Here is a 72089-nt window from a genome sequence, read left to right as displayed (position 1 = left end):
CCTTACTCAGGATGATATTTTTTCTAGTTCCATCTAGTTTGCCTGTGAATGAATTTGCCTGTCATTTTAAAGCAGCTGAACAATTTTTATTGTGTAAATGTAGCACATTTTTAATGTATTCATCTGTTGAAAGACATCTAGGTTGTTTTCAGTTTCTGACTATTGTGAATAGATTGGCAGTGAAGACAGTTGAGCAAGTGTTTATGTGGTAAGATGAAGTGTAGATTAAGATAGGTTCTTGTTTTTCTGGGGAACTATCATGCTGATTTCATAAGGGGCTGTAAAGTTTACACTTCCACCAGCAAAGAATTAATGTTCCTCTTTCTCCTCACCAGTGTGTGCTCTCGCTTGTTTTATTGTCCTTATCCATTCTGAAAAATGTAAGATGAAATCTCAAAGTAGTCCACTCCCATTTCCCTGATGGCTAAGGATACTGAATGTGTCTTTGAATCTTTCTCAGCCATTTGATTTTCCCATTTTGAGAAGTATCTGTTTAGATTTCTACCCTATTTTTAACTGTTTGTTGTTGTTGTTGTTTTATTTACATGATATTTTTAGTTCTCTATACATTTTGGATATTATCTCCTCTATTAGATGTGGAGTTGGTAAAAGTCTTTTCCCAGTCTGTAGGTTGCTGCTGTTTATGAGCATCATCTCATTTGCTGTCCAGAAGATGTTCAGTTTCATGAGATTCCCATTTGTTAATTGTTGACCTTCATTTCAGTGTTGAGGAAATAATGGATGTAACTTGAATAACAGAGTCTTTGACTGAAAACTCTTATGTGTGAAACTGGGATGGAGGGAGAATATCACTCCATTCTTAGTGGGATGTATGAATGGGCGTGTCAGGCTCTCCTAATTCACAAACTCATATCCCACAGAGGGTACTTCACACATCGTGATCAAAGATATCAAATAAAGCCTCTACAAAGCACAGATGAGGGAGAGCATGCTGTTCTTCCATACAGCTGGAAGGGACCAGACACAGTTCATGACAAGGATGCTGAGAAGCAAGTTGTCAGGAAACGAAGCCGTCTTCGAACTTCCAGGTCACTCAAAAGCCCAAATGTAAGTACAGCTTTGTTTTCAAAATATGTATTTTGATTGTCTAAGCAAGGATCTGAGACACATACGTGTGTTCTGAAATGTCTGGTCTATAAAATTACTTCTTTTATTTATTTTGGAAGAAAAACTGTAAGCACCTGAATCATTGTGAGTAGAGATGAGTACTAATGAGGTTATCTTGTTATTTGGAAAACAGGAAGACTTACTTCAAGGACAGAAGTACATTGGTCTCTTTTTGGTGCTGGATAATGCCTATGTGAGTATGAAAGATGGGTACCTCTTACTTAGTTCAACTTATAACTTAAAAGTAAAAGAAGGCATAGCCTTTTTACTTAAAAATTAGTTTTTGTTCAACTAGATTCCCTGGCTGCTCTGGTTGCTTGTTTGACAACAGCATTCACCCATGCCATCCATTTATTATCCACCAATCACCAAATACATATATAATGGCAATATACTTAATACCATCTAGCTCTGCTCTAGTTTGCTTTCTGTTGCTCTGGTAAACACCATGACCAAAGAAACTTGGGAAAGGAAGGGTTTATATGGCTTGCAGGTTACAGTACATTGTTGAGGGAAGCTAAGGCAGAGACTTAAGGCAAGAACGTAAGCTGAGGCCATGCAGGAGCACAGCCGAGGACGTGCAGGAGCACTGCAGTTGGCTTGACTCCCTGGCTTGCTCAGCTACATTTGTTATACAGCTCATGTTCAGCTGCCTAGGGATGGTGCAGGCCACAGTGGACTGGACCCTCCCATATCAATAATCAATCAATAAAATGTTCCACAGAGATGCTTAAAAGGTCAATCTGATGAAGGCTCTTCTTCAATTATGATTCTTCTAAGGTGACTCTATATTGTGTCAAGTCAACAAAAATCAACCATCACCTACCTGAAAGCAATCAACCATAAAAAAATTAAAGAAAAGTGTATTAATGAAGTTTTAGATTGTTTTACAGTTTTATCATAAAATATAAATATCAATTTAATAGCTGTTATGTAAATATGCAACCCAATCCTTGGAAAGTTTCATTGGGTGACAGGAGATGGCCAACCAGGGCTCTATTTTCTCGGTTATTTGGTGATTTCATTTAGATCCCCTTCAGATATATATATTTTTAAGTAGAACTCATTGAAATAGAATATGATATGAGGTAGTCAATGACTGAGTAGATTTTAACTATGTTCCAACATGTGAATTTTCTATTCAATCCTGTACCCGTAAGCCTTCTCGCTTCGATTTTCTCTTTTAGTATTGACCGTTTATATTTTGTAATTTTCAGTATAAGCTGTATAATGGGAATGTGACTCAGATGAGAAGCTTTGTGTTCAAGGTGCTGAATCTGCTCAATATGGTAAGGCATTTGTCATAGATGTGGGTCTCTACAGCTGTGCTTGGGGCTAACCTGTACCTTCCACTCTGAAGGGCTAAGATCAAGAGCCTATCAAGACAAGAACATAGAGAGTAACAAAGCCTTTTTCTATCATATCTGTTTCCAATATGTAAATTTATAGTATCACATCCCTTTATCTATCACTTGTGGTCAACAAGTGCACTGAAAGTGATCCTGGGTATTTTCATGAAAAAAAAATGTTCTTTCCACAGATTTATAAAACCATAAATATTCAAGTGTCTTTGGTGGGCATGGAGATCTGGTCCGACCAGGACAAGATAAAGGTGGAGCCCAACCTTGCTGACACGTTCACACACTTCATGAGATGGCATTATTCTAACCTGGGAAAAAGGATCCATAACCATGCCCAGCTTCTCAGGTGAATCCCTTCTTGCCAGGGTGGGGGCACACAGGCAGAGTCTATGGTTTTCTCCAGGGTTTCTTGACAAGAATTTCTACTCAGTCATATCTCTCCAGTAGGTTGTGAGTATCCTGATGTTCCTATCTTTAGCAATTAGGCCTTGAAGTACGTGAAGGTCCTTATAAGATCAATAAAACGATACTTGGATACAGAATATCCACCTGTAATTGTGAGGCTGTAATATGACAGAAGCTGCCCTGGGGCCCCATGAACATACAGAAGGCTAGGTGACATCAAAGGAGATGTATGATTTTATTACCCAAAGCTACTGATTTCAGAGTCAGATCGTGATGGGTTCTCTCTACCTTTCACACAGTGGAGCTAGCTTCCGCCATGGACGTGTGGGAATGGCAGCTGGGAATTCCTTTTGTACTACATCGTCTGTGTCTGTCATTGAGGTTTGTATACTTCTGTTAAGACATCCTGTGATTCCATCTTTATGAAGATGAGAATAATATACTGCACCACAGTAATCACCATGACCATCAGTTAAATTGATAAATCAAAGTAGAAATGAAACCATTATTGAACATTGCTCTGAAGAGTCCTTGGACTGTGAATATTAGCCTGACAAAGGCCTCACACTTCACTTCGGATTAAAGAATAAGGACCACATGTTGAGTAGAAAGGGCAATCAGGTTACCTCTATGGCCTCAGATAACTATAAATGAATCATTTGTATAGCTGCTCAGAGATTGGACAAGAAAAATATGTGCATATTGGGTATCATGTGCCCATTGCTATTAATGGCATAAGAATCACAACTACAATTTTGTGGATGTGAGTTCATACCATAGCACCTAATAGCACTTTCCATAGAGAATGTAACAGTCTATGCCAGATTTACTGAGAATTCAGCATCTAGTAGTTTCTTTGTCATTGACTGAGCTTGAGCACAAACCCAATGCTTCATAGGAGCCAGTCATACCAGGCCCAACAGGCAAAAAGCAATGTCAGAAAAATGAGCTTACAGATACACTATTCTTCTTTTCTCAAGCTATTCGTGTTAGACATTATGATTTGAGAAGACCTGAGAAATAACTGAATAAAATAAGAACTAACAGATGCTTCTATTTTTTTTCCAGGCTAAAAAAAAGAATAATGTGGCTCTTGTTGCACTGATGTCACATGAGTTGGGCCACGCCCTTGGTATGAAGGATGTTCCATATTATACCAAGTGTCCCTCTGGCAGCTGTGTGATGAATCAGTACCTGAGGTAAGATGGTATCATCCCAAAGTAAAGAGAAAAGTTACCATTCCTAAATAGTTTAAATGATCTATGCATATGTGGGAGAAATATTATCTTCCAAATGATGGGTATCCTAATAATTCAATCTCTAGCTTTTTCATGAATATATTTTGCCAAATTCAAGACTCATGCGTTAAGATTTCTAGATATCCAACCACAGAGTTTACTATGGTGACTACATCATTTTAACTCGGGGTTGTTTTAATTTAAAGTGGTTCCATATTTTCCTTAAAAAATACCAGCCTTATTAAGATGATAGTTTTACTGTAAGACACTCAAGATAAGCATGTATTTATCCCCATCACCAACTGAACGGTCTATTTTAGCATAATTATTTATTATCTAATAATTCCAGTTACTTTACCAAGATTGGGGATATAAAAGTAGGTATAGCATTTTTGTTGTTGAGGTGCTCACATGTAAGAAGTTTGCCCATGGACTATGGAAACCTCCATTTATTTCCTTTAACTAGATCATGATTGCTTTATCTTACTGTTCATCCCTCGGTGTGGGATGAGTAGATGGTAACAATGGTAACGCCAATCTCTCTTGTTGCTTTGGATAGCCTTGAACTATTGTGATGGTTGCTCTAACTGTTAACCTCACACAATCTAGAATCATCTGGGGAAAGAACCTCAGTGAAGTATTGTCTGCATTGTGGGTCTTATGGGGATTGCCTTGGGGATGAATATGGAACTGACTTTGGGTGGCACTCGTCCTTAGGATAAGGGTCTTGAACTATATAAAAGTAGAGAAACCGAGCTGAGCAAAAGCAAGCAAGTGAGCATGCATGCATCTGTCTCTTTGCTGTTGACTGGATGTGATGTGACTAACTGTTCTGACTTTTTTCTTTTTTTTTCTCTCTCTCTCTCCTAAATTGCTTTGTGTCAAGATGTTTTATCACAGAAATGAAACTAGAACAATTACAATGTGTTTAAATTCTTTCCTCTTTTTTTCTGGATTGCTAGGAGAAAACATCCAATGGGAATACTACACATGCTTCACCCGCTACCATAGGAGCATAGAGAGGTCCTGGATGTTGGCTTATTTGTGGTTTCCACTGAATTGAGTCCCACAGAGAGATACACTAGATTTTTCTGTTTATCATCCACAAGCTTCTATACTGTATATCATGCTATTCTACTTTTTCTGTTACAGTTCAAAATTCCCCAAGGATTTCAGTACCGTCAGCCGCTCTCATTTTCAAGGGTTTCTCTCATCTAGAAATGCAAGGTGTCTGCTGCTGGCACCTGACCCTAAAAACATAATAAAACCAACATGTGGGAACCAAGTCCTGGACATGGGAGAAGAGTGCGACTGTGGCTCTCCTGAGGTATGAAAATATACGAGGTTTAAAGTTGTATTTATTAAGATATTAAAATAGAGCTCCTTGGGTAAAAATTATACACTTTAATTTTTCATTTTTTAAAAGGATTTTTTTTATGGTGTGTGTGTGTGTGTGTGTGTGTGTGTTTATATGCACATGTGGAGATCAGGAGAAGGAATCAAATTCCTTGGCACTGGAGATACAAGTGGTTTTGAACTGGCAAACGTGTCCCGAGATCTGAGCCTTCATCCTCAAGATTATGCAACATGTGCTCTTAGCTGCTGAGTCATCTCTCTAGCCCCCTTTCCTTTTTCGTAGTGCTCCTTTAGAAATTCGTTCTGGAGAAAAACGATATCATTATCAGAGTGTGACATAGATTTATTGGTGTTTTGTGTCTTGATTTTGATTTTAGTTAACCATCCTATGAAATGCACTTAAAAAAAGAAACAGTAGAATCTGTTTCTGAGCTAATAGTACAAAGCCACATGTGAACAAGTGTGCCACTACCCATTGCATGCCACATTCCTTGTAGGCACTGTAGTCAGACCTGTCTATGTTTCAGGCCACAGTCAGTCATGTGTTGAACAGTCAGTCACATATCGAGATGGACGGCCTTCTCATGGGAATTTCCTCTTTTTTCACAAAATCAGCATGTGACATAGGTGGTTGATAATACAAAAAGAAAAAAAAAAGATTAAAAAAATTGCATGAACCTATAGAGTACAGGCTCCTAGCACAGACCATCTAAAATACTGGTTCTCAAGTGGTGGGTTGGGATCCCTTTGGGGTTGATTGACCCTTTCACAGGAGTCACCTAAGACCATTGGAAATCATAAATAGCTACATTATGATTCATAACAGTAGGTAATTACAGTTAAGAAATAACAACAAAAATAATTTTATGGTTAGGGGTCAATACAACGTGAGAAACTACATTAAAGGGTCTCAGCATTAGCAAGGTTGGTAACCACTGTTCTGGGATGATGACGATTTTGATTTCACTAATGTTTATATAATTTCAAGGCAGCAGCTGAATGCCTCGGACTGGTGCCCACAATTTCCTGTTTATTTCTTCCTTTTTCTGAGACAGAGTTTTGCATTTTAGTCTCGGATGGCCTCCAGTGCACCATCCTCCTGTCTCAGCCTCACGCGTCCTGGAATTACAGGCATATACCACCATGTGTGGCCCATACGAGGCTTTTAGAGGATTCTACTTTGTGATCTTATGTTGCTTTGAAGATCTAAAAAGGCATTCATACTAGAAGACATTTAAATGAGACAATCTGTAAAATACTCCAGAGACAACATCTTATTTGTTATGCAAAACAAATCCACAAATTTGAGATTGCCATTATCTTTAATTGAGAAAATAAGGTTCTTACAACCCAAAGAATTCAGCTCAGAGACCAGAGTGCATAACTGGTGACACAGGTGAAACTTGTGATTTACCCATTATTTTTGACAGCTGCCTGACAATGTAGAGAGAGTCCTAGGTTTTTGTCATCTTGGTGCATTTATTCAGAAGTTTGAATTGTGTATCAGATTTTTAATGTAGTTTTGTCAGAATTTGGTTGCTTATTTTGAAGTATTTTCATATTTTCTTTTGTGATGTCTAAGATTTTTCTTTCTGATGTAGGTTATAATTCATAGATATTACCTTTGATGTCATTTTATTATTATTTTTTCCACCCTGTCATTTTACTGTTATCATGAACAATTATCTTACTGATTTGTCAAATATTTTTAAGCATTGACTTCAGTTTTTCCATGTAGAGAATTATATCCCACACACAATGAAAATATGGTTTATACTTTCTGGTTATTATATCTTCTTATCTTTTCTGTGTCTTGGTTTTTATTAAATTTTCCATAAAATATACATTATAAAGAATTGTTGCTCTATCTTTCATATCATTGGACATGGTTTTGGCTATTTGTTGTCTACATTTATTAGTGATAATGCTCTCTCATTTATCCACAGTGTATATGTGTACAAAATCATGTTTTAATACCTCAAATTTGGATGCCAAAATTATCTGCTAATTTTGCTACTTAATGAAATATCAGGACCTGTTTCTCCTTTAAATCCCTTCATTTGATGGGCTGCATTTCTTTCATTTGTATGATCAGGGATCCTTACATTTTGGACTAAGAAAACTCACACAGATGAAGTAGTTACTATATTGATAAGTTAGAGTTTAAAAGACACAGTGCATTTTGTGTTGTACATATGCATCTGTGCACGTGTAGGTGTGTACATGCATACATGTGTGCATGTGTGTGTGTATGTGAATGTGATCATTACACATTTTAATAACATTATTAGCCAGGTGTATTAAAAAACAAATTTTAATTTTATTTTTTCTCTATTTTTACATCATCAAATAGTTTTTAAAAAAAAGTTCATCCTTGAAAATTTTGACAGATTAAAGTGTGATATCCTGTAGGCAAAATTTACTTGAAAAAAATTTGTGACCTCCACTCCTTGGTCTTTGAAGACAGTGTTTACTGAGCACAGAGTTTCTTCCTGTTATTGACTTTACCTGGTTATTGTCACTGAAATTGGTACAAGAGAGTAAATAGTTTTAAAACAAGAAACTTCTCTGATGAGGCCTTAGAGCTGCACTAATCTATAGGAATAAAAATATGAATTTAGAGGGCAGCTGATTATGTCTAGTTAGCAGGATAACAGTTACTTTTAACCCTGGATCCTGTAACCTCCTTGGCCATGGATTCTTGGCTAGGTTCCCAGTGCCCAGACCTGAGTTTTCTCCTGTGTCCAGCTAGAAAGCAGTTGGCTACCTCCATACATTAGATTATACTATAGTGGATGGCTCCACACTTAGTTATATATAGGATTTTAGAAGTAGAAGAAAGCCAGGAATGGTGGCAATACTAAGGAGGCAAAGGCAGGCAGATCTGTGAGTTTAAGGCTAGCTAAGATTACATAAGAAGTTCTAGGACAGGCTGGGTCATGTGGAGCAAACTTGTCTCAAGAAATATATATAGTTATATGAAATTCTCAAATAATTAATAAATATTACATTTTAACAGTAAATTTTTCTTTAACAGTTGTCTTGTACTAAACACAGGGATTGTTTTGTTTGTTCTTTGAAGGAATGTACCAATCTTTGCTGTGAGCCCCTGACATGTAGGCTGAAATCTCAACCTGACTGCAGCGAAGCATCCAACCACATCATGTGAGCACCATCTCCTCTCTGTTCCCCAAAGGTCTTCTCAGTTTTCTTTGAGATTTGAAAAGATTCCCCACTGGGTTCAACAACACACCTAAAACAAAGTTCACTTATACTCTTCAAATGACTTAATTTTGTCATGAAGAAAGGATGCATTAGACACAAAACTGAGGCTGTATGGTTGATCATACTCACATAAGAAAATGGATTACTCTGTTATTTATGAAAGTAGAGTTCCTGGAACTTGTGCTAAAATTGGTATAATTCCCTATAGTTAACAAGTTAATATGAAAAGAGTTCAAGTATATTTTTGACAAGACTTGATTGGTGAGCACGATTCATTGCTCCTTAGTGATGATAGGTATCATTTGCAAGGTAGTCAGAAAATCAATAGCGTTTAAGAACTCAATGTAAAATTTGACAGTTTTATTCTCTTTAAAATGCCTCCGTGGAATACAGCCCAGGTATTGGGCGTGTTTTACAGACCAGTGTGATTTGCGCTAGGGGCTTGGCATTTGGGATTAGGGTTTTTGTTTGAGTGTAAAATAGTCTCTGTATATAAAGTCTATAATAATAGCCAATGTCACCAAGCTGGGATGCAGGAGACGTGATGGGAACGAGGTATTCTGTGCCCTTTTCTCAGAAATTTCCTGGAATTAAAACTGCAGGGAGAGTAAAATAAAATAATTAACTGCAACACCATTCAGAATCACTTCCTCAGGAAAGGAGCAAGGTCAGAGGAAAGGGAAGAGTCCGCCGTATCTATTTACTAAGCAGCGGTGAATACTTCATTGAACTAGGATGTGAGTCCACTTTGCAGAAAATTTTGGAAAGCATGCCAAGACCAGAAGCAGAGCGCATAAAAAAATAAAAAGCAGAACAAAAATCTTAGTTCCTTGGAGGGCTGGAATGATAGGTAACTCTCCACTTTTCTGTGTGAAATGGGCAGTTCAACATCATTGGAAGAACACTGAGCTTGGACTCTGGACGTTTCAATTCTAGTCTTAATTCTGCAAAGCTACTGTGTGATTTAAGACACGCTCCTGAGTTCCCTTCCTTCTTGTTCAGTGGGACCACTGATGTGCTTGCCTCGTGTGACTGCATGTGTTGTTTAAAGTCTAGAAATTTCCATTTGTGTCAGTCCATAAGGTTTTATTAGTATAATAACCATTGCTTCTGGTGTTTTGATTTTCTTTAATTAGAGAATGATCCAGTGTCTAATTCACAGAGAAGCTACTTTGCCAGGACAGAAGTCCAGACCCTGCCTCTGCCAGGAAGCCCGCCTAGCCTGTGCACCTATACAGACAGACCTATCTCTGTGTGCCATGTTCTCTGTGAACCCATGACTTCAATCACTGAAGAAGAAGAATACCCCAAAATACGACTTGTACCTGTCATGAATATGTAGGCATTTTCTCCTCAGTACTCCATAAATAATAGAGTATAACAGCTATTTGTATAGCATTTTTGTAGATTAAGTTTTAGAAGTAGTCTAGAGATGACAAGATACTTAGAAGAATTTTAGTAGTTGTATGCAAACAAACTCCAGTTCTAGAAAGACCGTTAGTCCTGAGATTTGGGGATCTGTATAATCTTGGAGCCAAATCCTGGTGAACAATGAAGGAAGATCTTTGCTTTTCTCTTTCCTTTCTACTTTATGTGTTTCTAACAGTCCAGTCAACAGGTCAATAGACATGCTAAGGAGATGCTGTCTGTTCATTCAGGTCTTATCTGTAGTGTGAGTGTGAGGAGCCTGAAAGTGTGGTTTTAGTTTCACTTTTTGGAGGACAAAATAGACGAACCTTTGCAGAACTTCTCAACATACTCCACAGAATTGTTGAGTTAATCCCAAACTGCAAAATGACAAATAATTTAACCCTAAATCTCTTTGTTACTGAGGCCTAGGAATCAAAGCACGCCACCTGCTGAGGGAGGGAGCTAGCAGAAAGAACAGAGTCCCAGCCCCTTCCTGTTTCTCAGCAGCCAGTTTGTCTTACATCCTGTAAACTTCCCGGATTTTCTGGCTCGTGGGAATATTGGTTACATTCAAATATTTTTCATTTGAGCAAATAGAGTTTCTCACACTATCATGTATAAGAATTATTTTTGAGAAGTCTGTGTTGCTTATTTCTTAGTGGAAATGGAAAAGTAAGGCTTCATTCATTGGTTTTGGTAATAAACTATGCTATCAATAAAAATAACAATTTGTGTGGTCATTAAAATATTTTCAAACACACACATATAAATCCTGGTTAATATTCACCTTAAAACTAATCTGCCTCAGTGATGTCACACCCTAAATAACTGTGGGCAGCAGGAAAGGGGTAAATTAGCAAGGCCCTTACCAATTCTACACATTAGGGTACAGTCAAGACAGGATATTTTCACAAAAGGGCCACACTTAGTCCCAAATGGTTTTAAAATCTAAGTCGTAAAAAGTTGCTGGACTTAATTTCCTGTTAAATAAATTTTATCATGACAAGGCTCACTTTGATGTTGTTGTTGCTTATTTTTGAAATTATATTTTAATTACAATATCTCTACCTTCCCTTCCCTCCCTTCAAACTTTCCAATATATCCTTCCCCACTCTTCCTCAAAACTGTCTCCTTTTCTTTTATCAATTATTATTGCACACATATGTACATTTTTATGCTTATACATTACTATATATAATCTGTTGAGTCCATATTATGTTACTTGTATGTTTTCAGGGTTGACTGTTTGGCACTGCACATGCAATGGATGTGCTCTTTCCTGGTTGGCCCACCTCTCCCATCCCCAGCTTTACTCAGTTGCTTATATTTTTGTGTAGGGTCGAGGCCTTATGGGCTTTTCCCCATCCATTTTATCAGAAAATGAACATAGATATTTGAATGGTAAAAAGAAAGCACAGAATTGACATGTCACCAAATCAACAATGTGATGTCTTCTATGAAATTATTTAGGGTAGGTAGTTATTACTAGGGTCATAAAATAGTGCAGAGAGCCATTGTTGAGTACAGAGGGTGGGTCTGATGCTAAGGTCTTGTTCCTCAATTCGTTCTTGATCTATCAGTAAAGATGTCAGGGGGCAATTGTTGGGTGAAAGGAAAGAGACAGGACTTCCAGGTCCCCTCAGATGAGGAAGGAGATGCAAGGAGAGGAAAGGATTTTCACCATGCTTCAGAGGGACAAAAACGTGACCAGCCATGAGAGATCTCGGGTGGAGCCACCACCAGCCACTTCTCCAGGTGGATGGTGAGGGTGTTTAGCTGGGGCTAAAGGTAAGGGAACTACTGAAGCTAGGGCAGGTTGAGAAATGAGCTAAGAGTATTGGGAATGGCACACTAGCTGAGGAAAGCTTAGAAAAGCCCAGCAATTGAGCAAATAAAGCAGGTTGAAATTGAGCAATGTGTGTATGTGTGTGTGTGTGTGTCTGTGTGTGTCTGTTTTACATCCATGGATCCAATAGTCTCTGTGGATGGGGCTGGTAGTTTGGCCCATTCCCAGAGCTTAATGCAGGGTAGCAAAAACTTCACTCTACGGATGTGCATAACCGGAAAGGCAAGAATCCACTATTAATTTATGAATTCTTGGATAGATTACACACACACACTGATATAGTATAATAGGGAGGAAAACTGGTTTCTCAATGGAGCATGGCTCCAGGTCATGAAAATTTGAACAAAGGAACACAGGGAGAACCTCAGCTTAGAGTCACTAGGATCTCCTGCTGTGCAAAGAAAAAGGTTGGCTGCTCTAAGGCAGTGAGAGACAAACAACAAAAGCTGCCTGCTTCCTACAAGCAAGTAATCAAAGGATAGATTTTTAAATTTCCATTTAATTGTTTGTTTTTTTTTTTTTTTTTTTGGTTTTTCGAGACAGGGTTTCTCTGTATAGCCCTGGCTGTCCTGGAACTCACTTTGTAGACCAGGCTGGCCTCGAACTCAGAAATCCGCCTGCCTCTGCCTCCCGAGTGCTGGGATTAAAGGCATGCGCCACCATGCCCGGCCATTTAATTGTTTTTAAGGATAGAAGGGAATATGAATTTTGCAGGAGCCATGTAGGGATTTCTTCCTGCAGTTCTGAACTGATACAAAGAGCTTAATAGGAGAGTCAGATGGTAGATGCAGCCTACTTTCTACTAGCAAATAAAGAATAGGGATAAATAAAATTCAATTTAATTTTTTCTAACATAGAAGAGAGTATAATTGCCACGCACACTCCGGTGAAGTCTGCTTGGCAGGCCAAGAGACCTGGAAGCGCTCACGAGGCAAAGAGTTTCACGGAAACTCACCTCCTGGAGTTTTGGCGTTCTCATTAACCCATATACTCATACCCTATTCCCGAGTTAGTCTGGTGCATGGATCCATGTGCTCTCTTTTAGTATTATCTTATTATAAGTGCCTTTTAATATTGAATTCTGACATAGCTAAGCCTTTGCCAGTGTTCCAATGTCCTAGAAAGTCCTTGAGCTGACCATGGGCTTGGAATTCAATGTTGCCTATTCAGTGACATTCAGAATTGCCTCTGGTATTACACTATCACTTAGAATAAAAGCCAAGTCGCTCCCATATACAGGAATTTACAATGGTTTAGGAAGTAGATCTGGCTGTGGCTTTAGGGTAATGCATTATTCATGAGATGGTTAGCTAGAGAGGAACTCCCTAATTAGAACCATGACTTGGGTGTGAAAGCCCTTGCCCTAGGAGTGTAAAGACCTCACACCTGGCTTCTAAGACTATAGCTGACCTTAGATAGGACTGATTTTGTCTCAGTTGTTTTATTGCCCAGTTCCTGCCAGTCTTTGTGTTTACATTCCTCTGTTTTGTGTAAGAGTCATTAAGCATCCGGTAACCTCATTTGTACCTTGCTGATGTGTCACCTAACTTCCCTATTTTCTTCTGTATAAAAAGTTTGATGCTCAATTTGACAAATGACATTCAGATTCTACACAATCTTGCATGTTGGTCTGTCTGTCATTCATCGACTCTTTGCCCACCTGTGACCAGAGACCCGTTCCACGCTGACAAAGGGACCCAGAGGGTCTGCGGCATATAATGGTAATTGTTCAAATGTTCTTAAGTATACAGAGATATTAGGCTCCACAGAAGGGCAAAGTTAGGGAGATTGAGTGATTAATTGAGCAGCAGAAAGTAGAGCCCAGCCTAGAAAACACAAAAATGGCAGTCTTTTATAATGTTTGTTTTGTTCTAAGCCCAGAGTGTGAAAGGAAAGGGTCAAATATTGTACATGAATATTAAAAGAGTTGAAAAGAGTGGATTAGAGGAACTGGATACCTGGGCAAAATTTCAAGGAGCAAATTGTTTCCTGTAGAGAGACATGACCAAAATTCCTCCCCAAAATATCAGGCCTTTGCATTTTCCCTACCAAACCCAGCCAGACAGAAGAGGGAAAATCTGCTGAGCCATGTAAGGGGGATTTTCACTCCATGGGACCTCCTGATTCACTTACGAGGCAAGCGCTGTCAAAGTGGACTGTCATCTACTCTGAGAATGAAAATTAGTCTAACTAGGGACTGATCAGCTCCTCTCACACTCTTCTCCAGTCTTCCAAGGAAGGGAAAGCAACTCGTTATGTTGTCCATATTCCTCCAACCTCAGTCTGAGGCAGAACAACTCAGGATAAGAGAATTACAAGTTCAAAACCACCCTGGGCTACACAAACTTGTATATTCTAATCAACATTCTGAACAGTAATGCGGAGGGGGACGAGGGGGTGGAAAGATAGCTAAGTATTAAGACACTTGCTGCTTTTGCACAGGAGCCAAATTCCATTCCCAGCATTCACATAGTGCCTTCCAAAGGGCAACTAACGGCAGCTCCAGGAGGTCTAACGCCGTCATATGGCCGCTGTGGGCAGGAATCCAGGTAACATGTGTTACACACACATACATGCAGGTAAGACACTCATAAAGAAATATGAAGTCTTTTTTTTTTTAAGTAAGAAGGAGGGAGAGGAAAGGAGTCTTTTTATTCTTTGATTTACTTCTGTAGACAGTGTCTTTGATCATGGTTTTCCCTCCCACTCACCTGTGAACATACTGCAAACTAACATTTTGTTGACTAGTGTTCTAGACACAGGTCCTTTGCCTCGAATGCAGAACCCAGTATTTCAGACAAATCAGACACATACACACATGGCAAGTGAACTGCCCCAGGCTGAGACTTGCTTTTCCATTTTCTTAATGCCACTTTTCCAAGGTTCACAGATTTTTTTTTTACTTTAATGAAATATAATTGGTTGTTCCCCCCTTTATGTGTATTTTTCTTGAACCAGGGCAGTTTTGCTCCCCAATGCTAGAAAGACTTTCTGTTGCTCTTCCAGAAATCACATTCTTTTCATTTTATACTAGAGTCTGTGACACATTTCAAATAAATGCCCATGTGTGGTGTCAGTTAAAGCCTGTTGTTCATTTTTTTTCCGCACACATAGCCAGATTTCTAGGAGTGTTGTTGAAAGATTAAGTAGCCTATTTCCTTTGAACCCTCTTGATGTATGGTCAAAATGTGTGTAAGAAACTGTTTCTGTCCCTTCTCTTCTCTTCTGTTTATTATGTGCCTATCTCCTGACCTTATTGGCTCTGCCAGTTGCTCTGATGGCTAGTTATGTTATTTGGACACCATGACATCTAAAAGCATCTCAGGTCAATGAAGCTGTGATGGGTATTCAACTTGATTACATCTGGAATAAACTATAATCCAGAAATGGAGAGGTGGAGTTGGGTTCTTTAGAAGGCAGTATATGCTTTGAATCAGCATCCAGTGTATGATACAGTTTCTCCCATAGCCAGGATCTATAGGTCCAGGAATCCAGCGGTGGGAAAGGGAATAGTTCTACTTACTATCACTCCTAGTGACCCCCACTAAGAACATTTTTGCCTCCTCTTCCCACAACCCTAAGTTCTGCTGGCCTACAAGTTTTGGTTCCAGAATGGGGAGTGCTTCTGCCAGTAGACACAGCAAACATTCCATTGAACTGGAAGCTCCAAATACCCTCAGGTCACTTTGGGTTTCTAATGCCTTTAAACCCACAGGCTAAGACAGGAATAACAGAATATTAGAGATTTCAGTACCATAAGATGATCACTAAGAACAACAGCAGCAATGGAGTGTAATCATCCAGAGCCTAGAGTGTTACAGAGAATAGAGCTGGAAAAGTGACCCAAGCCCTTTGGAGGAGCCCAGACCATGTGTGGATCTCTGACATTAGAACAAGAAGCTATAACCCCAAGATGTTCAAGATCCCAGAGCCATGGGTTATCTGTTGAGGAAAGCTGCCAACAGGGAATGGAAACAGGCCAGGAGAAAAAAGTTTACTGTAGTCAACAAAGATCAAAAATGAGTTGGAGATCTTAAGGCCACTTTGACATCAGACATGGAGATGCAGAGCTTGGAGTTTTCCCGACTGGTTTCCTGTCTTGCTTTGGGGATTACAGTCAAGTGACTGACTGAATCTCAGAAGAGTCTTTGAACTTTGTACTTTTAACATTGTTGAGACTGCTATAGACTATGAGAATTTTGGAAGTTGGACTAAATGTACTTTTTTATTATGCTATGGCTAGGTATGGCTCCCATAGACTCATATGTTTGAATAAACCTATGGGAGCCAGGAAGGGGAATCTGTTTGAATAAGTCTATGGGCCCAGCGAGTGGCACTGTTAGGAGGTGTGGCCTTGTTGGAGTAGGTGTGTCACTGTGGGTGTGGGCTTTAAGCCCAGCATCCTAGCTGCCTGAAAGCCAGTCTTCCCATTTGCCTTCAGAACAAGATGTAAAACTGTCAGCTCCTTCTACACCATGCTTGGCTGGATGCTGCCATGTTCCTGCCTTGATAAGAGTGGTCTGAACCTCTGAACCTGTAGGCCAACCCCAATTAAATGTTGTCCTTATAAGAGTTACCAAATCCAGGCAAGGGAGTCCTGTCTTTCCCCAAGTCTTACTATGCAGTGACCATCTAGGCTCACATAACATCCCAGCAACTGATTGTCATGAACATCATCCCCTCTGCTTCACAATCCAAATGTTGCTCAGACTTCAATTCTATCTCACTGTTTCAATATACTGTTTATATATATAATGGATCTTTCAGCTTCTTCACCTGGGGAGGTGGTATGTTTTGGGAGATACCTCTCACATCTATTAGTAGTGGATAACTGAAATTTTTTTTTGCTTCTTAACCTATAGTTTATGAATTGGGGATTAAACATTTCTTTCTTTCACTGGATAAACTGAGGTATGGAATAAATAACAAATATATGTGGAATTTACCAGGGCACTTTTCCTTGCCCAGCTGTTTGCTGGCCCTTGAAAGAGCATTCTCCAGTTTTTCCAGTGCAAAGTATCAAAGCCAGGTCTCTGTGCATGGTAGCTAGCCATTCTACTGCAATGTGCATGTGTTAGGGGTGTGGTAGGGCGTATTTTAAAACTGTAGTTAGAGGTGCCTTTCTCTTTTGAATTAAGAAGCACAGCCACACCTTTCGTTTGTTAGGCAATTGTGACATCTGCTGTCAGAAATAAAGAACTAAACTTCTAGTCAAAAGCAGGCTATTCTGACTGAAAATGCAGATCTGTTGTTAACTTCTAAAGAAAAGTGAGCAGGGAATAATTAGAGTTCTCTTCCTTGTTGAAAGTCCAGTTTAAAGCAAGTAGAATTTTGGGTTAAAGCATTGTGGGCAGCCTATGGCCTATCTCTCCTGTCTCTTGATACTTTTCTCAGAATGGGGTGGTGAGCAATTTAATAAACACTAGGTGAACAAATATTTGCAGCTCTTCACTCATTCGGGGAGGAGATCGGGGGTGTTAGAAAGCATCACTCTTACTTCCTAGCTTCCTTGGTAATTTTGCAGTCATGTACAGATAGGTAGGTAGGTAGGTAATAAATAGATAGATGATTGATAGATGATCCATAGATCTAGACAGAAATGATAAACAGATATAAGTGCAAAATAGATATAAATAATAGACAAGATAGATTAAAATAGACAAATAGATGATAGAAATAGTTAATAGATATCTATATGATAGAGATTTTTGATAAATGATAGATAATAAATGATAGAGATACACAAATACATTTTCTTTTGTGATGATCTACTCAAATTGTCTCATTCTTCCAGTCAGCACATGCAACACTTCAATGATCTGTTCCCTTCTGTCTGTTCACAGTTGTCGTCAGGTTCTCCAAGGTCCCAAAACAGCCCCGACCTTTATTCTATCAGAAAAAGGTAAGTTTATGTTTTCCAGTTTTAAGCAAAGGAAATCACACAGAATATGGACCCCATATCAAACGTCTGTTTCTCGGAATAATGTTAGGAAATTTTACCTATTATTATCTCCAGCTATTTCTGCATAACTCATGACCATAAAAACACCTCAGTGGCAATCATTGGGCAGATTTCTGTTGCTGCAGCAAATACCTGAGGTGATTAAATTGTTTTAAAGAGGTAAGGCTAAATTGGAATCTGTTTTGGAGATTTCCCTACTTGGTTGGCCTTACTGAATTTTGGTCTGAGATGGTTCATCATAATGAAAGTATGAGGTGTGTGCAGGAAACCATCACGTCCCTGTGGAAAGGTCATAGAGCAGAGCTACAACTTGGATTATCTTTCTTCGTCTAATTATCCAGGTAGAGATTTATGCTGACTTTTGAATCTTCCTTGTAAAGCTCTTTACAGCTATATCTCTCCCCATTAAAAGTGCTTTCCTCTGTCTCTTGAGTTTTGAGGTTTTACATTTTCTGGTCACTTCTTGTAGCTTATTCTCCAATTTCCTATTTTGATCATTGGCTCAGAGTGCACTCTTTAATGGCTATACAAATGTGGATTTGCACATCGTGATAAGAAAAGATGTTTGCTATAATTCCAGCATTTTCAAGTGTATTGAGATTTGGCTTGGGGATGGGCATGTGGTCTATCCAGGGGATGCATGTTCAGTGCAGTTCTACTGCTAAGGAGTCCCAGGGATCATGGATCTGTCACAGAAACATTTATAACTGCTGACTTGACACGTTGGGCACATATCATTAGATCTTGGATTTTGTCCTCTCAAACATGAGTAATATATTTGAGTAATATATTTCACTCACAGGGAAATATAATGAGTAATATATTTCACTCACAGAAAATGTCTAATCGGAATTGACTTACAGCCATTTGTTTTTTTTCCTAAATTTTTTATCCATAATTTCTGTTCTTCTCATTTTCCTGTTTGTTAATTTTTTCACTCATTATATTATTTCGATATATGTATTTTTTTTATTTTATATGCTATTTTGAGTATGTGAAATTTAACCTTATCTTCCCTCAGATTTGTGGAACTTTTGGCTTGTATTTCAGCAAAGAAGTACACGAAAACTTTCCAGCTTCTGAAACTCCCGACTCACATTGCTTGGTATGTCTGAGGCTGACTCACTGCTCCATTTATAACTCCCCTTTACTGGTTAGATTTCTAGAGTTTGGACCAAAGGGATATGTACGTTTAACTTATGCCATCCTGACACACATTTCTTCAAACTATGAACAGCTCAAAAGTCTGAGACTGGAGTATTCCCTCTAGTTCAAGAGAAGATGTGGCTACATACCAACTACCAGGATACCTGAATCTTTATGGCAAAATTTGATCACAAGAAATAAAATCAAAATAAACAGAAAAAGAGCAACCCCCAATTCTGTGAGCAATAAAATTTCACCCATGAACTACATTATTTTTGTTACTATTTTAATAAAACTTACTGTTCATAGTTTTATTTGCTTTATTATTTAATACTGTGTGTGCAGGCATGTGAGTGTGTGCACAACTGTGTGTGTGTGTGTGTGTGTGTGTGTGCGCGCGCGCGCGCGCGCGCGCATATGTGTAAGGATGCTTTTGGAGACCAGGTAAAAGTCTAGGAGTCTCCAGAGCCAAGCTGCAATCTTCTTCTTCCTCCTTTTTTTATTAGATATTTTCTTTATTTACATTGCAAATATTATCCCCTTTCCTAGTTTCCCCTCCAAAAATCCCCTATACTCTCCCCGCTCTTCTTAAAGAGCAATAAGCTCTCTTGCCCACTGAGACGTCTTTCCAGCCCCACACCCTTATTTTTAAACACAAGAAAGCTCTTTAATTCTGTTGATCTTTATAAACATGTGGGTCTGCCCCACTCAGAAAAATTACTTATTCTACTCCACTCTGAATCATTAGAGGAAAGGAAGAGGAAAACTATTTGATAGCATAGTGTTTGGACTTTGTAATTGAGAGGCAATGGCTTCCAATTCCTTCAAGATCTCATGGAAACTAAAACTATGTTTCATTATTCTTTGTGTTTTTCCATTTAGTATGGGTGTTGTTTGTTTCAGGTTTTGTAGGGGTGTATTGTGATTGTCCGTCTGTCTGTCTGTCTGTCTGTTTTTCTCATGATGGATGATTTTACATTTTTGCCAAATTCTGTGGCTTGGCCATTTATTCTTTCGAAATTTCATTATTCCGAATCTGTGACATAAAACTAATTTCTAATGACTATTACTAGGATCATATATAATAACACACAAGGAACAGATGTGGAATGTGTATAGCTATGTACTGGTCAAAATCACATTCAAACATGTCATTTATTGTCTATGAGGACACTTTGTCTTATTAAGCTGCTGGAGTCTCCTTCCCAAAACCATTTTACTTCAACCCATTTGAGGTTTGGAATCTTTGGTGCATCTTCCCCCAAGTTCTCCAGTTACTATTTCCAAGGATTCAATTTGCCATCCACAGATTTTAAGTTAGCTTTAGTAAAGACTTCTGTCTTTAGCAAATCTGTTAGTGAAGAACAAGTAAATACCCAAGCCTGCTACTTGATTTATTCTTCATGCAGTATGGAGAATGAGGATAACTATACTTTTGGTTTGGAATGAGTGGGTTTACTTAGTATATAGCAAGACAAAGTGAAAAGATTATAAATAGCAAACAAGAAGAGAGGGTAGGGGAAAGGAAAGAGGGAGGGGGAGAGGAGGGAGGAGAAGGGGGAGAGGGAGAGGGAGAGGGAGAGGGAGAGGGAGAGGGAGAGGGAGAGGGAGAGGGAGAGGGAGAGGGAGAGGGAGAGGGAGAGGGAGAGGGAGAGGGAGAGGGAGAGGGAGAGGGAGAGGGAGAGGGAGAGGGAGAGGGAGAGGGAGAGGGAGAGGGAGAGGGAGAGGGAGAGGGAGAGGGAGAAAACATGCAATTCCTGATGGAATCTTGGGCAGAGCAATGTCCCTTTTGGTGAGGCATCCAAGTGAAAGGACAAATACAATCAGAAGCAGAACAACATCAGCAGATCAGGGCTTCCAGCATCCAGCCAGACACAACCTGGAAAGCTATGCTAAGACAGTCAGCTAGAGCTCCAGAATGTTTTCTCTCCTTGGATGAGTGTCCCATGGCTGCGTATCTGCATACTCTCATGGTGCCCATGGGAGGCACCTTTAACCCAGAGGATGAACAGCTATAGCCTCCATTGGGAATGTTGCAGCTTCTAGCTCTTCATTTTAACTCTGGCTGTTTTGCTGTGCTCTCCCGTGCCTGTCCCAGAGTTAGGGGTGCCAACCCCTCTTCATGCAAGGGCTCTTGAAGGACATTTAACAAAAACATACTTGAATTTGCAGTATGTACATGTCAGGTATGGGCAACCCAGCTTCCAGAGCCAGCCTCTCAGTGAGATCAATGAGCAGGAAACTTACAGTCTGTCGACCTCTACCCTCTCCTCGTGTGCCTGTTTATGTCTGACCCAATCTGCTTTCCTACCTGCACTAACCTACCAAATCCTGCATAATATAAAAGTCTTTATAACTCACAATGAAACACACTGTGTAAAATGCAGACACACATTTGTGATGAAAAGTGGGCCTGTGGATTTTCGGATTTTATCATTTGTTGGGCAATGGGCTATGCACAGTCTGGTCTCCAGTCGCGTAGAGGTCTGAAGCCTGGTAGAACCTGATGGGTGATAATTTTCACCTACATGGAACAGAAGGCGTTTCCTCATGTCTCCTGGATCCCTGGCACCTGTCAAAGTTACTGCCCCCTACAGCCCCCACAGGAGAAGTTTGTGGCTAACAGTCACGTAGACTATGTTCCAAGCTTCTGACCTTCAGGCTAGACTCCTCCCAGTTACCTAGCAACAGCAAGATAACAAGCCCACTATAAGAGGGGCTGCTTGGCCTCTCCTCACTCTCTTAAGCTTTTATTTTCCTTACTCTCCCTCTTACTCTCTCCCTCTTATGCTCTCTCTCTTACTCTCTAGCCTTTACCTCTCTTTCTTTAAGCTTTCTTACTCTCTAGCCTTTCTTCTCTTGTTGGGGCCGGCCTGCAGCTCTCATGTCCGGGTTGGAGCCTGAAAGGCATCTTGGAATCTGGAAGAAAAGAGGGAGCCTAGGCGGGTTGAGAAATAATGGAACCAAGACAACTAGTCTGCTCAAGGTTCAAATTTTTAAAGGCAGACACGTTTTATAAAGGAAAGGGGAAAGAAAGCCCATTCCCGCCAAATCATCCTTGGAGCCCAGCTGCAGGTGACCACGTGTAGGCTCTGGAACAGCTAGGCAGCAGGTAGCAGCAGTAGCAGTGGCAGAACAATAGAGTGATCCAGGGAGGCAGGCTCCACCCTAGGTGATCTCCTTAGTGGCAACAAAGTCAAGCCTGGCTCAGCCTGCTTCAGGCTTATGGGAGGCTACATTCTCTCCTTTCTCCCCTTCTCTCCTCTTGGCCATGGCCTGTCTCTCTCTTTCTAGCTTTTCTTTTTCTCCCTGCCTTTCTACAATGAATCTCTAAAACCATAGACTGTCTCTGCTCATCACAGACCGGACTTAGGACTCTCTCGCCTGTGTGGGAACCTCTTTCCCTCTGCCCTCTTCCTTTCCCCTCTGGGGCTGAGTGTCTCCTCGGGGCCCCTATTCTGTTCTCATCTCCTCTGCCAGATCCAGTGTGGGATGCTGGAGACTGAGAACCTGGTATCGGGGCTGCCCCTTGTCCAACCCCCTCTGTGTGGCGTCAGTGGTTTCACACAGCCAGATGCTCACCCAGGGCCTAGTGGAAAACATTCCTTTTCTTTTTTTTTTTTTTTTTTTTTTTTTTTTTGGTTTTTCGAGACAGGGTTTCTCTGTGTAGCCCTGGCTGTCCTGGCACTCACTTTGTAGACCAGGCTGGCCTCGAACTCAGAAATCCGCCTGCCTCTGCCTCCCGAGTGCTGGGATTAAAGGCGTGCGCCACCACGCCCGGCAACCATTTCTTCCTTTTCTACACAACCTATCCTAGGCTGACATAATAAAGTCAGGTGGAATACAATCTTTTATTTGAATCAATGGAGGAAAATGGCTTTTCTCTGTTCATTTATTGGAGGAAGATGTAGGTATTATTTCTCTCAAATGCAAGGAAAACCAAAAAGATCTCAGATTTCCATCCTGAACTTTTCTTCTTCTTTTTAATCTTGGATATTTTCTTTATTTACATTTCAAATGTTTTCCCCTTCCCATGTCTCCCCTTTGGAAACCCTCTATTCCATCCCTCCTCCCTGCCTCTATGAGGGTGCTCCCCCACCCACCAACCCACTTTGTCTTCCCTCCCTGAAGTGTACACAGTAAAACTCAGTGCCTTCATCTTTGTTTGTCTAACCTTGTTTCCAAGGATCCATGGCTTATTTTACCCCAGAATACAAAAGCATACCTTCAAAGCTGAATAGAATTTTCTGAAGTCTTTCTACTATTTTTATTTAGTTATTGAATTAATATTATAAGCCTTGTTTTTGGCCAGCATATAAAATGGTTGAAAACTTGACTAAGAAAAAAATTCAGACACTGAAATCATTTTCTGCTTTCCATAAAAATAAAATAGCAAAGGTCGGCAATCAAGCTTGACGCCTAGCCTAAGTACCCTTGCTAGAGCCCACATGATGAAAGAAAGAATGGATTCCTGCAACTTATTCTCTGACCTCATATGTACATCATGGCATGTGGCCACCCTCTCCATATCTCACACATGCACAATAAATACATACATACATAGTAAAAATACTAAAATAAGAAATTAAGAACCATTAATACTAACAAGATTATGGTCAAGTAGCTCTAGTAAAGTCCCTGAACTTCCCATTTTTTAGTAAATCCAAGAAATCAACTAGTTCCTGATTAATTCAAGATAAATAGAGCTACGTAAGGCTTATAACAGAAACACATAGGAAAAGAAAACACATTTTTTTCTTTAAAAAAATAAAGTCTGTAACTATGTTGTTTTGCTTTTTGTTTGACTCCCACTTGGGAAATTAAAATAAGATCCACAGAATCAGAAAAACAAAATAGCTGTTGTGAATTAGAGGGAGCTCGTTGGGGTGCCTGAAAATGCTCTCTCAGTGATTCCAGAGCCCACAGCTGAGGTCAGATTGCTTTATTAGGAACAGAGCATTTTAGAGTCAGAAGATGCCTTCAATCTGTACAACCTTAATGGATTTTGAGCTAATTTTAGACTAGGTCACGACTAGGGCACATATCGATTCCTAGGAGTGATGGTTTGTGTTTCTCAAAGAGTATATATTTCCAATTTTCAGTTTTCATAGGACTCCAGTGAAATTTATAGCTGTTTGAGGTAATGCTTGGCTGGAGAAAAAGACAAGATTACAATAATAATAATCATTTACCTTTAATTGAATCAATATGAACGACATTGGTTCTGTAGGAAGTAAACTTGAAATTGAGTCCTTAAACTGCCAGTTACCATCTGTATGAAAATGGAAAATGAAGCAGATCTGTTCACCTGCAAATTGGGCCCATATCTAATCTACTAGATGAAAACACAGTTTGAGTATAATTTACAGGTTTTAGGATCATGCATAGAGATTATTGCTCAGTTCTCTGCATCAGAGAGAATAAACACGAAATGAACAAAAGGCAGCAATGAGATTCTTTTTTTTACTATGTCCCACAGACATACCCACAGACCAGTCTAGTAGAGACAATTCAGTCTCAGCTCCTTCTTCCCTCATGTGCTGAGTTGGAAACCAAGATTATCTGTCACAAAGGGTTATGCTGTCAAACAGTCTTCTAACCATTTGTTGTGCAGTCACAGACCAGGGCTGTTCTCAACCCTGGTCAGGGAAGATTGATTTTGCAGTGGGCAGCACTCAATGCAGAAATATATATGGTCGAAACTTTGAGAATGAGTTACTGAGCACTAAGCCCTGAAAGGGGCATAGACATGAAGCTTTCCACATCTTAGATTCGGGGAACATTACAGAAAGTGTGCGAAGAATGTAAGGGCTGGAAGATGGAAAAGAGCAGTTTGAGGCACTGTCTCCTGAACATGGCATGGTCTTGGTCCTCATGAATTCACAGTATCTGTGGTTACCAGCAAAGGATCAAATCATTCAAATTTCCAGCATGGATTTTTAAGGTCCACCTTTTGCTGAGGAGCTACTAGCAGCAGATAGCTGCTGAGGGAGGAACAATCATTCCTCTTAAAGGAGCTCCTATGCTTCAGTGGATGGCTCCACATTCGTGAACAAATGGATTTAGTGGGTAGGCCCTGCCCCCCCCAAAAAAAAAACAAACTCACAGACCACCTGAAGCTCAAGAAGAAAGACCAAGGTATGGATGCTTCAGTCCTTCTTAGAAGGGGGAATGAAATAATCATGGGAGGAAATACCGAGACAATTGTGGAGCACAGCTTGAAGGTAAGGCCATCCAGAAACTGCCCCACCTGGGGATCCATCCCATATACAGTAACCAAACCCAGACACTATTGCAGGTGCCAAGAAGTGTTTGCTGACAGGAACCTGATAGAGCTGTCTCCTGAGAGGATCTACCAGAGACAGGCAAATACAGAGGCAGATGCTCGTTGCGAACCATTAGACTGAGGACAGGGTCCCAAATAGTGGAGTTAGAGAAAGGACTGAAGGAGCTGAAGGGTTTACAACCCATAGGAAGAACAACAATATCAACTAACCAGACCCCCAGAGCTCCCAGATACTAAAGCACCAACCAAAGAGTATACACATAGAGGGACCCATGGCTCCAGCTGCATATGTAGCAGAGGATGGCCTTGTCAAACATCAATGGGAAGAAAGGCCCTTAGTCCCATAAAGGCTTGATGCTCCAATGTAGGGGAATCGAGGACAGGAGGAGGGCAGGGAGTGGGTGGATGGGTGGGTGGGGGAACACCCTCATAGAAGCAGTGTGAGAGGGAATGGGATTGGGGGGGTCCTGCGGGGGCAAACTGGGAAAGGGGATAACATTTGATCTGTAAATAAGTAAAATATCCAATAAAAACAAACAATAAAAACAAAAACAAAACAAACAAACAAAGACAGATTAAAATTGATATGGAAGTGTGATGGCACATTAAGAGGAGGAGAGGAGTATAGGAGAGAAATAGGAAGTAGGTGCTATCCTATTTTCTTGTATATGTGTATGAAATACAAAAATAATAGTTTTAAATTCTCAGAAGAAGAAGAAGAAGAAGGAGGAGGAGGAGGAGGAGGAGGAGGAGAGAGAGAGAGAGAGAGAAAGAGAGAGAGAGAGAGAGAGAAAATATGCTCTTGCTTCATAGTCAGCATTTTCTGGTTGTTCCAGACCACACACTGGTAGGGTGTAGCACTGTAGCATTGCCTCAGAATTAGAGTATAGATGTGGATCCCTGCACACCCAGTTTCAATCTCATCGCCTTACCTGGCCATCTTTAAGTTTCATCAATTCAGCAACTGTGTTGCCTGATACCCACAAGAAACAGGCAAAGCACTGGACAAGGAGCAGTGGCTAAGCAGTGGGGATCATCTGTGTAGACACAGAAGTCAAGGGAGAAAATAAACTAAGTCGTCAGGATTTCTGATAAAAATCCATTAGAAGATGTAAACAAATAAAATGATGTTATCACACTTTTAGACATTAATGGAAACCATTACTGAACAGGAGAGTTGGAAAACCTGCTATGGTTGAGTGTGTCTTGGTTGTCTATGACTGGAAGCTTGATTTCTCTATGCGGTAGTTAGGGGAGATGGTGCCTGAGCAAAGGTGTTTGAATCAAGAGCTTGAGCAAGTTGTCTTTGGTTTGTGTATGAAAAAAAAAATCAATGGACAAGGGTATGTTCAAATGAAGTCTTACTTAGGAAGCTGATTGGGTTTTATTCAGTAGGTTATCCTTTGTCCATATTTAGAAAGATCAATGGCTTTTTATGATTTTTATTTATTTTATGTGTGTGAGAATTTTGTCTTCATGTGTGTCTGTGTACCACATGTATGGCTGGTGCCCTTGGAGGCAACAAGAGGGTGACATATCCCTTAGAGCTGCAAGTTTAGGGTGGTTGTGAGTTGCCACATGAGTGCTGGGAATCAAAGCCAGGTCATTTGAAAGAGCACTATGTGATCTTAACCATGAAGCCATCTCTCTATCTCCTAGTGTTATTTCTTAAGATTCAGAAAAATTGCAGATCTTCTAAATCACAAAGGTAAGTCAACCCCTTAAATCCAGTAGGAAACCGTTTTATCTTACCCTGTCCCATACTAAATACAGTCTGGATAGTCTTCCTATATGAGAAAAAATGTCCAGGAATAAAATATTATAAACTTAAGAATAAAAATACAATACACTGTCATGAGTAAAAACTAAATTAAAATCAAATTATTCTATCTGGATAACAGTTTGGCCCAATCTAAATGGTTATCCACCCACTGAAACACCATCATCTCATGTTCTTACCCAGAAAACACTTCTCAGGACACTGTTTCTGTGATTAAAATATGTATTGGAATTATTTTCAGGATAAGTCTCCATGTTTTCAACATGGAACCTGAGTGATTCACCTTTCACCCCCTACCTACTGGGGGTGGGGGGGACACATCATCTCAAGACATACTCTAGAATTTGATGCATGCCCAATTATTAAAAATAATTGGCTTTGCATGGAGTATTTGATAGTCTATAAATATCTCTTCTCCTCAGACAACTCTGTGGCCATTAAGCAAGCTTGTGTCAGTATAGAAAGACGTAAGGTCTACCAAACTGAACATTGCAGAAGTGACTTCAGTTGTGGGCAATAATGTAATGCCAACTATTCCATCAACCAAACACAACAAAAGAGGTACAATAAAATGATGGAACTCTTTTTAGCTTTTAATTTCTTTTTGAACTACTTTTACAGGTAGACAAATTAATGAGTTTCATACTGGTATCTTCATATTAATCAAATTCTTAAATTTTATTTATCAAGCCTCAACAGCATTCTTGGTCTCTGGGTGGGAGTATCTTCAAGGAACAGATGTATATTAGTCAGGGGTACAGTCATGTGTTTGCTTCCAAATATAAAATGAAAGAAAACTTTCATCCTAGAATTCCCAGTGTTTGGGGGCAGTCACAAGGAATGACTTACACCTTTGAATACATAAATACATCACTTTGCTTAGGTCTCAAGTCTACACCAAAGCAGAAACTTACCAAACACCAAAGGCCTTCCCATTAAAAGTTAACAGTACATACGAGAAGCACCAAAACTCACTCATGGGTATTCACATCCTACCAGACAGGAAGGCAGAGGTGGTCAGTGTTTCAGGAATCAGGGGAAAACAGCATTACCATAAGGATGTGGTGCCAAGTGTGTGGGTTTGGGAAGTGGACAGTAGAGAAGTCCATGTCCCAGAGTGACTTATCACATTGCCAAGCTGAAGGAGAAAGTTGGCATCAAGTAAAGAATTTGGGTTAGTTTTACCACCCAAAACTAACTGGTACTCTCAGTTCTATCTATTCAACCTTGAAAGTCTCTTTGAGTTAAGCTGTAGGAAGATGAAAGGAAGGACATCTATGTAGGAGCACTCACACAGACAATAAAAGAGATGGAGTACCAAGAAATGAGTGGGCTAACCAAAGAAATGGTCAGTTGGCTAAAGCCCTTGGTTTGTTGTTGATGATGATAACAAAATACCTTGCAAAGAGTAGCTGAGCCTAGCACTCTAAGTATTTATTGGGCCACTCATGGCAGCCAGAAAATCCTGGGCAGCAAGATAAAGAGTCTGGAGTCTCAATAACTTTTTTACAATAAATAGGTTCTAGCCAATAAAACACAAACTATAAGGATGGATCCTTAAGCAAATAGGGAGTTTTCTAGAAGCATTTGATGATAGTCAGGGGCATATGGGAGACTACTATGGATATTAGAGATAATAGCAACTGACTCAAATCTATATTGCAGTGTAATTCAAGGAACTAGATGGAAAATAAATATCCATACATCATTTAATGAGGGGAAACTAAAGAGATTATTTAAGGTTATTTTTGTCATTGTACAAACATCAGCACACACACATACAAAGCCTCCTGTTGGAGTAGCATAGAAAACTATTCTAGAACAAATATTTTTCTTTTGTAAACATAACTACACTTTAAAATAGCGATTAAAACAAATGGTGCTGGTTCAACTGGCACTCATCAAGTAAAAGAATGCAAATTGATCCATTCTTATCTCCTTGTACAAAGTTTAAGTCCAAGTGGATCAAGGACCTCCACATAAAACCAGATACAGTGAATCTAATAGAAGATAAAGTGGAGAAGAGCCTCGAACACGTGGGTACAGGGGAAATTTTCCTGAACAGAACACCAATGGCTTATGCTCTAAAATCAAGAATAATCAAATGGGACCTCATAAAATTTCAAAGCTTCTGTAAGGCAAAAGACACAGTCAATAGGACAAAATGGCAACCAAAAGATTGGGAAAAGATCTTTACCAATCCTACATCCGATAGAGGGCTAATATTTAATATATACAAAGAACTCAAAAAGTTAGACTCCAAAGAAGCAAATAACCCTATTAAAAAATGGGTACAGAACTAAACAAAGAATTCTCAACTGAGTAATACTGAATGGCTGAGAAGCACCTAAGGAAATGTTCAACATCCTTGGTCACCAGGGAAATGTAAAGCAAAACAACCCTGAGATTCTACCTCACACCAGTCAGAATGGCTAAGATCAAAAGCTCAGGTGACAGCAGATGCTGTTGAGGATGTGGAGAAAGAGGAACACTCCTCCATTGTTGGTGGGATTGCAAGCTGGTACAACCACTCTGGAAATCAATATTACCAGAGGACCCAGCTATACCACTCCTGGCCATATATCCAAAAGATGTTCCAATATATAAGAAGGACACATGCTCCACTATGTTCATAGCAGCTTTATTTATAATAGCCAGAAGCTGGAAAGAACACAGATGTCCTTCAACAGAGGAGTGGATACCAAAAATGTAGTACATTTACACAATGGAGTATTACTCAGGAATTCAAAGAAAACCAAAGACTTCATGAAGTTCTTAGGCAAGTGGATAGATCTAGAAAATATCATCCTGAGTGAGGTAACCCAATCACAAAAGAACATACATGGTATGCACTCACTGATAAGCAGATATTAACCTAAAAGTTTGGAATACCCAAGATACAATTCACAGACCACATGAAGTCAAGAAGAAGGAAGACCAAAGTGTGGATGCTTCAGTGCTTTTTAGAAGGGTGAACAAAATACTCATGAGAGGAAATATGGAGACAAAGTGTGGAGCAGAGACTGAAGGAAAGGACATCCAGAGACTGCCCCCACCTGGGCATCTATCCCATATATAGTCACCAAACCCAGACACTATTGTGGATGCCAACAAGTGCTTGCTGACAGGAGCCTGATATAGCTCTTTCCTCAGAGGCTCTGACAGAGCCTGACAAAAACAGGGACAGATGCTCCCAGTCAATCATTGGACTGAGCACGGGGTCCCCAGTGGAGGAGTCAGAGAAAGGACTGAAGTAGCTGAAGGAGTTTACAACCCCATAGGAAGAACCACAATATCTACCAACCAGGACCCCCGCCTCCCCGCCCCAGAGCTCCCAGGAACTAAACCACCATCCAAAGAGTACACATGGAGGGACTCATGGCTCCAGCCTCATATGTAGCAGTGGATGACCTTGTCAGGCATCAGTGGCAGGAGAGGCCCTTGGCCCTGTGAAGGCTTGATGCCCCAGTGTAGGGGAATACCAAGGCAGGGAGTCAGGAGTGGCGGGGAGCACCCTCAAAGAACCAGGGAGGAGGGACAGGATAGAGGTCCCTGGGGGAAGCAGGAAAGGGGATAACATTTGAAAAGTAAATTAAGAGAATATCTAATAAAAAAATACTAGTCTTATCAAATTAATATACTCCAAAAATATTCTTTGATTTTTTCCTGTATAGACTAATAACAGATGCTTATTCTCAAGTGTTATTTTTTAATATGACTGGCTTTGCAGTAAGGCAGGAGTGGCATCACCACAAATATAAAAGGAAAGTCCTAAGATATTACCATGGTTCTGAAAGCTGTAACGTCTCATGATGATGGTGATTTTTAGCATCATTGTAATAATATAGGATTCAGTCTCTTATTGACTTAACAAAGTGTGTCAATCATGGAATAGGTAAAGAAGTTGTAGATAGAAACCCAAGCATGAGCTGATTGCGGATTTACTCAGAGTGGTCACACTGAAATGGGGAGAAGTGCTCATGTTCTGAGTATGTGATAAGAGCTGAGATAATAGAATTCCCTCGTATATCATGTGTAGAGCATAAGAACAAGCCGTGTATTCCCGATGACTTCAATGTCTTTGACTTGCCTAGTGATACTGGCAGTGTTCATTTATCTGAGAGAAGAAAAATATTTGGAGGAAGACTTTTGGGGACGAAGATCATGAGTATAGTCCATGTATTATCTATGATGTATCAAAATGCAGAAAACAAAACAAAGGTCATGGAAGTATTTTTGAGTGACATGAACTTGGCAAGCACTTACATAATAGTAGATTTGAAGATAGGCAGTTTGTGAGATGTCTAATTGAGTATTTGTAGACAGAAGAGACAGGAAGTGAAAGCCGTGAAGCCTAGGCTGGGCAGTGGTGGCATACGCTTTTAATCCCAGCACTTGGGAGGCAGAGGCAGGTGAATTTCTGAGTTTGAGGCCAGCCTGGTCTACAGAATGAATTTCAGGACAGTTAGGGCTACGCAGAGAAACCCTATTTCAAAAAAAAAAAAAAAAAAAAGATGTGAACCCTGATGCCTCCCCGATGTTTAGGAGTCTGGATCATGAAGGGGAAGGTGTGAGAAGGGTAAGAGAACGGAACTAACATGAAAGGAAACCTTAAGCTGTGAGTTAAGGAAAGAAAACACATCCAAAAGCTTGGGAAGAGAGTATCAGGCAAGTAAGTAAGAGTCAAGCATGAATGGATCCATAGGTAAAAGGCATTGTACTTAAGATCTGAAGGTCATTGGTGACCTTGATGAGAATGAGTAGTGAGGACAAAACTTGAGAGAGTGTCATAAAAAGAAAAAGGGGAGAACCTGGGACAGGGATGGCTGAAAAATCTTTCTGAGCATTTTTTAAAAACTGGTAAGGCTGGTAGAAGAGGATATCTACACAGAAGAATGACCAAAATGTGTTCAAGGATGACAGAAATCATCTAAGGTGACAATAGATAACTAATGAAACTGTTAGAATTACAGGTGACACTGTGTCTTTTGTGCACTCTGAGCCTTCCACATACCCTTCTTTCCTTTAGGTATTAGAGTGTGTTACTAGTTATAAGTTTTGTTGTGTTTATTATGAGACATTGTCTATGTGTGTTAATAGAAAAATCTGTGTCTTTGCCTCTTTTGTGAAATGGAAAATATTTTTTAATCCTTATTTTTTTATGATTGTCTCTTATTTTTTCAAGTGACACTTTCTACTCAAAGAAGGTCTTACTTAGTAAAAGAAATGTAGAGTCAGAGGACAGACACGTGGCATCTTGATGCTAAAACCCTCTTAAAGGTTAAACATTATTATAATAGCCCCTATTTATAAATCAGACATTGAAGCCTAAAGAAATAAATGACTTGCCGAGGGTAGGTGAATCAGTTACTGGAGAACACACAGCTCCCAGTTCTGAATGTGATGTTCTTTTCAGTGCACTCAAAGCATAGTTAATAGGCTGATGTTGGCCCCTGTGTCTACAAAGAAAATTACAATCAGACCTTCATTAGTGGGCCTCCGGGCTACTTAATTTACTTTCAAGTCAGAAGGAGAGTTCTTTTTAACCCACTGTTCGGTTGCAAACCTTTCCTCCAACTCTGAAGGTTATTGTTCTATTCTGATAATGGTTTCCTTTATGGTACAGACCTTTCTCACTCTACAGAATCTGTTCTGTTCCACTATCTTTCGTCTCCGGTGTTTGTGAGGACTTACTCATGGGGAGTTCACCTCATCCCCATGCTCTCTTCTTCTACCACTTTCATGGTTTCAGGTCACAGATTTAAGCTTTGGTTCACTTGAGGTTGATTTTTCTAAATAATGAGGATAGTAGCCTCCTTTCCTTCTTCTGTACATAGATGGCCCATTTTCTCGGCACGATTTACTGAAATAAATGTCTCTGCCCATTTGGTGTGTCCGTGTTCTTAGCTGTGCATGTCTGTCTTTGCTTGTAGAGTCTCTGCTTTGTATCATTGGCCTGGCTATCTGATTTTATGCTAATACCACACCATTATGAGTAGATTATATTAAATTGTAGAATATTTTAAAGTGAGGTAATATTAGACCCGGTGCTTTGTTCTTTTCATTAAGCTAACTTTGGTTTTTTAACCTAATACTTTATTGTTCTATGTGAATTTTAGAATTATTTTTCTACTTTTTATGATGAACATCATTGGAACTTCAATAGGAATTTTGTCAAAACTGTAGATTGTTTTGGATACTGTGGATAGCCCTGGTTAAACTAAATGTGTCACAAAATAAAACATAAAGACTTGAGTCTTTATGGAAAGGGACAAGTGGAAATGAGGCAGGCTTCATGGTGGTGGGAGGGAGGCAAGAGAGCAGGGGCTTGTTAGAATGTAGGCAGACTATTTTACATACATGTATGGAACTGTTAAAGAGAAAATTTAATCAATTTAAAAAACTGCATACTTTACTAACTACCTGGTAGAGAAAGAGAGACAAATATAATGAGAGGTCCTTCAGCAATATGTGAAGAAACAGTAAGAGACCCTGGAGTCCTGAGAGGAAAAAGGACAATCAAACATGGTGCTAAACACTGACGTGCTGAGAATTGATCCCGGGTACAGGGCTCTGGGGGTGTGCTTATCCACTTCACTGTTTAACTTCCTAATGGAAAATTACTAAGATAAGTATAGATTACCTTAAAGTTTTCTATTTTAATTTTTAAATTATGTGTATGTGTGTGTGGTGATGGGGTGTGAGTGCAGTGAGCATGGAGACCAGAAGAGGGCGTCTGATTCCTTAAAGCTGGATTTATGGAAGCTATGAGAGTCCAGCTCTGGCGCTGGGAAGCAAACTCAGGTCGTCTACAAAAGCAACATGCACTTTTAACGGTTGAACCATCTATCCAGTCCCCAACAGCTTACTTATGCTTAATCTGTGTTCATTCAGATTAACCTGTAATTAATGAAACCTTTTTCTTCAGAAAGTCACATTTTAATGGGTGTAATCAGGTAATTTGAAGACAAGGTAGATTAGTGAAATGTTCAGCATTGAGATGATGGTTAACTCAGGGCCACTAATGTCAGTTTTGTAAAAGACATTTAGAGAAGACCCCACTAAGCAGATATTTGTATAGAGAAATGAAAAGAAAGGAGAAGCAAGTCATGTGACTATCTTTGAAGAGAATTTTTCCAGGCAGAGGAGCATGCGCCAATACTCTTGAAGCAAAATATATGTAACATGCTCCCTGAATAGTCAAAATAGTCAAATGCACATGGCAGTTGACTCAGAGAAAACGAATAGTAAGATATAAAGACAAAGAGTACCAAGCAGCGATCATGGAGAACCTAAACATTATCATAGTGACTCTAAGATGAAAAGTCCTTGAAAAGATGTGCTCAGAGACTCATGCAGTATGATATGTATTGATAAAATAATTTTATATAAGTACATAATGTGTGGCAAGGGGCCAAGAGAAAAACAGTTAGGTAAAGTAAGAGAATACTTCAATAAACTATGGTAGATGTAGCAATATCTTGGAATAGCACAGGAGAAAGAAAATGAAAGGTTATCAGCTATCTCTTCAGGACAAACTGGATTTGCTGATGGATGAGATGTAAGCTGTCAGAGAAGACTGAAAGTGGATGAAAAGACGCAGCTGCAATACTCACATAAGAGAGTCTGCGAAGCAAATATAATTAGGAGAGACTATGAAGACACCAAGTTGGAAGGGTGGAAGTAGATGCCCAGAATTATATTCACATTTGAGATATTAAGCACTCAAGTAACGAATTTGCTTCTAGGGGTATTGAATTCAGAGGTTTAGACAGATAAGTGAGACAGACTACTGAAGGAAATAGAAATGAGTCTGAGAGGAAGTTGATCTGAAAAGAGAGTGCAAAGAAACTGCCAGTGACCAGAATCCCAGTCAGACAGAGTAAAATCTTCTGGGAGTATGATAAGGTTTTTTTTTAGATCATAGGAAGCTGAATAGCTGGGGAATATTAGAGGGATGATGTGAACTGGGAAAGGGGACAGAATCCTAAGTGGAAAAAGAGGAGATGCATTGGCCTTATAAGACAATGAGAATGTGTAAAAAGACTTATCCATGACCCTCTGGACGTCTCTCTCTCTGTCAGTGTTATATTACAAAGCATCTTACTTCTCCTTTCAATATATCTTTTATTTTAATTAATTCACAACTTGTAACATGTACACATTTTTTAAACATTTCTGTTTGTTTCTCCAGTGGGTTTTTTTTTTTTTTTTTTGTATGTCTTTCTCTATTTCATCTACTTCAACCGAAGTGTATGTCGTAGACTTCAGGAATCGTTTTATCTAAAACATTCTTGATTTTTTTCATCTCAGAAGTTTTAATCCAACTATAATCATATTAGACACAGAGTAGAATCTGTGCCAGGTTCATTTCCACCCCCACTAGCTCCACTGTTGTCCTTAATTAGTACATGATGTTCACCCTGTGCTTTAGCCTCAAGCCTTGCACGAGCTGTGAAACTGTCTCAGAGTGTTTCCTGTGTTAGATCAAAACTACCTGTCTACCTACTAGGCTGGGCATCCTTGCAGTGGAAGCAAGGACAGGGAGTAGGGTGCAGCTTCCCCCAGATAACCCTTCAGAATGTTAACCACAGGAATATTTTGGATGACTGTCCTTGTTTCTCACATTCAAGGTATGTGTTATTCTTTTCTGCGATGTTTATTTGTTATACCTGAGGCATTATCTCTTTAGCCACAATATTTTAACTAGGGATTACAAAAACTCTAACTCGAATTGGTGATTTCTCTGAGGATAGCAATGCCGGGCTTGGATTGGATTACAACTAATCAAGAGGTTTGATGAGTCTATGAAAATTCATATTCCCTTAAACTCTAACAATCATGAGAAAGGGAAAGAGATGAGCATTTACAAAATACCTGTAGAAGTATAGACACTGTGTTAGTCCTTAACTACTTTGTATGTCAGAAAGTTTAAAACCCTTTACTAAAATACCTTTTAGTGATAAAGAATATGAAAATACCATTTGCAGATCACAGAGATTAGATATGATACAAGTGGTCACAAAGTCCATTAACAGGTTAACCCTTGGTACAAATCTGAGTACATCCCCCAAGTTCTTATTATTCAATATTTATTGTTATATATGGTCCACAATACACTCACAGCTAACTTTCTATATAACAGGACATGATAAAAAGATAACATTTTGCATTGATATGGGACCATCTAAGATTGTCTAAGCAGTGGAATATTTGAGCTTTACCTATGGGAGTTAAGAATACAAATGCAAAGTTACTGAGAAAAAAAAGAGGAGGTATTTAATGTTGAAATAGGTCATTTCTGTGCAAGATTTGGTAGAAGGCAGCATCTGGAGATAGATGTGGAGAACAGAAATAACAGAGGTGGTAACTCAGAGCAAGGTGGAAATAGCCTAAGGATGCTGTGTCTTTGTCCGCCTCCTTCCTTATGTCTCACTGATCTGTAAATAGCCATCTCAACTTCCTCACATCACTAGCTAAGGACAATAGGAGTGCATGGCTGGTCATTGGAAACACGTGAACTAGAGGAGTGTAAAGCCATTTGTCACTCCTTGGAAGGTGGCTTGTAATAACACATGCATTTTTCCCTTTTTGTTTTCTTTTAGAAAGGGGGATTGTTGGAGTAGAGGGTCAAGAACTGGTTCATCCTAAAAAGCTTCCCTTGCTACACAAACGGGATCTTGAACGCATCCATGACTCTGACATACCGGTATACATTTCGACTTAGTCAATATGACTCAGTGGCTTTCACAGATGGGCAAAAAGCTGCCCCTGGCTCCAAGAAGGAGTAACTATGAAGCAAATGTGGTTTTCAGTTTTGTGGGAGGCACCCACTTGGTTTACAGTGTATGCTCAGGGGTAACTGACCCTTAGTGGGTTAGCAAAGGAACAATAATGACTGTTCAAGCTTTGGGGGAGCTATTTTCTATCTTTCAGTTTTGGTGAGGAGTTTCCCTAAGTCTGTGCAGACTCATGTCATGTACCCTCCATTTTAGAGCACAACCCCAAGTCTTTATTTTGCTTTTGTCAGTTTTCAGTGCACAGGATAATGTGCTTTACGTGTTCTGCAGCCCAATGGGACAGCATCCATGGGGACAAAAAAAAAAAAAAAGCTTGGCCTTACAAAGGTTTCCATCCGAGTGTTACCATTTAAAAATACCTACAATATTATTTTCAAAAGAATATTTACAATAGACTATAGACAATACACATGTGATGGAACACTATATAAGATGTTAGACAGGTATTCTTCGTTATATTTAGGTATTTGCATTTTACAACCTAGATTTTTAACTTGGGTTCACAGAAAATACATAGAGTCTTCTGTTCTGACAACAGAATACAACACTTCTGGTGCCTTGGCATTTCTTCCCCTTTGCATGGCAGCAGCTAGCTTTCTATCCCTCACTCATGGGTTTCTCAGTAATTAAAAAGCAACATCTAGGCCGCTCTCATGGTCTCATAGCATGATGCAACAGAAGCAGCTCTCTGCTCTCTTGTTCTTGGGGACAGCTCTGGACTATTTTTCTCTAATAAGGTTCTTGTCAAATATTATTTTGATCTTCAGCTCTTTCTTCATCTTTTCAAGCCTTCATGTAGTTAAAAGGTTGGTATAAAGCCAATGAGGAACCAGCTTCCTACAGATCACTGTGCAGAAACATTTGTCTTATGAGATCCAAATTTTGTATCAGAAGCTCTAGTGTAACTGAGATTCGCCTGGGCCAGGGAGGAATGAGAGAGATGAACCTAGAACTGAAAAGTGTCACACCTGCAACAAAAGACCTATTCTCCAGATCCGTATGGATGGGGACATATCAAAAGAGATCAGGACTCAACTTATAAAAAGTCTAAGAGAAAATATGGCACAATGTGAATAATAAGATAAATGACAGGTTTTGATGCAATATAAATAATCCAGTAGGATCCATGAGGCTTTGCTGATGCAAATAAATAAAATAATAAATAAATACATGTGTGAGACTATTCCAGTGGGAGAATATATAGGACAGATTCTTTCTATCCAACCTCTTATCTTTAGGAGGTATAGTGTAGGTCCTCAGTTCTTAACCATAGGCTTCTCACTATGATTTTGTTCCAAAGAGTGAAACATCGGGTAAAAGAGTCACTTTATACAGAGAAAATTGTAAATAAGTAAGATGTCTGCCAGTTGACCAAGGTCAGCATGATCCATAAGATAGATGAGTGACAGAATGGACTCTTAAGGTGGCATAGTAATACTGTCTTTAGTGGTTTTCGTTGGGACAATCATAGCTGCAGAGAGCTTTAAGAAAAGCATTCAAAAACCCTATAAGACATCTGATGAGGACAAGGCAAAAATATCAAACCCATCAAAACTAAGGAGAATATAGGGAATTTATGGGCTTCAGAAGACCAAAGAGATACGACAGGCAACCATAGCATGGCATTGGGGTTAGGATTGTGTGAGAAGAAGAATATAGACAGTAAAATTGAAAGAATATAAAAATTTATGTGGAAAATATAAGTGGACTTTAATGATAACACAATCTTGATTCATGTGTTGTAAAAACCATAACTACATAGTATATTGATAATAGGAAACTTGGACTAGAACTCAGTACTCTCTTCTCAAATGATTTTAAAATCTACTCTATTGGTTTTATTATTATTATGTCTGAAGTAACAGTTTTGTCAAACAGATGAAGAATTCACTTAAAAATAGGCAACACCTATGAACAACTATGACCCAGCATTATTAAGAATTCTCGACAAACCAACAAACACAATGACTCAGACACTCATCAAATCACTAATAACTAAACCAGAGGAAAAGAGCTGTGCCAATAGTCATCAAAGAAAGAGAACGTTAGAATTTCACTGTTCATTACTGACAGCATCTACAACTGATAAACACTACTGTTGAGCTATCCAACCAGAGCTGCTATTGACAGTGCTGTTAGAATTTCTGAATCTTTGCTCCTTTCTTCATAGCATCTTGCTAGTGTGTATTAAATTCTTACTTATTTTGACCATGCTGTAGACAATGCAACTATTTATAATCGGAAGTGGTAATGATTTAGGAGTGAGAGAGGAAGAAAATGGAGTCTATATGCAAAACTTTTTTAAAACACAAAAAAGGAAGATCTGAGGGTTTGATAAAGGCATAAGTGAACGTGAAGTGGCTCGTACATTGCTGAATGAGAGGCAAATATATATTATCCATTTGGTTTCATCAGTAGAAATGTCTTTTTAACTGAGATATGATTGGTAAAACCATCCTTATAGTTCTGTCTCTCTTACGTTCACCTTTGTCAAGGTTTCCTCCCTGAACTTACTGTGGGGAGCTATAGGTGGATAATATCCCCCTTCCTCAAGACATTCCTTTCCAATAAATATATGTGGAATTCACAGAGACATTCTTGTTTTTCAGGAGGAATATGAAGAAGAATTGTTGTATGAAATAAAATTGGGCAAAAAAACTTTAATCCTTCACCTTCTGAAAGCAAGGTAAAATGTATGGCTTGTTTTGCTTTGTTTCAACAGAATCTCCTGTAACCCAAACTCTACTCAAATCCACTATGTAGATGAGGATGACCTTAAACTTCATATCCCCCTGCCTCTGCCTTCCTAGCGCTAGGATTACAGGTGTCCACCACCATGCCCAGCTAAGATCAAGGTAAGTTCTATTGTGGTTGCCTATCTTATAGGGTTAGGTGCATATGCTACTCATGGTTTTGTACAGACTGCCAGTAATGTGAATTCCTCAAGTCTTAATGCATTTGTCCTCTTCAAACCTATCCCATATCAGGAGCAAGAAGAGTGTTGATTCTGTTCTCCAGTTACTAACTTCCTTTTCCTATGTTGATTCTTGGGAGAATTAGAGAGCCATCTAGTCCCTCTAAGTAGAATATTCGCACACTGATACTTCCAGAGTCAGCATTCATTCTCAGTTAGAGGAGGCTAATATTAACAGAGAATCTTCTTTTTGTCTTTCCTCAGTGTTGTTGCATATATATGTGTGTGTGTGTGTGTGTGTGTGTGTGTGTATTATAGATAGATAAATAGATAGTGTATGAATTAAAACAAAACAAAACAACAACAAAAACATGCCCAGGGTCATGATGCATTTCTGTGTACATTTACGCTCATCTTGTCAATTAAAGATAGCATCTATTGACATTTTACTTGGGATTTTATTAAATCTATAAATCAATTTGGAAGTATCTGCTTGGCTGGCCAATAGGCTTCTTATTGTGACTCTACTTATTTAATATCCAACAGTACGATCTGGAGTTATGTTATCAGATTAAGGAAGTCCCTTGGGAAATGTTTTGGGATTTCTTTGTCTTAACACAAATGGATCGATGTGGCAAAGATCTGAAGATGGATTGAAGGAGTCACATTTGTAAAAAATAGGGCCATATCTGGATCAGGTATTCTCAGAAGCAGTTTGTTGGGAACAAAATAAGAAAGGGGTTGGAGCTGGGGCCATGGGGAAGAACGGAAGGAAAAAGATGCCCACACCCCACCAGAGTTTCCCTATTCTCTGGTCAGTCAGGCATGGGAGGGCTGCTATCTACCCTATCCACTCATCCCTGGGTGGGCATTCCTCTATCCCACTCTTCAGGGGGTGGTCACGGGGCAGCCCTGCCCGGGGACCCCTCCGGAGCTACTTTGCTAAAGCCACCAGGGTTGTGGGAGAGAGGGAAGAGGGAAGAAGTTCCCAACACTGACCAGAGTGCACAGCGGAACTTGAAGGAGCAGAGCAGAGACTCTATGGTTTTAGAGCTTTTTATAGAAATGCAGGGGAAAGAGAGAAGGTAGAAAGGAGGGAGGGAGGGAGGGAGGGAGAAAGAGAGAGAGAGAGAGAGAGAGAGAGAGAGAGAGAGAGAGAGAGAGAGAGAGAGAGAGAGAGAGAGAGAGAAAGAGAGAGAAGAGAGAGAAGAGAGGAAAGAAGAAGACAAAGAGAAAGGGAAGAGGAGAGAGAAGTGAGAAAAGAGAGGTGAGAGGACAAAGGAATAAGAGGGAGAGGTGCAGGCTGAGCACCCCTTTTTATGGTCTTCACTGTTGCTAGGTAACTGGGGAGGAGTTTATCCTGAATGTCAGAAGCTTGGGGCCATTGCTTATGTGACTACAGACCATGCTTCTCTTGTGGGGGCTGTGGGACGTGGTACCTTAGGTGGGGGCCAGAGTTCCAGGAGCATGAGGGAACGCCTAGTGTGTCATGTAGGTGAATTATGACCATCGGGGTTCAGACCTCAGCTTGACTGGAGACCAGCCTGCAATTCCCCACAGCAGTTTTAGTGTGACTTACACTTCTTGGAACTTTGAACTACCCTTATATGTCTAGGTCAAAACTCTAATTGCACTTTATAAACTGTTTTACAGAAGGTTTTTCCAAACACTACTTTGCTAAAATTGGCATAATGTTTGCAGACTTGTCTATAATATGTGTAATAGTATGAGATTCAGTTTGGGGAGAGTTTATAGTCAGAATGCTTGGTCGTGTTTTTCTTCTTTATTCTTTTTTTAAAAAAATAATTACAGTACTACTGAGAGTTAGGATATCATCAAGACTCCTCAACCATATAACTGTTTTTGTATGTGTGGAGGGGGTTAGAATGGATCATCTCATTGGCTCTTCTCTCTCTTTCAGGGAACTCCTCAGTTCAAATTACAGTGAAACATACTACAACGTAAAGAGAGAAGTGTTCACCAAGCATCCACAGATCTTGGTATCTTACAAAACCTTACTTTGTCTCCTCTCTGAAACTTTTATTTCCTGGTATGATTTTAAACAGTAATGGCAGATTTACAAGCTATTTCAAAACTTCTTTAAAAGAACTAGCCCTGAGTTGACTAGTCTAAGTAAATGGGGGTAGAATGGAAAACAGTGCCCTTTGAGCCCTAAGGAGAGCTAATCACTTCCTAGTGAGCAGATTGAAGGTTACATCATATTATTATTATTTTATTTATTTATTTATTTATTTTTGCTAATCTGGCTTCTCTTTATTCACTATAATGGTAAGTGAAAGAAGCAGAAAGCAGCAGCCCAAACAAACATATTATACCTTGATGGAGTTATACTTAAGTAAAAGGGATAAAATCTAAATATATGAAACAAGATCTACAATGAACTGGCTCTTCTATGGCGTAGGAGCTCTGTCTACCCTTCTCATTAAGGATTTTATTCTTCATTCTGCAAAGGAAACTTTGTATGACTGATATTCTAGAAATGCAGAATCTTTCTTTTCCTTCACCCTTGCAGAACTTGTTTTCTATGGCCATTAAACAAAAGCACTCCTTCTGACCAAAAGTATTCTTTAAAATTCTACTTCCTCTATTTAAAATGACTTTAAATGACAATTAAGATCTAAGCCACCATGTTGTCTTAAGATAGAGGAAAAGAGCAACAAGTGGGAGGCCTTAGAAGGCTATAGAGGTGTCGCCTCTGGGTTCATTAGCAGACAGAAGAAATAAGGATTGCCTGATGTAATTACTATGAGCAGTGTACCAAGCAGGAACAATAAATATGCCAGCTGGATCGAAACAGAGAAACAAGAGAGACAGACATAAGGGGAGGTGGCTGGAGAGCAAGGTCTAATTCTAGAAACATCCAAAGTTTGCCTTGGTTTAAAAGGCTGTGGGGGGATGACAATACTTCATCAAGGATTAGCAGGTGGAGAAAGAGTCAAAGTAAAAGTTATAAGAGAAGGGTTCCATCTGAAAGTGATACTGTAGCCCAATAGACAAATTTATGAGGAAAGAATTTATATAAGCATTTACACGAAGTAGTCATTAAGTTAGGATAAAAAGTCCCCAAAGCAGTTTCACATGTTTTAAATGGATGTCACAAATAAACTCATGGCAAATGACACTTATCAAATGCTGATTTATTCTTGATAGAAATTAATTAATTATCAATATTCATACAGTTTTAGTATTTATACCTGCCTTAATCAACTCTTCTGTCTTAGGATCACTGTTTTTACCAAGGCTCCATCATTCATGAATTTGATTCTGCTGCTAGTATCAGCACTTGCAATGGTCTGAGGTAAGGCAGAGTAGCTTTCTAATTCATTTCCTATAGATTTTAAAGACAATCACTTGACTGGTTTCTATTCACCAACCTTAATAAATATAAAAGTTAATGGAAAGAGGGGATGCTATGTGCTCTTTTTAGTGAATATGAACTATAGCCTGTGTTTATGCTAATGTTCACCAACAAGAAACCTAACAGATAACCCTCCACAAAGTGGGTCTTCAGCACAGTATGTAAGGGTTTAAAGATGGAAGATTCCCAGACACTGTCTACCATGTACTCTCATATTAGAGTCCAGGATGCCGAAATTACACTATTGTTTAAGAATGCCAAAATTGAGAATATTGGACTGATTCAGCAGTGCAGGTCTCCTGACTCTGAGCTCTGGGTTTCCTCTGATGCTACTGTTTCAGTCACCTTTCTGTCTACAATGGCAGACCCATACTGATCTAGAAAATATATGGTCAGAAATAAAGCTCATAATTTTTTGTAAGTCTTAGAGATAAAGATAAAAGTGGAAGACTTGTGGGGAAATGGAAGGCAGAAGAAAGGAAAAAGTTCTTGACTTTTCTTGAGTAGCTCCCAGGACTGGCATGAGTGAGGACCTCTTTTATGACAAAACTAAACAACTGTATTTGTACCGTTAGATACGTACTCTACAGATAGTGCCTGAAGAATGTATTAAATTTATGCAAAACCTTTGGGGTAACCATGGGTAAAAACTGCTTTTCTGCCTATGATCCAAGCAAAAACTATGCTTCCGAAGATAAAGATTAAATTGACTTCTAGAATTGCTGACTCACTGAGAGGCCACGCTGCTGTGTTGCATGTTGGCTGCCCAAGAGTTTCCCTCTCCTGAAAAGTCTAGTGTTAATAAAATAGAGTTGGGTAGCTACAATTTGGAATAATGTCATGCTACTGTTTCCACAGGGGTTTCTTCAGGGTGAATGACCAGCGGTATCTCATCGAACCAGTAAAATACTCAGATGAGGGAGAACATTTGGTGTACAAATACAATGTCAAGGCACCCTACGCTACCAATCACTCCTGCGTGGGGCTCAATTTTACCAAGAAGTCTGCTCTGATGGATGTTGAGAATATAGAAGAGCATAACCCGGAAGTGAGTACTCTAATCCCCCGTTACCTCAGGAAGAAAACACTTCTGATTTCTTTTATGGAGTTCCAGCAGTCTGGATAAAGAGAAAACCCTTCCATCCTCCCTATAGACTAACAGTATTAAGGCTGTAAGCAACTGGAAAAGGGAAATTTGCCATATCCTGAATCTTATCTTTGATGTGGGCTTTCCTTGTCTTCCTTACCATTTGGGAGGAAAACTGTTGATGAAAAAATAAGCTTATCTCTTCCATCAGTTCCAGCAGTGTGGTAAAAGACAACCAAGGTTAAGAGATTTTCAGTGATTTCAGGCTTCCACAGAATCAACTGCTATCTTCTTGACTCTCCCTGATGTTAGCTGGTGAGCTGCAGGCTTGTTTTGGTCCTCATGTTCAGTCTATATAGTGGGTATCTACAACATCATATGCTTTCTTGGTTGAGTCAATTCGATGACTAAATAATGACATCGTCCAGCAAAGAATAACTTGGTTAAATCTTTGAAGAGAGGCCTTGGGCACTGCTCAGAAGATGCAGTTGACCCATTAAGATGAAAATTTAGAAGAATATCCTGGTATTTGTGTTTCCTGTAAAGGAAAGGCTTATATATATCCTTGTAATTGAGAATAACGCATAGTAAAAGGGGTAGGGGGTACTAGGGGAAAGTCGAGGACATGTGGGTATTCTTGGCAGTTATTCCGCAGTAAGACATACATGTTTGTATACAAATACATGAGTGTATGTATAGATATTAATATTATTATTCAAATACATGAGCTAGTAGCACATGATATTAGTTGCAAAGAGTTTTGTCTGTAAGTGAAAAAAGGAGGCCCTGAATACAAAAAATACTTAATTTGTAACTCTTAATTTGAGCTGTACATCTAAATAAAAAAGGCAAGACGGTCAAAGGTAGAATGCTACTCAAGGTTCATTAAAATGTAATGTATAGGTCCAGGTGTTTTCATAATAAAAGTTCATCAACGTATCAGATACGTTCATTTACTTCACCTTCAAATACATTCCTTATCATGAAGATATTGATTTTTTTTCTATTAAACTGGTAATAAGTTTCACTGAATTATCTACATTTTCAGGACCATCACAAAGAAAAGTTCATTGAACTGTTTGTTGTTGCTGATGAATATGTGGTAAGTTTTCAGATGGACATTATACTCTTTATTCTCTTTAAAACTATATTTATTGTTCTCATTTAGAAAAAGAGGAAATTCCACTAAGTTCCATTCTAAGTTGACTTCTGCTTTCAGCTCCTCAAACCAGAGCTTTATTAGAAACCCTTGAGAATCTGCATCATCTAACTGATTAATCAAAAATAAAACCTCCCTTCCATCTGTGACAAATAGAGATTTTGAATAATTTATAAAAGCTTGAATACAGATCATCAATCTAGGATTGAACGCAACAGAAAATAATTGAAAATTTCCAAATGCTAAAAATTAAGGAGAAAATTTTCATCAGAATGAGAAGTCAAATTTTGAGGTTGTGTCACCTTTCTTTGGAGCATACGGGAAGACAGAATTAAGGACTTAAATATTCTAGCAAAGGAAGGAATAATACTTCCCAGTGGTGCCTTTAGCCATGAAAGCAACCTTGTCACTAAAGAGCTCCACAAAGACCCCAGAAGACAGAGAGAACTTCCTGTCTGCCTGAAGCCATGGTGGGGAAAATATCAATCATAGGAAGACAGATCCTAGGCCTATGCTATACAGAGGCTCTGCGATGGGCATGGGAGCATCCAGGGTTCAGTGACTGATGTGCTAAGCAAAATTTTCAACATAAAATCTGTTGGAGATCTGGTAAACAACTAGAGCCCAAGTAGAAATTTCCCAGCAAAGCCATTTCAATACCCCTAATAAAATGGACCTCATGAGGCAGCCTACCAATGTGATAGATGTGATAGTCAATGATACTGCAATTATACTATTTTATATATATAGTATGTATGTATATATATATATATATATATATATATAGTCATTGAGAATAAAAAATGAAATAGAGCGGAATGAATAGATGAGTAAGAGAGAGACTACATAAAGTGATATGCAATAGGCTTTCTGGGAAAACTACTTTAACATCTGTAAGAGCAAAAAGTATGTATGTTCAAATAAATTAAAGAGAAATTAAGCACACATAAAAAGAGAATATATGAATGGGAGACTGAAGCATGGAAATCACTCACACAGTACAAGGAGGTAAAGAGTTAAAACTATGAAAGCAGTGATGAAATTTAAAAACTGGGTTAAAAGAAATGGTAGTGAGTGCACATAAGCAACCCAAGGCGCTTGATACTGTTTGAGAAGCAACCCTTAAGAGTTTTCCAGAAATAAAGAGATGTTTAATCAGATAACAATAGAATGAAGTTTCAGAACACTGAAGATAGGTGTGAGAATATATTTTTCAAATAAGTCAGAAAAAAAAACTGAGCTAGGTTGACCCTGTGCAATTGTATGGCATATGCTATAAGCAGTAGGAGATTGTGTGTATATCAAAAATAACACATTTAAAACATCAGTGAGAAATATTATTATGCTCAGATTTGGCACAAAATATCAAGCAGTGATGGTTAAATAATTGGGAGAAAGAAAATTATGCTTAAAATATAGGCATTTGCCAGGGAATAAAAATGTGTTCTAGAGGACACTAAGCAGTTGTTTTTGTTTTTTGTTTTTGTGTGTGTGTGTTTTGTTTTTTGTTTTTTTTTTTAAGGAGATATCCAAAATTCAAAAGAAAACCTTAAAGTAGTGCTAAGCTAAATCACATCTTAAGGGACCACTCTGTTTAGTTATTTTATTTCAACAACTATCTTATCAAGTCTTCATACTTTAATTAGTCTTAGCTCACTGGAAAGAGGATTCTTTTCCATTGCTCTTTTCTTTTGTTTTTGCCTTTGTTTTTGTTTTTCTACAATATTTTATAGAAAGTGAAGTATTTTGCTGGGCTTTTTCCTCAACACTGATAAGTAACAAATACCATATTTGTGTTTCTAGTACCGCAGGAACAATAAACCCCAAAACAAGCTAAGAAAACGAATTTGGGGAATGGTCAATTTTGTCAATATGGTAAGTTATGATATAATTTAAATCAATCTGAAAGTATAATTACAAAAGACTATTTAGGTCAGGCTTTTGAAAGGAGTATTGTGTTTTGATACTGATCTAGCATAAACCACAGATCCACCTGGTAAACTAGTTAGTAAAGATCTCTTCAAAACAACCAGAGCAACAAACCACAGCACTGAAGTTTTGTTTTACTGAGTAAATTACACTTGCTATCTAAGTTGATGAGGGCCAGTGAGATGTCTCGGTGGCTAGAGAAAGGTGTTTGGTGTGCACCATGCAAGGGTGGCATCTGAGCTCAATCCCTGGACTCTCCATGAATGGGGCAGGACAGAAAAGATTCCTTTAAGTTGTCTTCATAATTTCACAATTGTAGTTGCCATATGCACCTGCTCCCACAATACACCACACACACACACACACACACACACACACACACACATATATCACAATAATAATAAACAATAAAAATGTTAAATTCTGTTAACACAAAAATTATGAAACAACAGACAGACAATCTGAGAACCAAGCATGTAAATATTTGGCCACACTACTTTAAAATCAGTGCTCTGTAATAATAATAAAAAAAGTCATGCTATAATTTATTGCCAATGCTTTATCATTCGATTCAGGACTTCATTATAATCTATTAAGATCATTAGTGCATCTAAACATTAAAGAAGGAGAATTGTTACTAAAACAAATTGTGGGTTGTACACATCTTTTGTCAAATCATTCTAACGCGCCCTGGGTCTATTACTCAGGTAAAGAGATGCAGAGAAGGATGCTGAAGGAGTAGCCCATCTAGTGGTTCATTAGTAGGTTCATTCATTAGTTGAAGGAGAGTTTTCTATTGGCATTTTTGCTAACCACTTTAAACATCTGTTCACACTCATTTGTTTTATGTAAATAATGAAGAAGTTAGAATGCTAGATCACATGAAGTGTGCATATTATTTTAGCCCCTTCCTACAGCAGGAAATCCTGTCTTCTGTTTGTTTCACTTTTTCAATGCTTTGTATTTCAGTTTGAGTGATTAGTGCTGAGCCAGTAGGGGTTCCCCTCGTTATTCACAGCTTTCTGATGTGCTTATGAGAGGCTATAATTTTTCTAGAATTTTCATTCATGCTTATCATTGCCCTCTCTATGCTAATATTAAGGTATTTTCAAACATCCTTTTACTGTATTAGTTTCTTTATGGAAATTCACACGATATTCTATATGATAGTCTGTATTATATTTCAATATATCAATTTATAAAACAAAGGCTGTGCTATATAAAATGTACGTAAAAAGTTGAAATTGATTTTTTAATAAAAGGGAATACAGGTTAAAAAAATGAAAGAAACTTCAAACAATTTGATCTTGTGAAAATTCTTTCCTCTTTGAACAGATTTATAAAACCTTGAACATTCATGTGACTTTAGCTGGTATTGAAATATGGTCAGCTGGGGACAAGATAGAAATAGTGTCCAATCTAGAAAGTACCTTATTGCATTTTTCAACTTGGCAAGAAACAGTTCTCAAAAAAAGGAAGGATTTTGATCATGTGATTTTATTGAGGTATGTGATTATTCTATTTTCCTTCACATATTGGACAGACTATTAAAAACGAAATAGGACTTGAGAAATTGCTTTTTAGGTAACAATGAAAATATGAGAGCATGAGTTGAATCTAAAGTACATATGTAAAAGTTAGGTGTGGCCATGTATAAGTCTATGACATCAGCACCATGAGTCAGGCAGAGACAGTAGGATCACAGTGGTGTGCTATCCATCAGCCCTAGCTCCAGGCTTAGTGGAAGATTCTGTCTTAAGGTAATAAGGCACGAAATGATAGAGCTGGACACCTGACATTCTCTTCTGGCCTCTGATGCCCACACATGGACACATACATATCTACACACATGTGTAACCAAATCAGACACATTCACACACACACACAAATGAAAAAGGAAGAAAAAGAAAGAACACAAAAGCATTTAAAACTATTTACTTTGGTTATTATACAGAGACAAATATTAATTATGGGTACAGAAAATTCCAAAGTAGAATATTTAATATTTTATAAGACTGGGAAATATGAATATATATAGTCTATTGCAGAGTTGAAAATATGCCAAAGCAAGGTTAAGTTGAGGACCCATTGACATTCCTACCATCATCCATGGCCAAGCCCTCTCTAATATATCACCCAAACCTAGCTTTCTAGATAATCTGCTATGATAATCTTAGCCTGCAATAGCCTCAATATTCCTACATAAAAGTTTGAGAGAAGCTATTTAATTATCAATTCCTCTGCTCAAAATACCTAGCAATATACTTAGCTCAGAGGAAAGTGATAAATAGATGTAGGAATAAAATTCCTAGACCCTGTGACCCACACCTTCGCTTGAGAACAATAGTAGCTTTCAAGCATCTCTTTGGATACTGGTAACATCACTGTGTTAGAGAAGTGCCTGCTGCTCTTCCTACTTCTCTGTCTGTAATGTCTATATCTCTCCAGAGTGCTGCAAATTCCATCTGTGGATCCTTTCTTCAGGGTTAGCTAGAGTAGAGCTTTCAGGCTGAGCTCAGAAGCAAGCTGTTTCTAAAGCCCATGGTGAGTCCACTCTGGTCACTTCGCAGATTCGTAAGAGGGAGCCAGACTGTCAGTTTACATCTGACAGAGCCACATCACTTCTCCTCAGGAGTGTAGCTGTGCCTGTCTTGGACTTAGACATTCATGTGCTGTCAGGACCAAAAATTAAGGAGGGTGAATCATAGTAAAATATCACCATAAACTTCATGGTGGTCAAGATGGAGACCACTGTTTTTACACTATGTTTAAGTATTTATTATTTATGGTGTGTGTGTGTGTGTGTGTGTGTGCGCGCACGCGTGCATGCTCGCATCACAGTTCACTTGTAGATATCAACAGACAACTTGCAAGAGTAAGTTTTCTCCTTCCACCAAATGAGTACTAGCAATTGAACTCACATTGTCAGGCTTGGTGGCTAGCATCTATACCCACTGATCTATTTCACAAAGCCATATGTAAATTTTAGGATATCTATCACTATCTAAATATGTATAATGAACAATATTTTTATTTCATGGGTAACTTCAGATTAATAAGTCGTTGCAAGCAGGGACTTAAAGTGAATGGCTGCTCACTGCCCTCCTGGGCATCATGTCTGGGATTTCTTGTGCATGAAGTTATTAGATATCATCCATCTATGATCACATAGACTTAGAAACAGAAAGGCAACACGTGTGACATTGTCGTTGTGTAATATTTAAACTCAGATGACCTTGAAAGAAGTCAGCCTTTTGCCTGTCCTTCTCCAGTTCTACACACATCTTATGTTCTTCCAAGATCTCCAAAGATTGGCAAGCCCAAAACACTAAGCTCCTCTAAGAAGTACCGGCAAACATTGACATATAACATGAATACAGAAACAGAGTGTATCTTCTTAATTAAAAACAAAAGGCAGATAGCCTTCATATTGCCTTCTTTCTTGTATTTGAGTTTCCTGATATTCTAATTGTTGTCTTCTAGCTCATGATAGTGCTGTTTACAAAGGCCCAAATCTAAGTGCTGCATCCAAGTCAAGTGGAAGATTGCCTACAGTGTAGACATTTACCCCTTTCGGAGTTGTGGGAATAGACTTTCCTTTCCACAAGGGTTCATTTAAATGTTGGGTGAGAACTATCACTGCTCCTCTGACCGTCTATGATTGATAAATAACTTTCAGTGTTATCAACCACGTGATTCTTAGTGCCATACTTCCTTACTATATTTCCACTCCTACATTTGCCTCCCAAACACTTTAAAGTTTAATTAATTACCTCATTGTAGGTTTTGTTTATTTTTGTCACTTAAATTGTTTTATCCAAAATTGAGCACAAGGTAGACAAGAATCAAGAAAAAAAAAAAAAAAAAAAAACCCCAAAACCAACCAGACAAACAAAAAGAACAAAAACGAAAATGAGATTCTTCTCTCCTTTTGTTTTCCTTATGAAAAAAAAAATACATCCTGTGTTTTCCAATTTTATCCCAAGACCACAGCTGGATTTCTCTGTGCCTCTAGGTTGAAACTGAGCCCAGTATCAACTTGAGTCATCCACATGCCCATTAAGTGAAGCGCTGAGAGAATTGTTCCACTAGCGCAAGGGTTAGCACTGTGGTACTTCAGTGCAGTTTGAATTTGGGGTTAATAAAATTGTCAGTCAAGTTAAGAATAAGTATTCTTATATCTTGTTTTAGTGGGAAGTGGCTCTACACATCTATGCAAGGAATTGCTTACCCAGGAGGGATATGCCAGATCCTTCGTTCATGCAGTGTCGTTAAGGTGGGCTGGTTGCCTAACATTTAATCACAGTGTTTGAATTGGTTTTCTGTATTTATCTGAATCACATTGAAAAGCCATATATAATCTGTATTTGACATATATTTCCAAATTATGTCATGAAGAGACCTGTGTTCCCTTTAGTAAATGACAAAACAAAACAAAATAAAACAGTGAGTTGTGAAAAACTGCGGTTAACCATAAGGGAAAACTACAATTCAAAGCTCAGAAGGGCAGGTATGAAACTACCACAGTGTATTCTATAGCTGTAAAACTTATTCACGTATTAAATATAACAATTTATAAAACTCATTCATGTGTTAAATATAACTATGTATTAGGACAAGTAAGTTCCATGGCATTTTAGGTTGATTTAATCATCATAATTGTTTTTGAACTAAAATAAACAAGTACAAAAGCCACTTAATGTGCCATATCAAGACAGCCTTGAAAAATTGTGTTTAGCAAGTAGAGAGCCTATGAATCACTGTCTCATCTTGATTGGATGACCTTTCCCCAAGCCTCAAAGCATCCAGTAAATGTTATTCATGTAATTCTGTTCGAGACATAGTTAAAAACATGAAGGTTTGTATTTACTTCCTTGCTAACCTTTCCTGGTTAGCTGGTTGCTGCTGCCCCCAGCTTAGTCTTGTTGTCACTTAAAAACTAGTGTTTATTCAAATAACCTTACCAACTGATTATTTTGTAATCACTTTTGTGACCGTAGGGCTGCCTTAGTAGCTGAATGACATAGACCTGCACACAAAGTTACCCCAATAGAAGCTATTACAATTTCAATGATCATATTTTAGCAAGACAAAGAAGCGTTTGAAGCTTCATATGAACAAAATAAACTAAGGATATTCTATTAGCTTTATCATATCTGCATGGGTTATTCCCTTCTGGAATTGTTAAAGCAAGAACAAGATCTATGGGGCAAGGCAGCAACGGATTCTGCAATGAATTTTATGTTTCTGACTTTCAGAGTTTTCTCATGACACAAACTCCCTCCACAAGATTATATAGCATTATTGCTCAATATGACAGGATAGATTGAATATAGCAAACGTCTCTGTTGAGGACCCTGGAATATCTAGTACAGAAAAGGCATCGTCACTCTTTAAAAAGCTGTGTGGGATGTTTGCATTAAATTCATATGGGCTTCTGCAACAATATACCAGAAACAGAGCAGATTGTAAACCACACAAATGTATTTCTCATAAATCTGAGAGCTGAGAAGTCCAAGAACCTGATCCGTTTGTACCTGGTGACAGTCCACCTCCTGACTAAAGGTTGGCAGCTTCTCTCTGTCTCCTATTGTAGAGGGGTTGCCTTGAGCCTGTTTGATTAGGACACTGATATCACTGCTGGAAACCTTGTCCCCTTGGCCTAAACATTGTAGTCATTGGGGCTTAAGACTTCAAAGTAGAAGTTTTGGAGAGATACCACAGTCAGGTATATAACATTAGTTGTTACATTTTAGCTATTTGGAAAAAGAAGGCTGCCAATACAACAAATAGGAGTATGTTGTACACTGAATTATAAAGTTAGGGATCTGTAAAAGAAAAAGTCATTTTCCCAACTTCATTATAAATTATAGTTATGGACTTCAGAATAAATGAGATGTAATAAAGTCTATCACTTCCCAAATCCAAACAAATTAAGATTTAGAAATCCGGCCTTTCAATCGTTTATTTAAAATGATACCCATAAACTACTTGGAGGTCTCCTATAGACATCTATTATTACTGTTTTTTTCCCATCAGGATCTTCTACCAGATGTAAATATAATTGGGAACAGAATGGCACATCAGCTGGGACACAACCTGGGGATGCAGCATGATGGCTTTCCATGCACCTGTCCTTTGGGGAAGTGTGTGATGGGCGATGGAAGGTGAGGCTCTGATAATGTATGTGAAGATTTATTATTCATATATTATTTTAAAACTTTTCATATAATATATTTTAACCACAGGTCCCCTCCTCCAGCCTCTCCTACCTCCTCCACACCCACCCAACTCTACTCCAGTTTTTTTTCCTCTCTCTCTCTCTTTAGAAAATAAACAGGTAACAAATAAATAAATAAAGTAAAAACACAACAAACACACACACACACACAACTCTAAGACCTATAAAAATACAAAACTGAAAACCATAATATACAAGCAAAAGACTACTAAAATTAAAAAAGAAATGCTTAAGTGGAGCCGTATGAGACAACAGACTACAAAAAATACTATGTAGGTTGTTTCCTGGTGTCCATTTACTGATGAGAGTACAGCCTACTCTTCAGTGAGGTTAATGAAAACTCCTTTGGAGAAAACTTATTTTCCTTCGCAAGCAGTTGTCAATTAGAGATTGCTCCACAATACATACCGAGTGACTTACCTTGTGGTCAGGCCTCAGTCCTGTGTATCTTTGGATTCTTTTGTGGCAGAAAGAGTAAGAAAAATGTTAGTGTCAGTGGTTTCTTCTGTATGGTGATTGATTAAATAACACAATGCTGGAGAGATGGCTCAGTAGCTCAGTAGCTTAGAGCACATGCTGCTCTCACAGACGACCTAAGCTTAGTAGCATCCACATTGGGCAGCTCACAAACACCTGGAATTCGAGCTTCAAGGGGTCCAATACCCTCTTCAGGCTCATGTGGGTACCTGCATATGAACTCTCACATCAACACTCACAATACATGTCATTTTAAAACAAATACTTTTAAAATGGTGAAAAATTGCTAATGTTCAAAATGCAGGGGCTGTCACAGAGTAGAACTCAGCAACTGATGTCAAACTAGTAATATTCTTAGGGTCATATCAACCTATTTAGTAGACTCAATTCTCTAAAAGTTCTTCTGTATTCAGTCATTGAAAGCAATCAAACCAAAGGAAGAGAGAAGGGAGGGGAGTGCTAGTTTAAAACTGAGCATTTAGAAGTCCTAATGATGCTTTTAATATTTCTGCTGAGTTTATTTCTTCAATACCACATAATATACTATGATGCATAATAAGTACATATTGTTTATTATACAAATAATACAATATTTTATAATATATAAGTATAACATTAATATCATATAACATAATATCAAACTACTCTATACCAGACACTGTGTTAACTCATGATTATTCCTAAGGAACTAAACACAATGCGATCCTTGACTTGGTTGAGAAGTTTATAATGTTTCAGAGATGGTAAATCAGATTTAAATTATTACATGGTTATGTTAAGAGGGGTACATTAGGGGATTAAAGAGATGGCTTAGTTATTAAGAACACTTGTTGCTCTTGCAAAAGATTGACATTCAACTGCCTGCATCTGCATGAAGTTTTACCATCTTTAACTCTAGATCAGGGTGGGGGTGGGGGGAATCACTCTTCTAGCCTCTGTGGGCACTACACACAAGAAACATAGATATACATACAAGCAAAACACCTATAACATAAAATAAAAATATTTTTTAAATAAGTGGGATGCATTAGGGGCTAAGTAGGAACAGGAAACCCAGACAACCATCTGTTGTCTTCAGGGAGGGTTTGTTGGAAGACACATAATCAGTTTTTCACTGAAACTGAATTTGGTAGTTGTCTCTGCAACACAACAAATAAATAATAACACACCTGACCATGGCTCTGCCCCAGTAGTTAGCAATTGTTTTTCATTTCCAATTCTTTATTAAATGTTTACAGAAGCAAATCTTTATTCTCACCTCATCTCATCTCTAGCATCCCTGCAATAAAATTCAGCAAATGCAGCCAAACCCAATACCAGCAATTTCTGCAGGATCAGAAACCAACATGCTTACTCAACAACCCCTTTCCCGAAGAATCCAATGATTATCCTTTCTGTGGGAACAAGAAGGTGGATGAGGGAGAAGAGTGTGACTGTGGGCCAGTTCAGGTATTGCAAGTGATGCCTTCCTCCTCGTCCTCCCCCTCCCCTCCTCCCCCTCCTCCCCCTCCTTTCCCTCCTCCCCCTTCCCCTCCTCCTCCTCCTTTGATTTTTCTTGGATATTTTCTTTATTTACATTTCAAATGTTATCCCCTTTCCTCCCAGTTCCCTCTGGCTGGCCCAAAACCTCCTATCCTATCCCCCTTCCTCTGCTTTTATGAAGGCATTTCCCCCACCTACTCATCTACTCACCTACTCACCTACTCACCTACTCTCACCTCTCCCTGCCCTTGCATTCCCCTACACTGGGACATAAAGCCTACACTACACAGGACCAAGGGCCTCTCCTCCTATTGATGCCAGACAAGGCCACCCTCTGCTTCATATGTGGCTGGAGCCATGGGGCCCTCCTTGTGTGCCCTTTGGATGGTGGTTTAGTTCTTGGGAGCTCTGAGGGGGTCTGGTTGGTTGACATTGTTGTTCTTCCTATGGGGTTGCAAACCGTTCAACTTCTTCAGTCCTTTCTCTGTCCAATGGTTGGCTACAAGCATTTACCTCTGTATTTGTCAGGCACTGACAGAGCCTCTCAGGAGACAGCTATATCAGGCTCCTGTCAGCATGCACTTCTTGGCATCCACAGTCATGTCTGGGTTTGGTGACTATACACAAAGCTTGTTCTCAGCTGGAATCTCAGCAGATGACCATGCTCTCAGTGAAGCTGGAGAAAGCTGTTCTTATTGTCCATTCAGATCCCAGCTCTGAAGCAACCCTCATTTCAAGCCTTCTTAGGAAAATCTCAAGTCATATGTGGTGATCTTGCTGGGAATCAGCAATACTCCATTTGCCTGGCTTATACTTTAACATCTCAACTTGTGAGAAGTACCTCTAAATCTGATCCCTCAGGCACAGGCACTACGTGGTGGCTATCTTACAAAACATTTCCTTGCTTAGAGACTTGGAAAGCTTGTCTATATCATAGCTAGGCAGCTATAATTATAGAAAAGTCTCTTTTAATAGAGGGACAAATAACCTTTGAATTTTTCATATACTTATTCAAGTGTCAAGTATTTTTTTAAAAAAGCATTGGAGGCAAATTTTCAAGTTATTTCTTAGTCTGCTTTTAGAAGCTATTTCTTTGAGAAGCTCATCAAATAAATATGTATCCTCCACTACTTATGCCTCAAATGAACAAGAGCACATAAACCTCTGGGGATGTGTTAAAATATGAAGCATACTAGGTCTCCAGTGCAGCTGCAATTTACAGCCCCACAATGCTGCTGAGACTGTGGTCTGAGGACATTTTCTAGGTTAGCCCTAGACACTGCACAGTTCAAAGTGTTCTAATAGGACAGCAATCAAGAAACTCTATAATGAGAATGGGACTGCCCTATTTAGAGAGCTTGAGAACCAGTCTTCAACATCTACGATCAATAAGAAGAGGCTGCTAACTTGGGACACAGACCCATTTTCCATACACATATTTTGGAACATTCCACAGCTCTGTGCTAATGTATGGAAGGCTTTATCAGATGCAGACAGACACCTGCATCTCAAGTATTAATTTATTCTGAGTAGGCATTACACCTAAGAGGACGTCTTATGACTGAGGGGGAAAAAAAAGGAAATACAGTTTAGGTTGAAACTTGTGGCATCCCAAGCCAGAGATGCAAGATCAGATATTAGAAACTGTATGACCTCACATCAGACTTTAGCCCAGGGAAGCAATCGGGGATGGACACCATGGGAAAGCTGAAAACTCACTGCCTTTGGATTCTGTTCCCACCAATGAGAGTTCATAAGCTGGGAAGTAATGAAGGAGCATAAAAAAAAAGGCAATACAGTGTAAATCCCCAATACTAGTAGCACACAGCAATCTGATTCACACACCAAAACCAAGGATCCTGCATTCCATGGAGCTCTTGAAGGAGGAGCACAAGTTAATTAGACCATTAAATAGGAGCACACACACATACACACACACACACACACACACACACACACACATCTTTGTGATGTCTACATTTTCATTTTGCCAGGAGTGCACCAATCCCTGCTGTGACGCACACAAATGTGTCCTGAAGCCAGGATTCACTTGTGTGGAAGGAGAGTGCTGTGAATCATGTCAGGTGAGACTCTTGACCCCCAGGGATTTCTGTGTTCTCAGCTTAGCTGCGTGAAATAACAAAGCACTCTCTGGCCATGGGTGGTTCCGAAGTGCTAACTCCAAGATGGAGTGTTCCTTGTAAAACATCCAGCAAAGTTTAATCTGAAATGTTTTGGTGTTTGAACCAAGTGCTGCTTTCATATGGAGAATAGAGAAGATGCTGAGCATTGCCTGATGTTTTTTTAGGGGTGAAATCACATGACCAACACCATTCTTGCCCATGTATAGATCAGTACTGGTCTGTTCAAACTCAAGAGCTTGCGGAGGGAAATTGGTCTCCCAACAATAGTTTATCTAAGGGAGAACAGAGTATACACAGATACTAAACACTTAATGATTGGATATTGGAGCAAGAAAAACAATGACTAGAAATCATGGCTCCAAAGGTTTGCTGACACTTATTTGGCTCCTCTAGATTGCAAGCTCAAAAAGTGTCATCTTTTATATCTTCAACTCTTTCTAGGGACCCCACACATTTAAAAGAATGTGTTTGTGTCATCCCCTGAGCAATGAAAGGCAGGAGATTGTTACAGTTTGTGTTGTGAAATCGGGTCTGTGGTGACAGAGATTCTGTGTGATGCATCTGGTGAGTGTTATGCACTAGATGGGTAGGGATTCACTGGAGTGATGCAACAGAGCAAGGAATGAAGAAAGAGCAAGGTAAATGAGAATACCCCATTTTAACATTGTGTGCCTATGCCTACTCTGCCGAAGGCTTTCTTATACCAGACTCAGCAGTTAAAAGCACTGTCTGTTCTTGCAGGGGACCCAGGTTAGGTTCCCAGCAACCACATGGCAGACCATGAGTGCCTGCAACTCTAGCTCCAGGAATCTGGCTCCTTCTTCTGACCTCTGTGGGCACCAGGCATGAATACATGCAGGCAAAACACATATGTAAAAACAACTAAAGCTTTTAAAAATATCCCATCATCTTCTCATCTTAAAGTCCCATGAAAGTTATGGCATCTAAAAATGATAATAATTCTTAGCACCGAGAAGGCGGCGATGAGCCAGTCTCTTACAGATAAGTAAAACAGCTTTCTACCTGTGTGCTAAGTTTCACTAACTCATACATCAAAGATTTGCACATTTGTTTCTCTTCAACAGATGAAGAAAGAAGGTGTCGTATGCAGACTAGCGAAAAATGAATGTGATATTTCTGAAGTGTGTACTGGCTACTCCCCTGAGTGCCCTAAAGACGAGTTCCAAGCCAACGGGTTTCCTTGCAAGAATGGAGAAGGCTACTGCTTTATGGGACTATGTCCCACCCGGAATGACCAGTGCTCAGAGTTATTCATTGGCGGTGAGATGCAGTCACAGGAATGAATGACCAAGGCAGTAGTCCATATTTCTCTTAGTGTCTTCAAAGAATTGGGATTACAACTGGGAATGATATAGCTTGTGACATTCTTTCAAGGTTTTACCTAGCATCTCTTGGCTGCAACCTCTATTTCTAACTTTACCTACAGTATAACTGATTATCTCTGTGTTCGAGCCAGTGTACAAATGCTCTCTATCCCTACTTAAAACACTATCCCAACTCAATCCATTAGTTCTCTGTGATTTACTGATTCCATTCTACAGAATCATTTTTGTGGGTTGATTCAGAAAGCTTAGCTGTGTTAGGAAATGAAGTGCTATATCATTCTTAGTATTAATGTTTTCATTTCTTTTATTTTACCATGTAATTTCAAACTCCAGGAGCAGAAGAGAGTCACAGCCTTTGCTACAGGATGAATAAAAAAGGAAACAGATTTGGATACTGCAAAAATAAGGGCAACACATTTGTTCCCTGTGAAGAGAAGTAAGTGCCCAACAGAAATAAATCTCTATGGAAGTGCATTAAAAGCCCTTAAAAGGCTTCTGCTCTGACAGATTTTACCCCAATTTTGCTGAGAATTAGGAAGAGAGTGGACAGTACAAACCTCTGGTTCCCTTTGTTGGTTAAATTTTCTCTCTGTGTTTATTAGCTGGGGTCCAGGAGTATAAAGAACAAGGAGGGGGGTAAGACTGGAAGAGAGCAAGGGAGAAGAATGCTACCAAACCAGGGCAAAATAGGGACAAAATAAAAGAGCGAAGGAAAGCAGCGGAGACATTTAAAGACGTGTGCTCGTGGAGAGGGGAGGTTAGAAGGAGACTGAGTTACTCGGTTAAGATCCCTTCTGAGTCTGTGTGCTGGTATTCTGCACAGCCCTTTGAGTGACAAAATAGGTGGATTGAAAAGGAAACCCCCAAGCCTTCAACCTTTGTTTCCATACACACGAGATGGGAAAGGAGGTTGCCCTTCACTTCCATCTCAGTAACTCTCAACTGCCATCCAACTGTACATTGAACGTTGCAAGGGCAGCAACCCCCAGCCTTGCCAGAATTAGTTAATGTCAAAACAGAGCGCTTCTTACTACTCCCATCCAAGTTATGCTAATCAGATTTACTAATAAATATTTTTTGTATACTTAGCACTGAGTCTTGAGAACTGAGAAATCTTTCCTGTGATTTTTCTGCATACTTTATTCATGTCGATTCTTAGAGTTGGAGCTTTAAATGTTTGAGAGCTTTCTCCGAATACCACACCGTGAATCTACCAGCAAACAGGGTTAGAGGAAAGTGGCTGAGCTGATTGTCTAGGCTTTTGCAGTTGCTTTGGTCACTGGTCCTAAATCTGACAATGTTCTATTTTTCCTTCAGAGATCTCAAATGTGGGAAGATATACTGCTCGGGAGGCCGGCCCTCATCACGCCTTGGAGAAGATAAAGCCTATAATCTTAAGAATGTGAAGCAAAATGTGACCATCAAATGCAGAACCATGTTTTTACTCCACAATTCTAGAGACATGGGCCTGGTTAATTCTGGAACAAAATGTGGAGATGGAATGGTAAGAGAAAAGCTCTGTGTATGGTCCAATTTTCTTGGTTCAGGGGCTCACAAACATCGCCCGTTGCTGTCACTGGTTTCAAAGGGGGTTTGCTTTCTGTGTGAGGAAACAAGAAAAACAATGGCGACTTTTCTTGTAAATTAATTAGGGAGAGTGTAGAAATAATATGGTAATAGTATTCTTGCTTAATTGTAGTTATACTAAATTGTATGTAATTGCTGTAAATTTGTTTAATTGGTATCTTAAAATAGGCATCTAATGAAATCACACTTGGCTTCTATACTGATTATTGTTACTGATGTCGACAAGCATCCTTCATTTATATTGTTCATGCAGCATATTTACTGGCTAAGTGCTAGGCTTTCAGTAATTGGGCTGAATTCCCATGGTCTACAGACCAACGTCCTTGAGAATGTCATACACAGAGCATTCCCAACAGAAATGCTCTCCTGGTGGTGTAGGAACCAGCTCATAGTTGATTACAGGAAGAGAGCTGGCTGCTCACAGAGCATTGTGACTACTCAGATTGCAGCTTGACTGGATATAACTTATTTTTTTTTAACAGATAGAAAACAAGACAGGCTTTTTACTCTATCTTCTGGCTTTTTAACAATTAGGACCTATAGTTAATTATCATGAAAATTTGTTAAGTACAGTATAATCTTTTACTCAATCTTCTGTTTTTTTTAACAATTATTATGATCTATAGTTGATTATCATGCAAATTTGTTGAGTACAGTATAATCTTTTCAGACAGACATAGAGTAAGAGTAACCAAACCTGAAAGATTTGGACAGACGCGACTTTTATCTGTGACCATTTCTTTATGTTGAGTACATCCAAAATCCTTTCTATTAACTGTGTTAAAATATTCTGTAAATTATTATTAATTACAGTCATTTTGCTGTACTGTGAACCAGTAAAAATTATTCTTCCTTGCTAACTGTTAACTAGTTCCAATTTCTCCTTTCCCTCCTACCCCACAGAGGTTTTTATCTCTCACACATGACTGAGAATTCCCTTCCTCTGTGCCTGTCTTAGCTTATACCGCTTCCCACACTTACTTAAGATGCCACAAATGCACAAACATCAGGCTTAGTTCAGTTTTCATCTAAATTGTACTCCATTGTATGTTTGTCACACTTCTCCATCCACCCATCCACCTATTGATGGATATTTAGGTTGAGTCAGTATCTTTATTAGTAGGAATAACTCTTCAACAAACATGAGAGTACAGAAACATCTGTTTTGTAAGGAAATTCCTATGTGCACACAATTGAGGGCTCCTCGGCTCCCATTTGCTAGGTTAGAGTGCAGTGCTAACAGATAAAGATGAGGCCCAAGATGTGGGAAGCTAGGAATGGTGGAAGACTGGAGAATAAGAGGAGAGGAGGAAGAACAAGAAAGTGAGGCTGAGGGAGATCATTCCATGCATTGGCTTAGAGGAACTGCAGAACCATCTTTGTGATGCTATCTTTGAGCTAAACAAAGATGGTAAAATCAAAGCAAGACATTTCTTAGCCTTATACCCGAGTTGAGCTTGAGAGCAGAGAGATTGACATGGGTGTCTCCGTTGTGGAAGCAACCTGTCCTAGTATTGCATAAAACATTCAATTAAGCCACATAAGAAGGAATGTGACTTCCTAAGAATGTAGAATGTAACATCCTAAGTGACTGTGTGAAACCCCACGTCTTATGAGCTGCATCGCACATGCCGGTTCCTTCCTTTCTAGGTTTGCAGCAATGGCGAATGTATAGAAATGGATAAGGCCTACAACTCAACCATCTGCTCCTCCCCATGCGATGAAAACGATGTAAGGTGTCATTGCCTCTCACAGTAGTGTCTTGCCTTTACTCTTGAGCCTGTGTGGAAGTATGCTGATTCTTTTGTTTTGTTTTTTTGTTGTTGTTGTTGTTTTGGTTTTTTGTTTTGTTTGTTTGTTTATTTGTTTTGTTTTTTGTTTTAGGTATTTATTTCATTTACATTTCCAATGCTATCCCAAAAGTCCCCCACATGGTCCCCCAACCACCCACTCCCACTTCTTGGCCCTGGTGTTCCACTGTACTGGGGCATATAAAGTTTGCACGACCAATGAGCCTCTCTTTCCACTGATGGCCGACTAGGCCATCTTCTGCTACATATGCAGCTAGAGTTAAGAGCTCTGGGGTACTGGTTATTTCATATTGTTGTTCCACCTATAGGGTTGCAGATCCCTTTAGCTCCTTGGTTACTTTCTCTAGCTCCTCCATTGGGGGCCCTGTGATCCATCCAATAGCTGACTGTGAGCCTCCACTTCTGTGTTTGCAAGGCCTCGGCATAGTCTCACAAGAGACAGCTATATCTGGGTCCTTTCAGCAAAACCTTGCTAGTGTATGTAATGGTGTCGGCATTTGGAAGCTGATAATGGGATGGATCCATGAATATGGCAGTCTCTAGATGATCCATCCTTTCATCTCAGCTCCAAACTTTGTCTCTGTAACTCCTTCCATGGGTTTTTTGTTCCCAATTCTAAGAAAGGGCAAAGTGTCCACACTTTGGTCTTCGTTCTTCTTCAGTTTCATGTGTTTAGCAAATTGTATCTTATATCTTGGGTATTCTAAGTTTCTGGGCTAATATCCACTTATCAGTGAGTACATATTGTGTGAGTTCTTTTGTGATTGGGTTACCTCACTCAGGATGATGCCCTCCAGGTCCATCCATTTGCCTAGGAATTTCATAAATTCATTGTTTTTAATAGCTGAGTAGTACTCCATTGTGTAAATGTACTACATTTTCTGTATCCATTCCTCTGTTGAGGGGCATCTGGGTTCTTTCCAGCTTCTGGCTATTATAAATAAGGCTGCTATGAACATAGTGGAGCATGTGTCCTTCTTACCAGTTGGAACATCTTCTGGATATATGCCCAGGAGAGGTATTGTGGGATCCTCTGGTAGTACTATGTCCAATTTTATGATTCTTTTAAAGAACAATATATTTTATCTACACCTTTTTTGTATAAACAACAAAATTAGTACAAAGAGCAAACTGAGATATTATTACACATAGACATCATTAATGTTGTGAGTTAAAGTACATTATCAGATTGATAATTTAGAAACCCATTTATATACATACACATAAGGCTTAAACATGAAATTTAAGGTTTAATTTTCCCAAATGTCATTTACAGTTAAATTACACCAGTATCAGCATTAGACCAAAGCTTTGGCAAAACCACACAAATTATGTATTTATTTTCAGCTCAATACTTTATACTTGGGAGAAACATTTTCCCTAAACCAAGATGGTCAATTAAAATGTATTAAGATATATATAATATATTATATATATGTGTGTATATATATATATATATATATATATATATATATGGATGTGTGGGCCTGATATAAAACTAATACTAACATAGATGAACTACAAAACATAGCTCCTATCAGTCATGAAATAACAATAACAATATATGGTTGACTGCTCTTGCAGGTGGATGACAACGAACCTGAGTGCCAGTGTGAGGAAGGATCAATAATTACAGAGTGGGGAGAAGCCTTAAACCTTACCAGTAAGCAGTCTAGAATACAATACTCACATATATCCAAAGTCTTCCACCAAGAAAAACCTTTTCCCACTGCCCTGGGTTTGTTGTATTTCTGCATGGATTTTATGGTCCCATCTTACTGTTTTACATGTTTGGAGATCCAAACTAAATTTACTTCATTTTGCCTTTTAGAATTAATGTATTTCCTAGCCATCTGTAGCTTATGACTTCTGTAAACCAAACCACAGAGGGGCTTTTTCTATTGTTGGTTAATAACTAACATGCAGACATTTTCATGCTAACAATGGCTTTCCTTAAATATCATGGAATCTTGAAGTTGGTTTTTAATTTTTTTATGCTTAGTCATTTTTATTGGATATTTTATTTATTTACATTTCCCAATTTCACTCCCCCCCCCCAGAAAGCTCTTATCTCATCTCCCCTCCTCCTGCTTCTATGAGGGTGTGCCCAAACCCATCAACCCACTCCCGCCTCCCTGCCCTCACATTCCCCTACACTGGGGCATTGAGCCTTGACAGAACCAAGGGCCTCTTCTCCCATTGATACCTGACAAGGCTACATAAATGGCTGGAGCCATGGGTCCCTCCATGGCTTCTTGGTTGGTGGTTTAGACCCTGGGAGCTCTGGTTGGTTGATATTACTGTTCTTCCTATAGGGTTGCAAACCCCTTCAGCTTCTTCAGTTCTTTCTCTAATTCCTCCATTAAGGACCCCATGACCAGTTCAATGGTTGGCTGAGAGCATCTGCTTCTGTATATGTCAGGCTCTGGCAAAGCCGCTCAGGAGACAGCTGTAGCAGGCTCCTGACAGCATGTACTTCTTGGCTTCCACAATGCAATTTGTGTCATGTTGGAAGAAGGAGAGTGAAAGTCCTTTAGGGAAGAGATAAAGTTGCAACTATTGTTAGCAATCCACTGTCCTAAAGATGATGCCCAGCTGAAATCCTGTTCATTTGTTTTTACACTGTAGGTGTCTCCATCATGGTCATTGTGCTTGTCATGGTTATTATTGGTGTTGGACTTGTCATATTACTAATCCGTTACCAGAAATGCATTAAGATGAAGCAAGTTCAAAGGTATGTCTGCATACTATTTGCAAGGCAACCGTCACTAAGTACATACTAACCTTGTTGCCACAGAACGTCAATGCAGGGAGATCTGAATCTCGTACTAAAGATCAAATAAGAAAAGCTAACCAGACTTAACATTTTCATATCCAGATGCTTCTCCCTGTGGCTCTTAAAGTTTATTACATGTTGAAAATCTGTATAATTCTTCCATTAAAAAATGAGTATTCCTTTCTCTCTGAGATATTGTAATTGACCTGATAGAAAGTACAAGCTACCTATCACTTAACTTGTGTGTGGCATAATTATAATCACTTGTCTATGCCCATAACATATGTCAATGTTCCATTTCCCCTCTTTACAGCTCTTCTCGAGAAATACGGGGGGTAGAGAATAAGGGATACTTTCCTGAAGAACATCAGACGAGGAGTGAGCCAATCTTGACCGATATCCATCCCCTACATGTGAGATACTTTCCCGTGTGACAGCTGATGAACTGTCACATGCATGTTCATGTATTTTTATTATTGGGGTATTCTATTTATTCTTCTTAATATATGTCAACATGTTGATATATTAAATATATGGTGTGGGGGAAGAGAGAAACAGAGAGAGAGAGAGAGGAGAGAGAAAGAGAGAGAGAGAGCAGTCAGAGGTCAACTTTATGGAATCAGTTCTCTTTTTTCACCTTTAAGGAGGTTTGTGGGTTTGAACTCAGGTCCTTAGGCTTGTGTTAGCAAACTGAGTGATTTCATTGGCTTCATCTATCTGGCAAATATAAGTTTTTAATGTGGAACTAACCCTAAGCTAAGCCAAGTGGAAGATGCTTAGAAGGCATTTGACAAGGTGTGCGATACAAGTGAAACTTTCATTGAATCAGTAAGTGGGGGAAGGGAAGTAGGCAGGATCAAATAAACATTGAACAATAACCAAGACTTATTTCGGAGAAGAAGTTAGTGATTAAATAAAATAGTACCTTGGGGACTAATGGAAAAGTTTAGTATTGTAAATTAATTTTTAAGGTATAAAACAATTGGAATAAAATTCAGGACAATTGAAATTGTATAAACTATGTTCTCAAAATAATATTGTATTAGGAATTATAAAACAAAAAGGGACTAGAAAAAAATCTCAATTAGAACATTTGTCTGAAACTCTAAGTAACTCCTATATCAAATGAAAAACACATAGCCCAGGCTAGCCTCAAATTCAAGGCTGTTCTCATTCCTCAGACTCCTGAGAGCTGAAAGCCACATACCACCATTATACCTGGCCAGGCATTTTGTGTTTGTAACTGATGAAGTAAGATTACCCTAACAAAATGATAAACTGTCTGTTAGTACCCAAGTCTTGAGGAAAGGATGGAGAGCCTAAAATATTTTTTATATTATTCAGCTGTCTTTAGATACACTGCCCATAAAAATAGAGTAATAAGTCTTTTATAAAAGATGTATTTGTTTTTATTTTATGAGTGTGTGTTGCCTGCATGTTTCTGTAGGCACCATGTGTGTGCTGGTGCTTCATGGGCCAGAAAAGGGCATTAGAGGCCCTGAAGTTGGAGCTACATGCAGTTGTAAGTGACCAGGTCATTACTAGGAAACAAAGCTAAGCCCTCTACAAGAGCAGCAAGCACTTCTGGCCACTGAGACATCATTCCAGCCTCTGCCAGTGTCTTATAATCCAGAACGTTGAGGCTTTTTGGTGCCTGATTGCACAGGACTAGATATTCTGAACACTTTTCCTTCCAACAATTCTGAGTTTTGTCTAATACTTGTAGAACATCTTCTCTCTACCCTTATGATGCACACAAAATTTCTGAACTCCACTATAAGATTTAGGAGAGTAATTTCATCATTCCCTTAGTATATGATAGTTTATTATCTATTTATCAATTTGTTTCTTTTGCTATGCCATTGTTAACCCTGAGATAGTTAAATACAAATCTTGATAGTCTGTTTTTATGAACATAAAATACTGTATGAAAAAATTTCAAATGTACATGAAGAATTTTCTGGCATGAAAATATGTGCTAGTAGTATCAATCTCACATAGGTGGCCCTGGGTTTAAATAACAAAGTTGATGCATACCTCAATGTTTGGTGTTTACTTAGCACTTGCTATATGTTCATTTTCTATTATTTCTTATGTGCTTTGCAGTTGCTTCCCTAATTACAATTTCCTTAAGATAGGTGCATTTCATGAGCTAAGAGTCAAATCCAAGTTCTCTAAACCCCAGGGTGAAAGCTGGGGAACTGTCAGAGATGCCAACCAAGGATTTACATGGAGCTGGGACATATCTGTTACTTGTCAAAGCTGCAAGTCTAGGTTGGGCACCATTATACTTTCCTGGGATCTCATCACACGAGAGACAGAGGCAGAAGAATCTAGAGTTCAAGACCATCTTCAGCTTCACAAGATCATGTATCAGTAACAAGACAAACAAGATTACAATCACCTTAATTGCCCTTTGGCATTTTTTTTGGTTAAGTAGAATACTCTAAGAAAAGAAATCTGTTGATTATCAGAATAATTCAGCTTAATGTTGAAGATGAATGCACTATGGTAAAGTTTTATGGACTTTACAGTAAGCTTTGGACTCTCAAACCTCTTATTTAGGGCTTTATATTACTTACAGAATTACATGAATAATAATCATTCAAATAATGGTTATTGACATATTAACTCCCCATGGAAGGTTAATCCTCATCAAAACTGTGGTTTGGAGAAGACATCATATTTATGATAATATATAATAATATATATTCATTATATATATATTTATTATACATATAATGAGTTACTTATATATGGATTATGTATGGATATGAATATATACAACTATATGATGAATTTTATATATTTATTATACATATATATTCATTATATATGTATGTATAATACATATACATAATAATATAAGTGAATAATATATATATTATATATTTGTGTATATATAATGAATAATGCCTGAATTTTTCTCTTTGGAAGAACTGTCAGACTAAGGTCTTGCTTCTGTTGGACCATGCCTTCTATTTGTTTCACTGTCTCCTGGGGAATTAACAGATAGTAAATTAAAACAAGGCACCTCAGTCAAGCACATCTGTGTATTCATAGTCAGTTTAGGAGCACCCAAAGAACTTTGAGGTCTAAAACAATGTAAGTGACCCTGGCCTTTCAGAATGCCTACAGAACTTTTGAGATTGGGAAACTAGCAGACCCACTTTGTGCTTCTCATACAACAGCATACTAAGAAGATGTGATCTTCTTCCATGCATGTTCTTTATAGAATAGATCTTAGATACACTCATTTGTAAGACAGCAATCTAGGGAAGATTACCATTTCGACATCTTTTATTGTTTGTCTATTTACTAGGTCTTTGTCCAGGGTTAGAAAGCATATTTTATGGTCTTAGAAATAGTGATCCTTTCGTGAGTACTAATTGGATATTAATAACATCTTTTCATCACAGACCACTGCAGAGTCCCTGGAAAGAGTTCCTTCCAGCTTTTCAAGTCCTCACTACATCACACTGGTATGCATAGTCCCCTGGTTGGTTGGTCCATTTGTGTAGAACTCATTCTGTTGTCACTTAACTGCTATTAGTTCCTTGAAAATACCCAGGAACATCACCACGATATTGGGTTGAATAAAGCTAACTCACTCTAGCATGAACATGTGCTTGGCCTGGTGGAACTAAGCAGGAGAGAATGTGTTGAGCCTGAATTCCTGGGGACACCTTTTGTTTAAAATTTCATACTTGGTCATAAGCTTTGTTGATTAACTGTGATTTAAAAAAACAAAAAACAATTTTTAGTTAAAATGTGTAGTTATGGGTTTCAGTATGGCATTTGGCATGCACATATTGTTTGTTTATCTTCCTTCCTTGCTTCTCATCCTCATTCCTCTCACATCTTTTGTATCCTTTTACCCCTAGCAGTGTCTTCTCTGATTTTGTTTTGTATGTATTCTATTACTGTCTCCTCCCACGGCTTTACTTAAACATACTTTTCCCATCTCAAGTACCCTTTAGTTTTGCGGTCTATAGCCACATCCAAAATGCAAAGTTAGAAGCCAAGGTCTACATAGGAGACACACATGAGATATTTGTCCTGCTGAGTCTGGGTTAACTCACTTAACTGAGTAATTTCCAGATCTACCCACCTTCTTGCTAATTTCATGATTTTATTTTTCTCTATGGCTGAATAAAATTCCATTGTGTATAGTACAATATTTTCATTACCTCATTTGTCTATTGAAGGATATGTAGACTGATTCCACTTTCTTGTTATTTGGGAATAGTAAACATTGAGCATGGATGTCCAGGAACCTCCATGATATGGTTTAGAGACATTTGCGTGACTGTCCAGAAGTGGTCTTGCTGATATTCATCACTGTAATTACTGAGTGTGTTTTTATTATTTAACTTCTGTTCTTTAAATGACTTTCTTACTCATGTCACCCCAGTCTTGGCCCCAGTTTTTGAGGGGCAGAAACAATGATACTTTTCACAGAAGCCTTGATCAGCTCCAGGGCTCTGGACTCTCAGTTAACTGAGACGGTGAAAACAAAGAACTCACACAGATTCTCTAGTAATGACTCAATCCTTAGTGTATCTTCAAAGTCACACAGGAAGACAATTCATACTTGGAGCTAGGAGATGGACCAACACAACAAGATTCTCAGTTCTGCAGTGCTCCCTGGAAGGATGAGAGGCTGTGATCAGAGGAGTTTTGTCTGGGATTCTTTGCTTTCACTGAAAAGGACCTCAAGTTGTGCCTAACAAAAACTGTGCATGCAAATTTCCAACTGCATTCCCTGCAGAACCTATGTAGTCCGTATCCAAGATAGTTCTAGTGGGGTTCAGTAGACATGCATGAAACATCTCTTATGCGGCATATTCTAGGAGAGCCACATCTTTATGAGATCTAGTGGCTTCTCCTGGGACCTTCTATAAGCAGAAGTGTCCTCGGCCTCCCCTTCCATTAATGAATTGCCTTAGATGATTTCTCATGGAGCAAGAAGTGGCCTTCTCTGTGTGTGCATTGTGGACATGTGTGCTGCTAGTAATAGATAGTTCAGTTCCTGATAAAGCATACTTTGTGTGTTACAGAAATCTGTCAGCAAGGACCCAAGAGGAATTGCAGAACCTAAGCAAAATGATAATGTGGTAGGTGTCTGTGAAAGGGAGTGCTTCCCTGTTTAAAGTTTCAAGTGCTGGCATTCTTCAGTGTTCACTGAACCCATCCGCTGGCTGGAGACATCATCTGCATTTACCAGGATGTAGGATGGGTGAAACTGGGTTCACAGACTCTCTGAAAATTCTATAGAATACACTACAATGCATATTTACACTAAGACTTTTAAACTTGGTGAAAGGAACAAGATAAAAATTGACACTCTCAGACTCACAAGTTGTTCTAGAAATAACAAAAACAACAGTTTTCTCTCAGACTTTATTGGCCATAACCTTACGGTGGAGTTCCTTGATAAATTTTAAAGGGCATGATAGACTGGTTAGCATGGCAAGGGGACTCAGTTTACCAAATTGCTCCTTTACTAAAGGACTTTTCTTACCCAGCCAACAGACAACTACAGGTGAGGGGCACTGCCCCATTTGAATAACTGCTTTTATACTGGAAAAAGATCTAGAAAGAGAGAGAGAGAGAGAGAGAGAGAGAGAGAGAGAGAGAGAGAAAGAAAGAAAGAAAGAAAGAAAGAAAGAAAGAAAGAAAGAAAGAAAGAAAGAAAGAAAGAAAAAGAAGGAAGGAAGGAAGGAAGGAAGGAAGGAAGGAAGGAAGGAAGGAAGGAAGGAAGGAAGGAAGGAAGGAAGGAAGGAAGGAAGGAAAGGGGTTAAAGAAACAGACAACTATTTCTTGCCTATATTTCTGAGTTCCTGCTTTCTCTTTTTCACTTGTTTTTATGAAGCTTCTGCAGCGTACTGATCCCTGTGTTTTGCTCTACAGAATATTTTTTGAAAGAGAATTCTGGCTAGTGTAGACACTTGCCAGGATGAACAAAGCAGGGTATTTACTGATGATCCCTCTATTCCCCTGTGACAAAGGAGAGAAGACAGTGGAGACATAGCCTCCAGCAAGCATGCTATTTAGTGCCTTGGCATAGAATGAGTGGCTATCACTGTCTTTCTGTTGTGATGGACCCATTCATGTTAGAGCATAGATAATCATGGCTATTATCAAAGGGGCCAGTGAGGCCAGGGAGAGGATTCAGCAGGTGAGGTGCTTGCCGTGCAAATCCAACCACTCAAGTTTGATCTCAGGAAGGAGATCACATGGAAGGAGAGAGCCAAGTTGAATACATTGCATATACTGGCGAGCATACACACACACACACACACACACATACACACACAAATAAATAATTTTAAAGCAGTGAAACAGAATCCACAAAGCTAATTCCAATTTGTAGGTATAAATGAGGGACTGAACTATGTGTTGACAGATTTTACAGAAAAAAACTCATTTTTAACCATCTGCTTCTGTTTAGAATTTGAACCTGGATATCCAAAGTGGCTGCGCAAGACTGGGCTAATCCTCCGTGCAGATCATCATTGCATTGATGTCCGCTAAACACGTTATGGTTGTTTTCCAAATATTCCTTACTTGAATATAAAATGTTCAAGAGAAATAGCTTCTTCCTATTAACATTAAGTCATAAAATCCACAATCTATAGCACAGACATAAGCTCCAGAAAAATTGAATATAAAATTTCCAGTTGGCTTTAATTTAATGTCCAAATAGGAAATCTCTCTGCTGTAGTAATTTCCTACACACTATTAATCTTGTTACATTTGTAATAATCAAAGCTTAGACAGTGATCATGTAGAGCCTCACAAACAAGGCTAG

At 38.9% G+C, this 72089-nt stretch overlaps 2 protein-coding genes across 3 annotated transcripts in view; both read left to right on the top strand.

Annotated features, from left to right (window-relative positions):
- The window catches only part of Adamdec1 (ADAM like decysin 1), a 19023-nt gene extending 7961 nt beyond the window's left edge, over positions 1-11062 (top strand). Inside the window, exons 6-14 of the mRNA XM_021182390.2 lie at positions 882-1068; positions 1262-1321; positions 2346-2417; positions 2669-2835; positions 3194-3275; positions 3963-4093; positions 5285-5459; positions 8571-8653; positions 9850-11062. Of these exons, the coding sequence (XP_021038049.1) occupies positions 882-1068; positions 1262-1321; positions 2346-2417; positions 2669-2835; positions 3194-3275; positions 3963-4093; positions 5285-5459; positions 8571-8653; positions 9850-9856 (964 nt within the window). The 3' untranslated portion in view covers positions 9857-11062. The remainder of the gene's footprint in view (positions 1-881; positions 1069-1261; positions 1322-2345; positions 2418-2668; positions 2836-3193; positions 3276-3962; positions 4094-5284; positions 5460-8570; positions 8654-9849) is intronic.
- A 24662-nt stretch (positions 11063-35724) lies between these two features.
- Adam7 (ADAM metallopeptidase domain 7) lies at positions 35725-71774 on the top strand. Of its 2 annotated transcripts, none has more exons than XM_021182378.2 (23): positions 35725-35776; positions 36749-36852; positions 39553-39629; positions 41779-41857; positions 43100-43176; positions 44095-44284; positions 45372-45425; positions 47286-47357; positions 48747-48916; positions 51603-51687; positions 53451-53578; positions 55404-55578; positions 57606-57695; positions 58841-59036; positions 59435-59537; positions 60419-60605; positions 62339-62419; positions 64084-64162; positions 65128-65233; positions 65589-65688; positions 68695-68757; positions 70336-70392; positions 71730-71774. In XM_021182378.2, exons 1-23 carry the CDS (start codon positions 35725-35727, stop codon positions 71772-71774), a joined length of 2370 nt encoding a protein of 789 aa, XP_021038037.1. The 2 variants fall into 2 exon arrangements, with proteins under 2 accessions (XP_021038037.1, XP_021038038.1); XM_021182379.1 differs by having other exon boundaries at positions 35725-35780; positions 36753-36852.
- Positions 71775-72089: the final 315 nt, after the last annotated feature.

The sequence above is a fragment of the Mus caroli genome, unplaced genomic scaffold, assembly GCF_978045245.1.
Source record: "Mus caroli unplaced genomic scaffold, Mus_caroli_1 scaffold_12, whole genome shotgun sequence".
Taxonomy (NCBI): domain Eukaryota; kingdom Metazoa; phylum Chordata; class Mammalia; order Rodentia; family Muridae; genus Mus; species Mus caroli.
The sequence above is the reverse complement of the archived record's forward strand: the minus strand, read 5'-3'. Positions and strand labels throughout refer to the sequence as shown.

Bases quoted from the DNA above. Each gene is read 5' to 3' on its own strand.
- Adam7 (XM_021182378.2), top strand. From the start codon at position 35,725: ATGTTAACCACAGGAATATTTTGGATGACTGTCCTTGTTTCTCACATT. The intron at 45,426-47,285 runs GTAAGTTTTCAG...TTGTGTTTCTAG, and splicing joins TTGTTGCTGATGAATATGTG to TACCGCAGGAACAATAAACC. The intron at 65,234-65,588 runs GTATGTCTGCAT...CCCTCTTTACAG, and splicing joins AAGATGAAGCAAGTTCAAAG to CTCTTCTCGAGAAATACGGG.